At 35.2% G+C, this 72,089-nt stretch overlaps 3 protein-coding genes and 1 long non-coding RNA gene across 5 annotated transcripts; 3 read left to right on the top strand and 1 right to left on the bottom strand.

The window, feature by feature from the left end:
• Positions 1-1,147: 1,147 nt before the first annotated feature.
• LOC141672977 (uncharacterized) lies at positions 1,148-12,809 on the top strand. 2 transcript variants are annotated; one of them, XR_012555757.1, is made up of 7 exons: positions 1,148-1,453; positions 10,262-10,333; positions 10,458-10,551; positions 10,709-10,821; positions 11,547-11,578; positions 11,702-11,744; positions 12,632-12,809. It is a non-coding gene; the product is annotated as an uncharacterized LOC141672977 (long non-coding RNA). The 2 variants fall into 2 exon arrangements; XR_012555756.1 differs by having other exon boundaries at positions 10,463-10,551.
• Positions 12,810-24,139: 11,330 nt separating this feature from the next.
• LOC141672074 (uncharacterized) lies at positions 24,140-26,783 on the top strand. Its single transcript, XM_074478573.1, has 2 exons — positions 24,140-24,265; positions 24,531-26,783. Exon 2 carries the CDS (start codon positions 24,574-24,576, stop codon positions 26,467-26,469), a length of 1,896 nt encoding a protein of 631 aa, XP_074334674.1. The 5' UTR covers positions 24,140-24,265; positions 24,531-24,573; the 3' UTR covers positions 26,470-26,783.
• Positions 26,784-27,147: 364 nt separating this feature from the next.
• Positions 27,148-27,915, top strand: LOC141672075 (15.4 kDa class V heat shock protein). The gene is made up of 2 exons (XM_074478574.1): positions 27,148-27,290; positions 27,452-27,915. The coding sequence occupies exons 1-2, from the start codon at positions 27,149-27,151 to the stop codon at positions 27,721-27,723; spliced, it is 414 nt and encodes a 137-aa protein (XP_074334675.1). The 5' UTR covers position 27,148; the 3' UTR covers positions 27,724-27,915.
• Positions 27,916-29,275: 1,360 nt separating this feature from the next.
• Positions 29,276-41,356, bottom strand: LOC141672022 (uncharacterized). The gene is made up of 21 exons (XM_074478507.1): positions 40,578-41,356; positions 39,616-40,084; positions 39,434-39,519; positions 39,100-39,213; positions 38,817-39,005; positions 38,613-38,678; positions 38,281-38,331; positions 37,908-38,168; positions 37,178-37,285; positions 36,974-37,088; positions 36,185-36,678; positions 35,655-35,766; positions 35,332-35,555; positions 34,752-34,863; positions 34,417-34,655; positions 33,552-33,666; positions 33,223-33,461; positions 31,327-31,516; positions 30,224-30,449; positions 29,974-30,129; positions 29,276-29,649 (listed from the first exon to the last, which is right to left on the bottom strand). Exons 1-21 carry the CDS (start codon positions 41,274-41,276, stop codon positions 29,562-29,564), a joined length of 4,353 nt encoding a protein of 1,450 aa, XP_074334608.1. The 5' UTR covers positions 41,277-41,356; the 3' UTR covers positions 29,276-29,561.
• Positions 41,357-72,089: the final 30,733 nt, after the last annotated feature.

Raw genomic sequence — 72,089 nt, forward strand, 5'->3', positions numbered from 1 at the left:
AATAGTTCATTTTTAAATTGCCAATGATTTGTTTTTTATAGCATGGTAAGTTCAAATATTTCTATATTTTCGAGAAAAGGTTATGCACCCTGAGATTAAGAGAATATATCATATATCTCGTAATTAGTTAAATTTATTTATTTTTGTTTATGGGTTATTTATAATATATATGTGAGCCGATATTCATGTTGATATCTATCTCGAACAAAAATCCGTCTCCGACCAATTTATATTTCGTTCCACTAGAAAGTGTGTTACGTGGATATACTGTATATCTCAATAACAATCCAATGTCCAACTCCCAACCAATTTATATTTCTTTAATTGACTATATATATATCCAACAAGGCATAACATTTTTAGCTCTAACTGTAACAACCCAAAGTTCCCCAACTCCCAACCAATTTCTACTTTCTTCCGCCAGACAATGTGTTGACTATATATTTCGAGCAACAATCCATCATGCCCTTATCTCCAACCAATTTCTAACTGGGTATAGAGATAGAGTATATCTTAAATAATAATTCTGAATGTCAATCGCCAACTAACCCTTCCCAACCAATTTCTACTTCCTCTCGATCCCACCCCCAACCAATTTCTCCTTACTTTAATAAACAAAGCTCAACACCCCAACTTCCAACCAATTTCTACTTTCTTCCCCAATAACACTCAAATGTATTATTCATGATCTTTCAAATTTAATAATTTATTACACGTTCATGTTAATGATAATCCTAAAATTATCATAAAATATGTAACGAAATATCCAAAATTTAATTAAATATGAATTGTAGTTTTATAAATAAATATACTTTTATCTCCAAAAAATAATTTAAAAAAATGAAAAAAGTCAGACAAATGTATAGGACCTATTAAAAATATAAACAAACAAAATGAAATATGTTATTACAAAAAGTTTAAAATTGAATTATTTATAAGAAATACAGTTGAATGGGAGTTACGAAAAAAGTTTCACTTCAAACACATGATACAACACAAATGGGTTAAACATCAAGCATGCCATTATCTTTATTTATATTATTTTAATCACCAATCAATTTTCAATCACTAAAATCATTATATACAAGTACATATCAAAATATGCATACGGGAAGTAAAAATAGTCTTATATTGAGTTTCACAGATTTCTTTGTACACAACAACAACATGAAAATTTGTGAATTATAATATCATATAATATAATTATAACCGAGATAGTTTGAGAGAGCAAAGGGGTTAAAGAGGAAGAGTAAAAAGAACTCGTATCTATAAACATTGAGTCTAGGTTTTGAAATTGGGTGTAAATTGTAATTCACAATAAAAAATCGGAGAATATAGATTAATTAGTTATTATAATATACCCAATTGCAAGAACAGGTGATTTCGATTTCAATAGCATCATTTTTGACATTACCAAGATTTAAAAGAGCTCTTTTCAATGCTGGGTACCAAGGTAAAGTAAAGATTCCTTCTTTCAATTATCTTGTTATAATTTGATGTTTTGATTGAATTTTTGATATTTAATCTTGTTTCTTTTACCTAAAAATTTAATCTTGATTATGTTACTTGTTTCAGTTTGATGCTATACTTGAATTTTCCATATATATCTTGTTTCTATGCCTAAAGATTCAATCTATGTTGTTGGTTAGAATTTGATGTTCCGGGTATTTTTTATTTGATTTTGGTGGAACTAAATTAATTGTTTGATAGGTAGATTATTTATACTAGATAATGTATTGTTTAGGCTAATAAGAGCAAGTATAACACATAGTTATAATTGGTATTTGTAGCCAACATAGAGAACTAGATTTATAAACGTATTGATTCATTGTATTGATGTAATTAAAGGGAAAATAGGACAAACGGATAATTGGTTTTACGTGTAGAACCGCATAGCTGTATCTGTCCTTGCCTTATTATTAATTTAATGAAAGTTGAGAGACGTATATAAAAAGTTGGTTAAATCTAAAGATAGTTTATTCTTATTCGAAGTAATCATTTGAGTGAAAATTCTATTCTAACACCAAAAAGTCATGGTTTTGATAATTGAGGCTATACATCATTTTGTTATACATAGATATCATTTTCCTGGGGTTACGTGCAGTTGATTTCCTCATCGATCTGAAGGCGACACGTGGGAATATGTTAGTTTTGATATAGGTAGAATTGAGATTTCGGAGTTTAATCTTGAGGATGCACTTTTTGTTGTGTATGTTTTATCTTTATCCTTTCTGCAATTGTTAGCTTAGTTTTTTTAAGACATGGAGTTTTTATTCATATCATTTTTACAGAGTTACCTTGTCTTTCTTTATCTTAGTTCAATTGCTTGTTCAAATCGATTAGTTGGTAGTTATAATTTTTCTAGTAAGATGCAGATTTTCTTTAAGAAGATGCAAATCTTTATTTTGTTTAGTTGGTCGTTGGATTTATTAAAAACTAAACCGCCTAAAGTCAAACGCCTTGGCGTCACCGATGGCCAACTTTTATGTTCTTTTGAGTAATCGGTCTATTTGAAACATTATATATACACATTATTTTCAAACTTTAAAACCAAAACGATTGACTACAAGCATCAATGGCCAACGTAGAAAACAAAAGCCTCCATGTTGTCTTCCTCCCATACTTCATTTATAGCCACATGCTTCCCGTCCTAGATATTGCTATACTCTTCGCCACCTTAGGACATGTTAAGGTTTCCATCGTCACAACCCCACATAACGCAACCATCTTCCAGTTCATCGTTAATGAAAGAGTAAAATCTGGCACTCAAATCTCCATCCATTCTCTCGAGTTCCCATTTGAACAAGTTGATCTTCCTGAAGGAATTGAGAATTTCGCTACGGTGACCTCATCTGAACAATATCCAAAGCTAAAGCGAGCCATAGGACTTATCCAAAAACCAATGGAAAATTTGACTCGCTCTTTATCTCCTGATTGTATCTTTTCTGATTTATTTTACCCTTGGAGTGTTGACTTGGCGTTGGAGCTTAAGATCCCTAGGCTCATATTCTTCCCTTACAATTTCTTTTATCATTTCTCCAAGAAGCATTATAAAAAAGTTGTCGAGCCTGAAGCAGAAAGTTCTTCTCTCTTTCAAATTCGGCGCAAGTTGAAATTAAAAAGGTCTCAACAACAAGACCAGTATCTTAACAAATTCTCGTTCAGAGAACAGTTAAAATGGAGCTATGGTACAGTCCACAACACATTTCTCGATATCGAGCCAACTTATGCTGACATGTACAAGAAGTTTATTTGCAAGAAATCGTGGCATATTGGTCCTTTATTTCACTTATGTGGTAGAAAGGAGGTTCAGATTTCAGGTGATTGTAATACTAGTTCTGATCTTAGTTGTCTGAGTTGGCTCGATACACAGAAAGTCAAGTCGGTAATTTACGTGTGTTTCGGGAGTATGGCTATAATTAATGACATACAGTTGACTGAAATTGTGTTAGCATTAAAGGCATCCAATCAGCCGTTTATTTTGGTGACTAAGAATAGCATGCCTATACCAGGAGCGGGAGAGTTTGAAGATAGCAATGGGATCGTGATAAATGGATGGGCCCCTCAAATAAAGATATTGAATCACCCGGCTGTTGGTGCATTCATGACACATTGTGGTTGGGACTCGATCCTTGAGGCTATGGTTGCTGGTGTTCCACTCATTACGTGGCCCTTATTTGCTGAACAATTTGATAATGAAAAACTCATAATTCAAAACTTGGGCAATGGTGTGGAAGTGGGCTCTGAGATCTATAATTTCTCGCCAGAGATAAGGAGTCCGGTGATTGGAAAAGATAAGATAAAAAAGGCAGTGATGCGGTTGATGTGTGGTTCCCATAAAAGTGAGATGATTAGGTGTCGCGCGGAAGAGATATCACTGATGGCGAAACGTGCTACAGAGGAAGATGGGTCGTCTTACAATGACCTCATGGCATTGATACAAGAAATAAAAGCGGTCAAGAAATAATAGAGTAGTTTGATGTAATATATATATATGTTTGTGTGTCAAATCAATATTAAATAAAATAATTTAAAATTGACATGATTTACCTATTATATTAATGCTACTAAGTAAGGAAGACAATTAAAGTTCCAAAGATTTCTAAACAAATTTAGTATTATCAATTTACTAAATAGAAGCATCTAGAATTAATTATACAACAAATAAGGATCAATGTCTTTATAATTTCTTACCTTATAGTTAATTACAATAATACACAAAAGTAAAATATGCCCTTTAAATACCAATAAACACTCTTCCACGTATCAATCACTTTCAAAAAATACAATGAAGCCTATTTTTTTAGTGCAAATAGTACCATGCAATTTAAAGATATTGAAGACAACATTCTACCATTATGTAATTTATGTTATACTTATATTTTTAGAAAGTTCATGCCTTTAAGAACTAATCAAAACTTTAGAATCCAAATTCAATTGATGAATAGATATTAAGTCAAACAATAAACGTACCAATGCTTCGACTTGTTCATTTTTTATGAGGACCTTAAAATCATGTATACACACATATAAAGTAATTGAAATATCTATATTTTTTAAAATTTTGAATTGAAATATCACAAATGCATATGTTTTTGTCTCAATAAATATGCACTTGAGTAGTACACATCTATATGAAAAGAATGTTATCGCATGTATCTTTATATTAATCAAGTACAATGATTGATGATGAAACAAACGATTTGATATTAGGTCAAGCTATGTATAATATTCTCTGCTTAATTACAATAATCAAATCTCAATGTTTGTCTATATATGCTAAATTTCATTAAGTAAACTAATATATATATATATAATTAATCTACTCTTTTCATTAAACTGAACTTTAAATATATTATCAATGCTATATATCATTAAGGATGGGCGTTTACCTCTCCTCGCCCCATCCAACCCCGATGATCCCCTTGAACTGGGTGAGGAATCAGTGATTTTCTCGGGTACGGGGTACAGGACGGGGATATATATATATATATATATATATATATATATATATATATATATATATATATATATATAATTTGGGGATCGGGGCGGAGTCGCGGATTAGTGTGTCCCGCCCCGATTCACGACCGTGACTCCAATTTTTAATAAAAATAATATTATATACATAAATACATCAAATAAAAAAATAAAATATACATAATATAAAAAAATTTAATTTTAATCCACTAAACATTTTAAAGATTACCTATTGTGATATTATTTAATTTTAATAATATTTTTATGTTTATTATTGATACCATAAATTAATATTATTTCAAATTAAGGTTAAAAATTAGTATTATTCCAAAACAAATTAGATATTATGTTTTATCATGTTAATTTTTATTAAAAAACATTATTTACAATTTAATATTGTTAAGCAAACAATAAATTCCCGAACTTCTCGCGGGGATCGGGGAGCAAAATAACTTGTTCAGGAATCGGGGCGGGTTTGGGGATCGGGGGATAGCACTTAGTCACCGGATGACCATTTCTATATATCATTAAACTTATTCTAAAATATTCTTAAATCATACTATTGTTCCAATATAATTTTCTTGAGTTTTTTAACCCATTTACCACGAGTAAATTAGGAGGAACAAGGAATGAGAACAAAAGGACTTTCATATTTTCATTAGTAAATTGTTTAAATATATTTATTAGAGAATTTAATGCTTTATTACCTATATGTTATTATATGTGGGGTCAAAAGCTATTAAATTTTATAGCTTTTTTATGTTATTTTTTTTTTGTCAGAAGCTTTTTTATATCATTTATACATGTTAAAAGAAGGTTGTTAAGTAGGTTTAAGTTTTTGTATCATAATAATGTGTCAATTTTGGTTTGGCCTACTATAGAAATTAAATCTAGCTTGATTAGTAGTTGTTTTTGAGATCAAATAAGAAACTTTTATAAGATGATCTGTCTTTCTCCGTTGCACGTTTTGCCATCACTGATATCTCTTTGGTGTGTCACCTAATTATCTATCTTTCAGAGGAACCATGCAAACTGTACCACTGCATTTTCTATCTTGTCTTTTCCAATCACGGGACTCTTAATTTCTGACGAGAAACTATAGATCTCATACCCCACTTCCTCTCCGTTGCCCAAAATTTGAATTATAAGTTTCTCATTGTGAAATTTTCAGCAAATAATGGCCACGTAACCAGCAATCTAGGCTCACGGACTGAGTCCTAACCCCGTTGAGTTATGAACCCGCAGACCGTCGGATGATTCAATATATTTATGTGCATGGCCTGTCAATTGGCTCTTATCCCTTTATTTACTTTAAACTCTCTTTTTTAATCACCAAAAATAAACAAATGGTTGAACGTTTACAATTTCAATAAAATACAACTATACAGTTTCTCAAATCAATGCACACAATTCATATTGGAAATAGTAATAAAGCACCTGAAGTGAAGTCTGAACCTCGTTTCTGCTAGAAAAGGGAAGTAAATGACCAATATGCCAAAATCTCTTGCAAATCGCTAATAACTTTTAATAGACATTAGCAAAAGCCCTTTGGCGTTTTATTACTCTCGAATATTGTTTGGGCAATGTCCTTGTAATGGAACTCTCAAACTGAAGGAAGATCAACTTGTTCAAAGTAAAACTTGATAGTTTGGATGGCGATTTAAAGGCCGGATCTTATGCTCCTGTTGATGGTGAACAGGAAGATGAACTTGTTGTGTGTGGTCGTGATGCTGGAAACTTTAACATCTCCTAGGGTGGCGAAGAGTACAACAACATCAATTAGAGGAAGCATGTGGCTAGAAGTGAAGTGAAGTAATGAAGGAAGCCTGTTTTAAATTTGCAAATTTTCTTCCTTGGTTAGGTTGTATTATGCTGGTCTACCCTTAGGAAAGGAGCATGTCTCTCTATTAAGGAAGAAATATCAAACAAGTTTTATATTAAGAAATATCAAATTCAGCACAGTATTATCTACTTAAATATAAGGAATTGAATAGCAGGATTGTGTATTATTAGAATCAATAAATAGAGAAAGAAATGTGCGAGATAATAAGGGAAGTACTGTTACATACAGGATACACCATTAAGGATTATTTAATTATAATTATTTTGTTAAAGAGTTAGCATGTTGATGAGTGATGACATTGCTAATGTGTTAACTTTGAGGTAATTGAACTGAACTGATACGAGCTAAGAATCTAACCTGCAAGTCGACCTGATGCGTGTCAACTTAAGATACATTGACTAAATTCCATCTGTCCAATTCATTTAAATCTATCCTCTTGGGATGGGGTACACATAATTCATGCTAGCTGTGTTGTGTACTTGTATCCATATGGCAGGTCTTTCAAGATATAAAACTCTTTTTAATATGTATGTAAGGAGGAAACGGAAAGACATGAACTAAAATGGGATAGGGTTATGAAAAATATGAGCACTTGGTATCTATCTTCTGCTTCTCAGTCTGTTAAGTGCCTCGAACTCATTCCGGGGATCGCGTGGTACAGCAGAATATCTGTGAAGAAAAATTTGTATGAAATAGATTCTACCAAGAAAACTTGGAATTGTTATATCTACAGTAAATTGGGGGGTGGCTGACCTTCCATTGAAAAGTTGTCAATTTCATGCCAGTTGTCTATCATTCTGAAGTATAGTAGTTAACTACCTAGCTGTCCTCTTATGTGCGCACCCAATGAATCCCCAGTAAATCCCCGTAACCCCACGAACCCCTGTATAGGATGCTTGGATTGTTGGGTATACTCGGATGCTCAAAATTGTAATTAAAATTCATCTTTCTTCTTATTTTTACTACAATCATAATTTTAGTTTAAATTCTTGTGTTAGATGCTTAAACCATCTATTTGATTCAATTTGCATAAAATTATTAGTTGTGTTAATGGATTTTATCATTCATAATATATATATATGTAAAATATTAATATTAATATATGTGTCGTATACCCCTGCTATATATATATATATGTAAAATATTAATATTAATATATGTGTCTTATACCCCTTCACCTAGATCTTCATATTATTTTATTTTCCGAATTCATGTATCCCCGTACGCGCCGCCGTCCCTCACCCGTATCACTGCTTCTTAGTGCTACATTCATTAATATATTATATAAAACTTAGAAATCTATATTTGGTACTAACTCGAAGGAGGAGTCCACTGAACTGCCGTCCTCTTTTATATATCTTCAAGACATAGATGATAAAAGAGCCTCACTGCCCTCACGGCATGGTATGAAACACTGTTATCCTCCCTCCCTCATTCTTTTGGTTGGAATGCTAACTTGCTGACATACAAAACATAGACATGTATTTTTGCACATTTACATGTTGTTAAAGGTTAAACCTAGTGTAAAAGTATCCCATAAGACCCTAGGTACAATGTTGTAGTCAAGATTTATAACGCTCGGCCATAATTTTGGTATTAGAAAATGTACCGAGACAGGTAGCTAGCTGTTAAGCACCGCAGCCTGAATTTAGTGAACCAGATTAAAACTATGGAATTGCTTTTGGAAACTGGTGGTACTGTGAGAAAATAGCAATGGTTGCTTGGAATACTATTACTGGAGGGTTGGAGTTTTGTACAGCCTCAAGATCTAATTTATGAAATATGTGCAGCTATTCGCACTCCCAGTGAAGAACCAACCTGGACAGCTAATGTGTGGCATAAACTTTCAGCTCCTTGGTACTCCACAGTTATGGGGTTACGTTCACTGCTATTTCTGCATTAGCTGTATAGAAAATTTTCCCACCACCTCTTCCTAGAATGCTCTTATGTTCAACAAATGTTCAGGAAAACCTTAATGCTAATGATATCGAGCAATCTATCAGAATTTCTAATATTTCAGATAGGATGTTATCTCATTTGGAGGGAAGAAACGACTGGTATCATAATTCAGCATGTTCCCCGCCCATTGAGTTGGTTAATCAAGAGATGCTCCTCTTACAAGTCTTCTACTTGGTTTGAAAAAGAATGTAACAAAAATTAGTGTTCTTACCATTCCGACAGGGGGGTAGTTAGTGTAAGTATAGTTTTTCTTTGCTTGGAGTTGGTTTCCTTTGGCCTGTCTCTCAACTTTGGGGTTCTTCTATTGTACATTTTCTTTCTTTTTAATGCACAAAATTCTACCCAAAAAAAAAGAAAGAAAGGAAATTAAATACTGTTTTTGCACAAAGGATCTAAATGCAACAGCAATACTCCACGGTAATATGGGTACTTAAAGAAAAAATGTTTTGTTCACTTTACGAGAAATATTCTCGGTATATTTTAAAAAAAATATTTGACCGATTCTTTTTTAAAATCTGATTCATCATTGTAATCTTTTTTTTGAATAATTTTTTTCATATAAATGAGAAAATATAAGTAAATTTTAAATTCGTCCGATTTTTGTCCCGAGATATTATTCAAACAAATTCCCGATTTGATGATAAATCAGTAATTAATATCTCAACTGAACCGGTAAGTTCAGGATTACAGAATCATGTAAATTGTAAAATGTTTTTAATTATCTATGTATATTATAAAAGCTGAATCCTCTTCCTCTTTGATTGCATATTTACCTGTGTTACCCTTCCTCATACCAATTATTACCTACCTTTTCTTCTCTAAATGTCATCGCTCTTTTACCCTTTCATGTCCAAAATGAACAGTAGCATCTAAGCTTCTATTATGTTTCTTCAACAATATACATAGGATAGGAGTAGTACTTTTCCTTCACCTTCCCATTTCCATTCATAAGAGCCGTACATGAATTTTTTATTAGGTAGAGTGTTTGATACACTTCCATCAACGACTGCCGCTCTGCGTCAATTCTATAAAGTGTTTTACAGTTACATCTTCTTTCCTGCTTTTCCTCAATTTCGGTTCTGTTTAATCTTTGTTTCTTTATAAAATATTGTCTTCTGGTCATACTTCACTTGCCCCTGTCTATATCACAGGTCAACAAGTACTAACTATATTCCAACTGTTTGACTACATCTCAACTTTTCTTCATAAATTTATAATTTATGTTAGGAGTATCCATTATTTCAAATCTTAAATTGAATTCAAACCCATCTATCTCTCTCTCTTTAGTCTCCCTGCAAATTCTTATTCTTTTACATCTTATAATCAATGATTGTATAGAAAGTCATGTGTTTTTTATTATGTAGATTAATTTTTGTAATTTATTTTTTGAATCGGATATGTTTTTTGTAATTACTTATTTGATAAATATGTTCTTTCTAATTTTGTATATATCTTGATTTTACGAATTTATTGTTTCAGGTATAATTGGCGATTTTTTATTACAGTTAATTTGTTCTTGATACATGTATGATGTATCGCTCAACCGAATAGGTAAAACTCCTTTCCAATATCTTATATAATCTATGCTTAAATTTCTCTACTTTGGGTGTTTGATTCAAGATCTAAGAAAGCTTTTGATTATGAGTGTTCTATTTTTAACTACAATTGTGTTTAGCTTAGGATGCAGACAGATTGCAGATGTTGAACATTGATTCATGGAGAAAGCCATCATCTTCCTGGTAGCAAAGCCATTATCATTCTTGGTGGAGGTAGCTTTCATGTTTACACCTTATTTATTGTTTTTATACATTGTCATTTGTGTAATACATCTTATATCTAGATGACTGACATAGTATGAGATCAGATTTATAAGGTGTTGAACTTTACTGAATTCCTAATTTATGTTTTATTGTTATACATTTTCAGGTTTTCGTGTGGAAAAATCTTTCAATAATGTGCGATTGTTGATGCTTCTATACAAAATACCTCACAGCACCGTTGAAGTGTCTAGCAATTGTGATCGAAGAATATCTTTGGATGTATAACTTTCACTGTGATCTAATATAACCACAACTCCTACATGTCATCTTCAAATTATACTCATTTTTTTTAATTAGTGACTTCCAAACTTGTAGGTTTTGCATAGTATATGCAGGCTAATCCTGAAAATTAGATGTTTGATCTTTAATATAACACTGAAACTTATTGCCAGTTTGCCATTTAGAACGAAAAAGAAAGTCTTAGATTTTGTAAACCATGTTGTTAACACATGAACACTTCTATTGGATATATTCCTCCATACTATAGTATGCTAACACAATGAGGGTCACCATTTAGAACTCCTTTTATCATCTCTCATCCTTAACACCCGTACATATGGTGAATATTTTATAAAATACCGTGTTTTATACATCTCAGCCCACGTGCATTTGATTTGATGTTATATTAACTTCTACTTTTGTTTTCAGCTTTAATTCAAATTTATCTTCATAAGAGATGAGAAAGGAATTGCATATTGAACTCCTTTCTTCTTTCTTGTGGTCTGTTCTATGTATTGTATGATTTTGTTCAATGTTCAGTACTGAATCTTGCTAAGCTTTCTTTCTGTTTTATCGACATATGTTGTTGTATCATGGATTTATCTCGGATGCTGGTTTGTATAATTCTTTTGATATCTTAAAGTAGTTTATCTTAGCTTTGTTCTCTTATCATTATATTGTTAGTTGTCTAAGAGAAATTATATGTTTTAAATTATTATTTACAGGACATGTGATTGAAGATCAGCAAAACAAAGAGGTAGAACCATCTTTTTTTTCCTAAAAAGTTTCTGAATTTTTTTCATGATTGTTGTTTCTTCGTTAATAGTAAATTAGGTTTGCCTAATGACTCCTATTTCTTTTTCTGTGCTTTGTTTATCAGCAAAATGGACCTTTCGGATTGTTTACATCTAAAGACTTGAATGGTGAGCATCAAAACTTCATTTATATTAGTGTATGTAATCACTTGGCCGTGTTTACTATGTTTGTCATTCCTCATAAAGAAAAGATTGGCCTTGGTCATTTGATTATGGTAATATACCGGACTGTTCAGGTTAAATCTTCTTAATTTCATTTTCTTTTTGTCATTTTAGATTTTTCAAATTTAATTTTATCCCATTTGAAGTATGTTTCTTTAATAATTTCGAAAAAGAATTATGTTCTTATTTTATATATTTAATAATATTTAAAAGAGACCGGTGCTTGAAGGTACTCTATACATATTTTTTAATTTTGTTGTCAAATCTTAGCTTTTACCAGTTAAAACAACTATTACTATCAAGATAATAATGTTATACTGTCAAAGTGTTGATACAAGTCAAAGTGTTGATACAAAAGTTGATCAAACATCATTCTCTTTGCTATTCTTAAAAACATTAATAAAAATGGTCACCAAGGCTCTTATTTGATATACAAGTTTTCTTACTCATACTTCTCTCTATCATCTAAGTTATTTTTAATAATTTTATATATGATTATGTTGCTACTTGCTAATGCTAATTATTCTTTCAATCTGCATATTCAATTATAATAGATGTGGTCGATATCTTGTTAAAGACGTCCAAAATATTATTAATCACAATCTTAAAGGAGAAAGCTTTGTAGACTTTAAAATCATAGATGTCATGTAAGTTTATTAATATTATTATAATTCAAGCTTAATATTTCTATAAAACAAATTATTTATTTAAGTTAACACATAAAATAATATTTCTAGGAATGCAAGTAAGGAAGGGGCCGATACTCTTTTGAAAGTATTATATTTGGTTTTAATAGATCAATTGGTAATTACCTCCCTCATTTCTTTTGGCAGGTTTTGGTAGATCAAGAATGGAGTTTGAATCATGCATGGCGAGCTGCGGCTTACAAATCCTATTTATCATGCGTGACACGATAATGTTGAATTTTACATTATTTCAAATAATGTAATGTTAGGTGCGATTATTAACATTTTTTTATGAAATCGCTTATTAATTCATGAACAATGTAAGTAGAAGCTAGAGCTTTCCCATTTTGAATGTATGCAACTGATATATTCGTACATTTTCAAATAATTTGGTAAGTGACTTACAATGTTCTTTATTGGCAAATCTAATATTATGTTCTTTATTGGCAAAACTAATATTTATTTGAATTGTATATATATAGGGGGAAAATAAAAAGGAAATACTTCTAACATTTTATAAAATATTATACAAACTACAAATTTTAAATAGTTCACAAAAATTAATGATTTATTAATGAATAACTTAAGAATTTATCTTCCAATTTATAGCCTAAAGGATACAAGGCATAGCAGAAAAACTATAACAAATTTAACGTGTTTACCAAAGCAAGCAGTACATTCATGTGCACAGAGCTTGCTCACGAAAGAGTAGTAGTAACAATTTTATTAATATGTTAGTAGTACTTACGACCAAAGAGGACTGCACATCTCATAATGGGCATGTTTGTCTATGGACTTAGTTATAACTTATATATAAGTCCGTAAGTATTTATCTCATACTGTTTGTCGACCTAATTTATAAGTCAAATTTACAATTTATAAACTGATAAGTTAAATATTAGTAACGACGTACTTTTTCTCAACTTATTTTGATTTTTCACTTTTTTATTAATTTTAGTTTTTAAATATATGTTTTTAAATGTTAAAAGTCATGAATTAACATATTAAAATTTAAAAATTATTTATTTTATTTCATTTAAGTTAAAAAAAATTCCGACTTATAAGTAAAATTAAACTAACACTTACATAATTTATAAGTATTCTTTTAATTATCACTTTTAAACTACTTACTAATTTTAAGTCATAAATTATTTATTCTAAAATTTCTTAAACGGGCACTAGTAGATGATAAAGTCCAAAAATATATGGAGCTTATTTCAGATTACTATATGGAGCTTATTTCAGATTACTAATATCACACGTTACTCTAAAAGGAAAAGCAAAGGTCAAATCGAAAAGAAGCAGTTGTGACTGTGTGACAAAGCTTAGAACTCTTCAATTTCTCACTCCTTTACAAAGCTTGGAACTCTTCAATCTCCATGTACTACTAGCCTATATAAAACCTAAAACCTAATGCAAGGGTTTAAGTATGCTTTACATAAAGAAGTTTAAGATGCAGGTAATGGACCCGCCATTTCACACAAATATATAAAATTTAAATTAATACACGGATATTATAACTCAACACTAAATTTTAACTCACATAATATTGATGCATACTTGACTTCCCAATCAAATTTCATAAGGAATAAATATCATGCTATACATGATTTAAGCCCTTACATGAACCCGCTAACCTCGAGTGTGTATCATCCATCCTCCCCTATCTCATCTCACTTTGTTATTTTAAAAAAGAATAACCAGAAACAATAACCACTCATCCCTCATCCCCTCCATCTGCGTGTCACACAGTAATATAAAGAGTACTTATTTAACACGATATATGGTTATTAGTTTAACGGATCCCATGTTTAAATAATCTAAAGTTAATTTTTGTCAAAATAATATATCATATGGTCTAAAGCTTAATATTAATAACAAACTTTCCGGGACGGATTTAGCCCTCTGTTCTCAAATAATTGTCGCTTAATTTTGACAGTATATTTAAGAATTTTGACCACTTAAAATAAAATTATTTTAACTCCCACAAACCAGACAATCGTACATATTAATTCTACAATTGTTGATCTTCTTCCTCGTGAAGCATGTAGCTACTTGAGCATTGATCGAATAAACGATTTTGGTGGAAGTGATGTTGAACTTCATGTTGCGTTTCCAACTGAGTACTTGAATTTTCTTACTTTGCATGCTTTGCCTAATCACTAGCTGAAACTTAAGGAATCGGTTGTCATGATGTTGATGCGGAATTTGAATCAAACATTGGGCTTATGTAATGACAAACGGGTGATTGCAAGAAAATGATTTAAATTTACTCTGTGGAGTTATTGTTGTAAATCTCACTAACAAATATAGCAACATAGAAGCAAGTGTATAAAGAATTTAGCAAGTTTAGGCCAAGACCACAGTTAACAAAACAAAACATGCAGGTAAACAAAATCAGTAACTGAAATAACGAGGAGAGAAAGAAAGATGTACCCGAAACCATAGCTTTTAACAGTGAATGAAATACAGGTTCACAGATACAAAATGCCAAGAAAATGATCACAGCTGAGTCACCAGGCCTTGCTCGAAGTCCTGGCTGCTCTTGAAGAGAATATTGCCCCTACCTGCTGCGTTTGGGATGCGCACAATATCTCCACCAGGATAAAACAGCTCGGAGTTTATGTTAACAGCAGCAACAAAAGCTCCACTTCGACCAGCACCTCAGTCGTCGGAAAATATCAGCACTTCAGGACTTGTGGGAGAGAAATGCAGAGAGGTTGAAGAGAAGAGAAGAGAATGTAGTGTGTTGTTATTTTATTCATTCAGTTTAGCCTCTATTTATAGGAGAGGAAAAATGAAACTGTCCACACTCTTAATGTCTGAATTAAACTGCTTATTTAATGAAAAAATCAAAACTGGTCAGATTTTGAATTCATAATGAAAAAATCAAAACTGATCAGCTTTTGAATTTAAATAATTTGTAACAGCTTTTCACATTAACACCCACATTATTATCAGAACTTAAGTTAAGTTCTGATTTGATTCATCAGTACTTAAGTTCTGATTCTGTTATCAGAACTTGTTAAGTTCTGATTTTATTCATCAGTTCTTAAGTTCTGATTCTGATATCAGAACTTGTTACAGATCAGATTATTTGCAGGTTCAATATATTTAGACTAAGCCCACTAACAAAGTGACTAAGCCTATTTCAGTACCCAGCCCAATAATCCAGTCACCGATAAATAAATTCGAATTAAAATAATTCTCAAATAAATAAAATCCTCGCCCAGGTCGCCTCGCGTACGCGAGACGCCGAGACATTCGCCCAAATCGCCCTTCGACCCGACCCGGTCCGGTCCGGTGCGTGGCGGGGCGGGGCGCGCGTGTGTGTGTGTGTGCGTGTGAAGCACATAACAACACAATGGACCATCATACACCTTAGTAGTTGTATACTACTCATGTGGGTAATACCATATAAAGCACACACCCTCCTTTATTTATTTCAATGTGGGACAAACATTCTCAAATTTTTCCAAGCTTTTCCAAGCTACTTTCAACTCTCATTTCATATGGATTTCATTAAGAAAATTCTTAAAACCATACATGAAAATTTAAGTTCAAATATCATTGAACAATTTCCAATCATTAGATTTTAGGATTAACATCAAGAACATAATTAAATTAAGCTCTAAAATCCTAATTTTCTAACAATCCCCCACAAATCCATACAGAAATGCGATCAATTTCCCTTCATGACTTATTTTTCAGAGTCGGTACCCTTCCGGGTTTGAACCCTCCTAATTCCTCTACTTCAATGGCTATCGGACTCAGATGGAATGTTTCACCTTGAATCTTAATCCGTTTAGTATAACCATATTCCATAGACGATGACAAGTCAAAGGTTATGGTGCCAATCTACGGCTTTGAGACATTAATGGTCATGTCTCGATCCTGTTCGTCGAATGCTTCAAGGATTAACCCTATCCTCTAATTGCGACCACACAATTACATTCGCTTAGCTGGACATCTCCAGAGATATACTGCCTCTATCTCGTCAAATGACTTGATCCCATTCAGAGTTTTAACACTCTTGCTTTTCTGGCAGTGTCAGTACCTTCTAGGTTTACAGGGGATAGACTCAGATATTATAGTATCATCTATGTAGCAAAGGTACTACCAACTCATCCTTACAGCTTGTTATTACCCATTGAATACACTTCGAGGGATCTCCTCTCATGTGTATTGGGTTCCCACTGTTGATGAATTATGATGGGTTGACAGTCCCATCCCCAACCTTGACTTAAGGACCACTGCAGGTTCCAGTCCTTTAGTAAGAGGATCAGCTATATTATTCTGAGTTCCTATGAACTCTATAGCTATGATCCTATCAGTCACTAAACCCCTTATAGACTTGAGTCTAACTTGGATGTGTCTCTTAGTTTTAGCATTATGCTTTTTACTGCTAATTTTGTCGATAGTTGTTCGACTATCACAGTGAATAACAATAGCAGGAAGCGGTCTGCTTACTACAGGTATTGCAGACATAAGTCCGTGTAACCATTCAGCCTCCGTCCCTGTGGCATCAAGTGCACACAACTCAGCCTCAAAAGTAGACCGAGTAACTATAGTCTGTCTGCTTGACTTCCAGGATATTGCTCCACCAGCCAAGGTGAACACGTATCCAGTCACTCCATTGGAACCAGACTTCTTAGCTATCCAACTTGCATCACTGTACCCTTCAAGCACACCAGGAAATCTCCTGTAGTGTAAACTAAGGTACATTGTGCCTTTTAGATATCTAAGTACTCTATCAAGAGCATCCCAATGAGTTCTGTTTGGATAGCTTGTATATCTAGCCAATTTAGACACAGAATATGAAATATCTGGTCTAGTGCAGTTAGCAAGATACTGCAAGCTCCCAATAATCTGAGAATACCTTAACTGAGACACAGGCACTCCTGAAGTATTCTTGACAAGGGAAACTTTCGAATCATAAGGTGTACTAGCGATTCTACACTGTGAATAACCATATTTCTCAAGTATAGATTTCTCTATATAATGAGATTGAGTCAAGGTTATTCCTTCAGTGGACTGAACCAGTTTGATTCCCAGAATCACACTTGCCTCACCCATATCCTTTATTTCAAAATGTCTTTTCAAGAATTCTTTAGTCTCGTTAATAATCTCAATATTGGTTCCAAACAATAAAATGTCATCCACATATAGGCACAAAATAATACACTCATTACCTTTAACTTTAGTGTAGACACACTTATCACTTTCATTAATCTTATAACTGAAAGGCAATATAGTTTCATCAAACTTTTTATGCCAATCTCTGGGAGCTTGTTTCAAGCCATAGATGGACTTGATCAACTTACATACTTTCCTTTCATTGCCTGATGCAACAAATCCATCAGGCTGATCCATATAAATCTCTTCTTCAAGTTCACCATGAAGAAAAGCCGTCTTTACATCCATCTGATGGATGATAAGACCATGGACTGAAGCCAATGCTATAAGCATTCGGATTGTTACCATTCTTGCAACCGGAGAGTATATATCAAAATAATCAATTCCTTCCTTTTGCTTAAAACCCTTAGCTACCAGTCTAGCTTTGTACTTATCTATTGAGCCGTCAGGGTTCAACTTCCTTTTAAAGACCCATTTGCACCCAATAGTAGAACACCTAGGAGGGAGATCAACCAACTCCCATGTTCCATTAGAAACAATAGAGTCAATTTCACTCTTGACAGCGCCCTTCCAGTGCCTTGACTCGGAAGAATCCATAGCTTGCAGGAAAGTTAAAGGTTCATCCTCGATATTGTAAGTGATGAAATCACCTCCAAAATCCTTGACTACCTTTGCACGCTTACTCCTCCTTGGTTCCTCTAGTTCCTTAGGAATAGAGCTACTACTAGGTTCCGCCCCCACATTTGTCATCTTTTTCACATGATCAGGAATAGAACTTGATGTGTGAGTAGGATCTTCCTCAGAAGTCGTTTCAGGTATTCCAGTCTTCATAGGGTAGACATCCTCAAAGAATGTCACATCTCGAAATTCAACTATCGTGTTTGCCACTATACCATCTATGTCAGATTTTAACACTAAAAATCTCATAGCTGTAGTGGTTTCAAGATAGCCCAGAAAGATACAGTCAACAGTCTTTGGACCTAGTTTCTTTCTCTTGTGTTCAGGAACAAGCACCTTAGCAAGGCACCCCCACACACGAAGATACTTAAGACTAGTCATCCTGCCTTTCCATAACTCCAAGGGTGTTTTATCCATGTGTTTCAGAGGGACTCTATTCAAAATATGGCAAGCCGTATTTAGAGCCTCCCCCCACATATATTTAGGCAACCCAGAGTTAATAAGCATACTATTAATCATATCTTTAAATGTTCTGTTCTTTCGCTCAGCAACCCCATTAGACTCAGGTGTGTATGGTGGAGTAACTTCATGAATTATACCATTGTTTGCACAAAATTCATTAAAAGCATTACTCGTATACTCACCACCTCTATCAGATCTCAATCTTTTAAGTAACTTACTAGTTTGTTTTTCTACTTCAGTTTTATATATAATGAATTTACTAAGTGCTTCATCCTTATGTCTAAGTAAATAAACATAACAGTATCTACTACTATCATCTACAAAAGTAATGAAGTATCTAAACTGGTCCTTGGTCAACACACCACCAAATTCACAAATATCAGTGTGTACTAAATCTAACAAGTCTAAATCCCTAACAACGTTATGAAAAGGTTTCCTTATCTGTTTAGCAGACACACATACTTGACATTTAGAATTCTTTTCTATGGTATATTTTGGAATCAACTCTAAGTTCATCATGTTCTTAAGAGCACCAAAGTTTAAATGACCTAGTCTAGCATGCCATATATTTGAGGACTCAATACAGTTAACAGTAGGAATAACATTATTATTCAAATTTCCCAAAACAGGATCCGCATTAATAACAAATAAACCATTTGACAAGTAACCCTTGCCAAAGAATGTACCAGTGTGAATAAGAACTACTTTATTACACTTGAACGAAATTTCAAAACCACTAGAAACTAAACAGCTTCCACTTATTATATTTCTACGCATGTTGGGAACATGATGCACTCTCGTCAGAGATAGAATACGTCCTGAAGGGAACTTCAGATCCACGTTTCCAACTCCATGTACTTGAGCAACACTAGCATTCCCCATCTTCACAGTCAGGCTATGACTCTGTTGATAAGATACAAATAAACTAATATCAGCACAAATATGTACATTAGCTCCAGTATCTATCAACCATTCATTTGACAGATAGGTAGAAAATATCACAGGGTTGTAGGATACATACCGGTCAACGTCGGTTTCAGAAGCCGTAGCCTCACCAACGACCATGTTCACTACAGGCCCATTTGCGGTTCCAAGCACAACATTTGCTTGCGCTATCTCGGTTTTCTTCGCTTTCTTCGTAGGGCAGTCCTTACTCCAGTGCCCAACCTGCCCACAAGACCAGCATGGTTTGTTTGCCTTGGATTTCTTGGCCTTGTCCTTGTCACTCTTAGGTTTATTACTATTAGCTTTCTTAGCAAAAGCCTTCCTCTTTTGTCCTACAGTTGCTATGTTTACCTTCGAGGTACCGTGTTCAGTTGGCATCACATGTCCCTGTTTGGACTTGTGTTGTTCTTGTACCGAGATGTCCAGCATAAGGTTGGTCCAGGTGATCTCTCCTTTCTGTCTTTTCAGGGAGAGAGAGAACTCTTCCCAAGACTTCGGGAGTTTTTCAATCACACTCATCACCTTGAACTTCTCCGGGAGATTCATTCCAGCCTCCTTCAAAGCATGCACTATCATCTCGAACTCATGCACCTGCTCAGTCATGGACTTATTGTCCACCAGCTTGAACTCGAGGAACCTTGCCACAGAATACTTTTCTAGACCTTGTGAGTCAGTATTATGTGTCTGGTCCAGCTTCTCCCATAAGAGTTTTGCAGAGTAGGCATCAGAAGAATAGACATCAAACAAAGTGTTTGTTAGTGCCGCCAGAATGGCCGCTCTAGCCACTCCATCCTTCTCAGCCCACTTCGCAAAAGCCTTAACTGTGTCAGCCTTCTCTTGATCCACTACTGGTTTCTCATATTCCACAACCGGCCACAGACCCTTTATAGTCAACCACAACTTCATCCTTTTCTGCCAGCGAGAAAAGCCAATGCCACCGTTGAATTTCTCCGGTAAACCGGTTAGTTCAACAGCTTGTGGGAAACTATAGGTGGTCCAATCAATGGCCCCAGCAGTTGCACCCGAACTGCTACCACCACCAACGATAACCTCACTTTCGTTAACCATTATGCTAAATTCTATATAACCAATATTCTCTTCAAGAATGTTGTAAATCTCACTAACAAATATAGCAACATAGAAGCAAGTGTATAAAGAATTTAGCAAGTTTAGGCCAAGACCACAGTTAACAAAACAAAACATGCAGGTAAACAAAATCAGTAACTGAAATAACGAGGAGAGAAAGAAAGATGTACCCGAAACCATAGCTTTTAACAGTGAATGAAATACAGGTTCACAGATACAAAATGCCAAGAAAATGATCACAGCTGAGTCACCAGGCCTTGCTCGAAGTCCTGGCTGCTCTTGAAGAGAATATTGCCCCTACCTGCTGCGTTTGGGATGCGCACAATATCTCCACCAGGATAAAACAGCTCGGAGTTTATGTTAACAGCAGCAACAAAAGCTCCATTTCGACCAGCACCTCAGTCGCCGGAAAATATCAGCACTTCAGGACTTGTGGGAGAGAAATGCAGAGAGGTTGAAGAGAAGAGAAGAGAATGTAGTGTGTTGTTATTTTATTCATTCAGTTTAGCCTCTATTTATAGGAGAGGAAAAATGAAACTGTCCACACTCTTAATGTCTGAATTAAACTGCTTCATTAATGAAAAAATCAAAACTGATCAGATTTTGAATTCATAATGAAAAAATCAAAACTGATCAGCTTTTGAATTTAAATAATTTGTAACAGCTTTTCACATTAACACCCACATTATTATCAGAACTTAAGTTAAGTTCTGATTTGATTCATCAGTACTTAAGTTCTGATTCTGTTATCAGAACTTGTTAAGTTCTGATTTTATTCATCAGTTCTGATTCTGATATCAGAACTTGTTACAGATCAGATTAATTGCAGGTTCAATATATTTAGACTAAACCCACTAACAAAGTGACTTAGCCTATTTCAGTACCCAGCCCAATAATCCAGTCACCGATAAATAAATTCGAATTAAAATAATTCTCAAATAAATAAAATCCTCGCCCAGGTCACCTCGCGTACGCGAGACGCCGAGACATTCGCCCAAATCGCCCTTCGACCCGGTCTGGTGCGTGGCGGGGCGGGGCGCGCGTGTGTGTGCGCGTGAAGCACATAACAACACAATGGACCATCACACACATTAGTAGTTGTATACTACTCATGTGGGTAATACCATATAAAGCACACACCCTCCTTTATTTATTTCAATATGGGACAAACATTCTCAAATTTTTCCAAGCTACTTTCAACTCTCATTTCATATGGATTTCATTAAGAAAATTTTTAAAACCATACATGAAAATTTAAGTTCAAATATCATTGAACAATTTCCAATCATTAGATTTTAGGATTAACATCAAGAACATAATTAAATTAAGCTCTAAAATCCTAATTTTCTAACAGTTATGTTATTTGTGGTAGCTTTGTTGGTACCCAACATTTTATTCCGAGGATGGAATGTTGTAGCAAAAAAAAATTTCCATTCAATTTATAGGGAAGGCAATGCCACTTCAAATTTGCTATGTCATGACTATTAATAAATTGCAGGGATGGTCTCTTAAAATGGTTAGGTTTATTTTTGTTTAAAGGTGTTTTACTCAAGATCAACTTTATGTTTCCATAAGCAGGGTAACATCTCCCTCTGGGTCTAAATTTTTTTATAAATGATGAAAGAGGCAATTGCACAATTATACTCAGAATATTATGTTCAAAGAAATTTTTTACAACTTACTTTTATGTAATGATAACAATATAACAATACCTAATATATTAATTTATTAACTCATAATAGTATAATTACATCGATATTATTATTTAATTTAAAAATCAACATAAGGTAAATCAAGTAGATATTATATGAAGTCATAAAATTATTATTTTTTGCAACTCGGCAAGATATTACAAAATTATAATTTTTCAAACAAAATCTTTCTTTTGTCCGTATATAATCTTGGATTTGCAAGTTCTGGACAATAGTCAATATTGTACCTTGACTATAACATGAAAAGTATATGTTGGTGATTTGATTACCTTAGACTAATACATGAAAAGTATATTAAAAATAATATAAAATATTTTAGAGAATTTATCAAAAATACTAATTTTTCTAAATTTTTTGCGATTTTACTATCTTCTGATTTTTTTACAAAAAAATCTAATATTTTAATCATTTTTAATAATACTCATCATAGTAAAAAAATGTTAAGTTAGAAATATTTAATTAAAAGTTGAGGTATCGCCAAAGGCGATGCCGAGAAGTCTTCGTAATATAATTGAGCTTCTCTTTATAAAAGAAGACATTTTTATTGAATTAAAAAGATCATGATGCTCATACATTTTTATCTTTATTTTTGTAAAAAAGTTTTAGCTATACATTAAAATTTAAGATAATAAATATTGTCTACCAATTTTTGACATAATAAGCGAATATATTTTAAAATATATTATATAGACCTTTATATTATAAAATGATATTTTTGAAAGATAATATAGATATATATATATATATTTTAATAACGTACATCATTGTATAACATAACATATAAATGTTATATTGAAAGGTGTTTAATTCAAAGTGTAGGCATGAGCCACAATAATGTGGAGAAATATTTGTATAAAATTTTGGAAACTTGATTAAAAGAGAAGGTATTATCCCGATTTATAAAACTATGATGCTCATACTTAATTTTCATTTTATTGTAATAAATGATTGAATTATATATTATGATTTTCATTTCATTGTAATAAATGGTCAAATTATATATTATAGATAAAGATAACGTTAAACCATACATAATTTCTATAATGTAACTACAATTAAACAACCACATACCTTCAAAAATAAAAAAAAATATTTGTCCATAACCATGACTTAATAAACCAAATAACATTCTTAAAGAAATATTTCAATGTCTTATAAAGAAGGAGAAAACCAATAACAAAAAAATTATTCAACATTTAACACAATAAAAAAAGACAATTTTGAAAATGTGTAATAATTATATTAAATAATATTAATACAAAATAAACTGAAATAGAGCAACATCACATTATTTTTACAAACACCTCAATTATACAACTAATAAATTTATAAATATATAATATATAACTAAATTTTAAAATTGATCCTAGCAAAACATCAAAAATCTCAATATATTGTACAAGAATATATGAAAGTATTACATAGTAAGCATTAGTACACTTACTCCGAATCTTTGACAAAAAATAAATACATTTTTTAATTTCAATTTTTTCAGATCAACTAAAAAATATAATTTTCTAAATAATTAAAAAAATAATATCATATATCTGAAGTAAAATATAAAATTAAAAATTTGCCGAGCAACGCGGGCAAATATGCTAGTCTTCATATATGCAGGCCTTTGTGAGCCCAAAATGAAATTCGTGTACACTTTGTATCTGCAGACAGTAAAGCTAGTACAAAGACTTCACTTTGATGGTCTGCTCCAGTCAGACATTTTCATCTAATTATATCTTGTCTCAACTTTCCTTTCTTCAAGCTGGTAAGGACCTGTGATCTCCCCATTTTCACACACACACACAGTTTTATTATATCAAAAGAGCATTTTCATTTTGTTAAAGTTGTTATTTTGGGAGAAAATTAGTGGCCCATCATAACCTTTGTTAATTTCTAGTTGTGTAGATGATAAAGTTTTAATTTTTATTAATGTGGATGATAAAGTTTTGATTTTTACATGTGTTGTGATAAAGTTATCATTTTTACCTCTGTTGTTTATGTTTTTATCTTTGTTTTCTTGTTTTGATTAGTGGGTTTGAAAGGTTTAGTGAGTTCTGAGTTGGGGTGGTTGTGATGGATGTGCATTTAAAGAATTTGTTTTCGAGATTTCAAGAACAATTTGGGTCTGGCCCGGGGCTTGGCCCTGGTTCAGGAACTTGTCTTTTGAATGTAGATGGTGTTACACCTTTAGCTATTAAGTCCCTTTATAGGGCTGCTGCTGCTTTGTATAGGACTAATGCGTGGAGGCGGTTGCGTCCGGGACACTTTTTTGGTTTAAGGGTAGGAAAGGATTCGGATTGGTCTCATAAGAAGCAGCCATTTCCGTGTCTTCAGTTTATTGGGGGAGATGGTGGGGATTTGGGGTTTCATATGTTTAGATCAGAAAGTGATGCTGTTAAGATGACAGGTTCAAAAGAGACTATTCGGGTTCCTAATGTTGAGGTGTTTAGGGTGAGTTATATGGCGGAGGCTATGTTGTTACCTCCTCATAGGAAGATGATCAAGTCATTGGTGTTGGAAGTTTCTGGTGATAGTCGATTCCCTGTTATCGATGTTGCTCGTTGCACATCAACTGGTGAACTTCAATTTAGAAATCCGTCTTTTGAGGAGCTAAAGTATGTATTTGCCGTTATGAAAGCTATTTCTTTGGTCCACCCGCTGCTAGAGCAAGATAATAATTCTGCTCCAAAGTGGTCGAGGTTAATTTATTTTGAACCATTTATTGAAACCGTTGATGTCCAATGGCCTCCTGGAATGGTGGAAGGTAATAATGATCTAGTAGCAGTTACAGTCTCCCACCCGCCTGGTCAGGGATATGATGAGAGGAAAAGCTCAACAGCTAACTCGACTCCTACCAAATCCGCAGAATTGGTGGAGGAAACTTTCGAGGATGTTAAAGAGAACTTCACTGATATTTTAAGAAAGTGTGCTGTCTGCAATAAGGACGTTCGAGGAGAAGAGTTAGTTTGTTGTGCATCATGTTGTGCAGTTGTGTATTGCGGGACTTCTTGCCAGGAGCTGCATTGGGAGGAAACCCATAAAAACATGTGTGGTCTTTACAAGGCCGTGATGGAAAGAGAAGAAGAGTTAGCAATGAAGATATTTCTTTTCCCCTGTTCTGCCGAACAACCATGTAAATGGCTCGAATTGTTGGGCATCCACCTAAAGGGCATGTGGAGAAGGAAGTGTGATTGCTACACTCACTGTTCTTTTGGTTTACTTCCTGCGGATGACGGGATTTTAAATTCATGGGGTGGCTTAAATGAAGATGAATGCCCTCATGACTTGCCTTTTGAGAGTCTTTCAAGGGATAGTATGTCAAGCCCAGTCATCTCTGGGTGGTCGGAGTACTACAGCCTCAGGTCACTCCCCTTCTCAAGTCCAGTTGCAGACATTCTCTCTTATCCCTTCACAGTGTATCACATTTTGACAGCAGTATATATCAATTCAAAGAATCTATTGCTCCAAGGCAAAGATGTGACTGTTCATTACGTCGGGCCTGAAGCAGAATTGGACTGGATGCCTGCCTTCACAGAAATTAGTCATGTAATGAATGGGATGGGCAATATAAATCTGGTTATGGTAGGACCTGGGGTTCCTACAAATTTGTCCGGTACAACTATTGGAATAGGCAACAGAATAAGGGTGAATCTTGTAAGAGGTCTTTATCAAGAAGAATCTATGTATCTGCCCGCACCGCATGTTTTTGTTGCATTGAACTGCAGACTGGAGAGCTATTCAAGTTGGAATGGAGCCCTTGAGCTAATAAAATCTATGGGAATTCCTGCCTACTTCACTGATCAGACTGAAATTTTGTGTTTAAATGCGAAACAAGTTCTGCATAGTTCTGGACTGCATGTAACCCATTCAGTGACACCTAATCCATTCCGCTCTCCCGTACGGAATCACGGGCCATCTGATAATCTTCCATCACACAGCAACGCATTTCTGTTTGGAGTTAATACATGATCTCGGAGCCCTGGAGTACCTTTTCATATTCTCTCCAGTTGATATGGTTACAGATGTTTAGCTCACATTCCTGGTCATGGTTGTTTGCTAGAGTATTTTTTTTCGATATGAAGACTCTGGGGATTTAAACTGTAGATTCTTTATCATCAAAAGATTATTAAAATTCGAGAATTCAACATTGTTACTGTGGAATCTGTCAGCAAAAGATTACTGAAATTTGACATTGTTACTGCCAAACTATAAATCAAGAATTCATGTTTCTTTACATTGAGAAACCAATACTTACCAGCCTCTAGTATTCCCTCCTCATATTGTTACTGTCAACACCTTTTATCTGTTAATTTGATGTAAACAAAGTCATGCTTCAGTTCCTTTATAGCTAATAATACCAGGTCAATTCAGTTCTATTTACTAGCACTAATGAGAGCCAGCAGAGGGTATATTTGACATTTTCTCATTCCTCTATGATATCTTAACTAGCACCACACTTTATTGATTACCCCAAAATAGATGCCACTCTTTCTTTAAAGTTTCCTCAAGATCCAATGATTATTGTACATCAACCCCACCATCCAACTTGGATTATAAAAAGTCAACCATCTCCTTCCATTCCCTTAATCCACCATTTCCATCTCTTAGCCACCAAAATCTCCTTTTATCCTAATCCATCCTAAAAACAATGGAGTTCTCAACATTTCACCCTTCTTCTTGGCATTCTTTCTTTACCTCTCCTTTTCTGTTCCCTTATCACTTCATCCCTGAAAATTATGTTCATTGGACAGAAACTCCAGAATCACACATTTACTCAGCTGACCTCCCTGGTATTCATTTACATCTCTATTTCGATATCGACATCTGTACACAAGTATCTCATGTTCATATGTTTCTTGAAATGTTTTTAATAATATTGTAGGTTTTCAGGAGGATTCATGTCTATATTTATATGTGTAATGTTTATATGTTTCTTGAAATGATATTGTAGGTGTTAAGAAAGAGGACATAAGAGTAGAAGTTGAGGACTCACAGTACCTAATAATAAGAACAGAAGGTGATAACAATACAACAGAGGAGCCTGTAAGGAGCTTCATGAAAAAATTTCGACTGCCAGGCATGATCGATGTGAATGGAATCTCGGCTGGTTATGAAGATGGAGTCTTGACAGTCACAGTTCCAAGATTTTCTGTTAGAAGAGGATTCTATATTGAACCAGCAGATGTTTCTGAACAGCTTGGAGTTCTTGCAAGAGCTGCTTGATAATCAAATATTGAACAGGCTTTTCTCACTTACCTTTTTTTAAATTTTAAGGTCATCCTTCTAGATTATAGCTAATGCTGTATTGGATGTGCTAGATTTGAAGATTGTGGTTCTTAAATCACCATGTTGTACATAAAAATTGTTAGGAGCAGCTTAAAATTTCAATGGCTTTAATTTAAAATTTGTTTACAATTTGTGGTTTTTGTTTGTCTGTATTTTTCAATCTTTCTTTTACAGAATTGAAGTTTGAGAGGTATGTTATCATTGTCACCATTGGACTGTATAGCAACATTTTCCTACATATATTAATCATATCCAATTATGCAGTCTATAGAATAATGTTTTATAAATTAGACCTACTGGAATCTTGTTTGTAACAATATACCTAATTTTGTTGAAATGCAGATGGGCACCAAACATCATAATATAATAATACTAATAAAATACCAGCACTAATATCTAATACTATATGCTTCCTCCGTCAAAATGATCTTCCCGTTTTGATTTTTCGTACTGTTCATGATAAGCGATTAAGTACTAATTTACGTCTAATTTATAAGATCAAACATAATTATGAGTAATTTTATTAGATTCATATTTATGAGTATTTTAATACAATAAAATTTTTATAATTAATACTAATACGAAATTAAAGATATTAACGATCAAAAGTGTGCATTGGCAAACGTGTCCAACACAAATAGGAAACGTTTTCAGAGACGGAGGGAGTACTAAATTGGACGTTATTGGGACTTGTGTTTGATCGAATCTGCCTCGAAGTTTTCAAATAATTATCAACTCTTTTTCCTGATTCGTTTATCTGCAACTGCAAGATTTACTGTTAACAAAGCTAAGAATAAGTTACCTCTCACAGCAGAAGTGACGTTTACTCTAACAAACCCAACAAGTTACAGGTATCTTTTGACATTACAACTTGCACATGAACCCCTAGTAGATTAACTGAGCTCTTGTCGCTCATTATCGAGTCTTCGAACACTATGCTTAAAAGCTTAAATCATAACTTTTTCTTATACTTCAAAATTTAAATTATAATTTTTTCTTTTCTAAATAGAAAATAATATTCAAAAGCAAAATAACGCTGGACAGTAACATTGTGTACAAAGAAGAAAAAAACAAGTAAACGCTAAATGGAGTAGCATTTTTCCCTATTTTCAAAAGCGCTATACCATATCCTGTTTTCGAGTACTACTTTTGGTCATTAATTTAGAGGACACGATACTTTAAAGTTTAAATTATAATTTTTTCCTTTTCTAAACAGAGAATAATATTCAATACCTCAGTTTATGAATTTGTACTTGCTGAAAATGTTACTAGTAGTCTAGTGGTCTGGTATTATTTGTGGGTTGTACAACTTTGATCCATGATTTGCATGTGACAAAAAACGAATTAAATACAGAACAAGCGAAACTCAGGTGACATGCTAAATTAAAAATGATGAATCCGATTCGATGCATAACCAAATACAATCAAAAAATAGTAAGAATAGTAAAATATGTTAAGACCAAGAAGCAGTTTTAAATGGAACCAGTGGTCGGCACATAACAAAAGTCACTACTTAGTGTCAAAATATAGCAAGATAGCTTAACAAAAAAATAGCAAGATAATTTTTGGCATCTATAATCAAAGACTGATGCCACCAAAGACTGCAAGTTTTACTAGTGTAAAACTAAATCACTGATGCAATATACAAGGTTTATCAGCGACCTCAATAACTAAATATTCCAATTTAGGAACCTAAAGTCCCAATCTGACTAATGGCTTTAAAGAAGAAAGAACAGATGTTACTACACTACAAGTTTACAGCATTTGAAGTTTGCTTAACCACCTGTGATCAATTGTAACAGTTCCTTAGCCACTTTCAATCTTCTCTGGGTATGCTCCCTTGCAGCAACACTCCTGAGGTTCCTGCATGTTCTTAAAAGGTCAGTAGATGGTAACCGAAGTAGGTATACAATTGAGGTTAGTAGACGCACTACTCTTTTCATACACAAAGAATTTTGACTTTAAACTATTAAAATTGACATGATACACAATTACACCATCCCCCAGTGTTGTCTTAATGGTGGGCAAACTTTGATCAATTTTAACAAAATAGGTGTAGAATGCAAGGCTAATGCTATGGAAAAAAATTACAACTCTTAAAATTAGGCATGTCACACGCACATAAGATAGACAGGCTATTTTCCGACCATGATAACAACATAGGATAATTTTGGTCAATATTCTAACCTTTTCTCATTTCCAGCTCTCCTTTGAAGATCATCAACAAGGTTTTTTAACCTCTTCAAAAGAACTGGTTGCTGGTACAAAGACTCGATGCCTCTACCATTCAAGCATATCTTCCCCAAAATCTCAGAAGCAATGAAATATCCCTCCTCTTTGTTTCTGAATGTTTTAAGTACAATATAAAAATAGCATACAGAAATTAATAGAAAATTACTACAATGGACAATTTTAAAGGTAAAGTTCATGTTCAAACCGTAAGAACTCCCACAGAATCGTTTTTACAGCTCCTCTAGAATTGACCAGTACTTCAGTTAAATGTGGATATCGGGCAAGGTTTCTAAGGGTAGAAAGTGAATGTCTCAATACTTCCTGATCAGGAATGCTTCGGCTGACCGAGCTAATCAGCTCAAGTAGGGTGTCAATTGCTCCAGCTGCCACAAGTTCTTCACAACACTTCTGTGAGTATCTTGTAGTCGTATCTGCAACAAAAAAATAGGCCTCACCCTTTCAAATTTCAATGAGTCAAATGTAAAATAGATGCTAGGATCGGACACATTGCTTCAATGTCAAATAATTTAATTTATAAAGTTAAATAGATGTTACTAAATAGAAACTCTCATAGAAAGTTGATAATAAAAATTAATATAGCTTCACACTCCTTGTCAAAGTGTTATGACTACCTCACAAAATATTCGTAACTTTTGTGCAACAAAAGACCAATATATAAACATGCAAGCAAAGCATACTTGGGGAAAATTCGGTTGCAAGGACTAGATGTATCATGTAAGTTAGAATACCCACACTAATAAGCATAAACACTTCCGCAAAACAATTGTTTATTCTTTTTAGAAAAGCCTATTGATATACTAGACATGATGACCTGTAGATTATAAAAAACCAATTTATAACAAGCATCTCTCTCTGTTACGGGTTGAAGGTAGACAGGGGCATTTCCGCATTAATTAACGTGCAAAATTAACCAACCTAGTAACAAGTAGACCCTATTTATATGCATAAGAGACTTCCCATTTTTCCAAATTCCACCCAATTATTTCCAATTATATTCATCCGAAGACTTTGCTCTTTTCCAAAATCCAAGCTTGCCATATTGTAAATTCCATTAAACTAATAACATTTAACGGGAAGCATCTAAGTTACTGAAGAACTTGAAGATTATTCAAATCTCAGAGTTCTAAAATGTGATATTACATAAATCAGTCTCATCCCAAGTCTGTGATCATAATTATCACTGTTTTTATTAACCCCTCTTGTAGAAACAACCAAATACAATCTCACTTTTTTCTATTATCCATAAGAAAGTTATAAATATAAAAATAAATAGGCAAAACTCCTTACCAAGAGTTTCACATGTATGGAGAATGCCACTGACACTTTTCATAGTCAGCAATTCTGAAAGTGCTGCGATAAGTCTGTTTAAAATGCGCATGCTATTATCCACATTTGCAGCAGACTTTTGCATTCTCAAGCGTAAATCAAGTACCCGTTCTTTAGAATCTTTCCGTGCTAGGTATCCTTTCCAGTGCGACTGTAAAAATCCAGACATTAGTTTATATAGAGAGACCAATAATTAATAATATATAGATTATATCACCTACCTGCAATTTGATTCATAGGATAAAGAACCAAGAAAAAATAACACTGATGCATCCTACAACCATATCAATACTATGCTCGTAATATTAGCTACAGAAGCAAGGGACCTAGTTAACACTATTCTTCAAAATTATAATGCACTCTCTTTCTCTTGAAGCAGATACTAAATAACCAATGGAAAATCCCTGATTTCTAAGCATGCAGGTGCTGCCCAGAAAAGACTGTAAGCTCAGTAAGCTGAATACCTTTTGAATAACTTCAACTTCTCTATTTTGTTCCAATAATATCACTACTTATGTCAGATAATAATATTTTTAGACTCGTAAATTTTGTTTTCCATAAGCAAGGGTTATTTCTGTAAGACATATCTGTGATGCCAAAGTAATAGAATAATCAACTTAATCCCCAAGGGAGTATAACTTATCCATGGAGAGTTAGCATATACAACATTTACATATTTGAACATAACAATAGAGTACATAAGAGCAAGTCCAGTGGCGGTGCTTTTATACGTATAGTTATTGCTATAATTTGAAACCAAAAAATGGTTTTTGGTGCTGAAATAGAACTCGTACTCCAATGGTTAGATGTGAAATAGCACCAAACATATCCAAATAAAGATATATTTGAATTAACTACTGTTAAAGCACACAACTGTGTTTGTCACTATTACATTATTATTCATTTTACCACTTGCATGCTTATATGGCAATTATAGCACCATCTATACTTGGTTCTATATTTAGCACCATGTATAGCATTTTGCTATTTTACATCTAAGTTTAGCATTCCATTGGAGTTGGGTTTTTATTGCTTGAATGCTATACATAGCAATAGCACTCACTTTAACACCACCACTGGACTTGCTCTAATACACCAAAGGTAGCCAAAGATACACTATCAACATGAAGACCAAGAGATACTTATGTAAGCACTGCCAACCTAACAACGATTTATGACTGAAAGATAAATAGAAATTTTTGCAAGCAAAAAAGAAGTATCCACGGTAATCATGCAAAGGACTATAAAGGAAAGGTGGGCAAGTCTGTGACGATAAATTTTTATTCAGGAAAACAATGTTGCCTTTTTCAATTGTCTTCAATAAAAAAAATTCTTCAAGGAGGTTGATGTTGCAATTTCACTGCATCCTTTAGTTAACATTACACTATTTTTCAAGGTTTACTAGAAAGATAAGAGCATAGTTTGAGGTGGTTATATGAAATCAAGGTTATCACGGCGCCAAGTCGACCCTCGACGCCCGAGTACCTTCGTGAAGACTAGTCGATAAGTCGCCCGACTAATCGTAAAAAGTCGACAAAATGTTCATTATACATATAATTACTCGATTTAATATATAATATAATTGAACATGTTAGTTTTATAATTTAAATCAAAAGTAATAGAATAGCAAGTTCAAAATATGCACGGTACACCATAATTATTGTTATGAAGACCCCAAGTCGGGCTTCGAGAGTCTCGGCGCCCGAGTACCTTTGCGTCGACTAGTCGTCGACTAGTCATTTTCGTGATAACAATGTATGAAATCAATGCTTTAAACCTGTTAATATTTAAATAAACAAGACTATAACTTTAACATCCAGAAATCTTTTGGGCATGGAAATTTAATAATCAACTCACTTGAATTACAACAGTGCAGTGTCTTTTTCTAGTGGTCTCCCGCCTGGCAAGCCACCCACGAACATGAGCTTGAATGATCAGCACTGATTTCTTTCTGGCATTAAAAAATAAAATACCCCTCCACCACTTTTGTATTTTCAGTACAGAACACATGACCATCTTCGTCTCTTGACTTTGGAAACAATTTTCTGTTTCACTCGCATAACTTTCAGTCAAAGCTTTATAGCAGGAAGAACTCTCTGCATCAAGTCAACATAAAGTCTTTTGTTAAAAAACAACTAACATGACATGAACAACTAATTGAGAAGGTGCGGGGAGGGAAGCCTTACTTAGAAGCCTTTTTCGTGTAATCCATCCCCTCACAACACTCTGAATTCCAATAGCAGCACTAGTCCTGTGAGAATAGAGAAACTCCCTCCGTGCCAACCAGCCACGTAAACAACTCTGACAATGAACCATGTACTATAGTCATATTACAGTTCGAAATTTCAATTAGGACGGGAAAAATTACTAATAATCTACTCTTTGACAATTTTAAACAACCGCTGAATGAGTCTGAATTTGGCATACAACCATAGTGCTGGTGTTATTACTATATGAAACTTTGTTCTCTTGTGAATTACAAACAAAAACAATACGGAAAATCTGATGCAAATGGAAGTAAAACAAAATATGGTTCACTAATTTATGTTTCTGCGAGACCGGGCCCATATTTCAGGTAGAAGCTCAAAAAACAGGGAACAGAAAAGAAACTAGCTAAAGTACATCCCATGCAAAATATAATTCTCTAAACGTTCTGTAGGTGAAGCTAACAGGATAAGGATAGATCCATCAAAGGGAACTGCAGGTGTACATGTGACTAGTGATACTGATCCAATAGCATTCAAGGAAGGAGCAAAAACAGAGCAATGTACACGCCAAAATTAATTTATATCAAACAAAACTTTTCTTGTAAAATAGAAGTGTTGTTCAAAATTAGTAATTAAAGACGCCAAGGTTTAATAGGGTGAGAGGTTTCGAAATATTTTCTAACAGTTAAGAGGGATATAAAATAATATCATTAGCCTGTTGATAATATGAGATCATGAGGATATTATAATGGTTCAATGAAACTGAGAAACGTGCAAGGTTAACCAAAGGACAGCTAAACTGCTGAGGAACGAGTAAGATATGCAATGGATGATCATAGCTCACTTGGATAAGCACTACACACTGCCTCTTATCAATAGTTCTTCGCCTCACAATCCACCCACGGGAATGAGCCTGAATAACAACAGCTGAATTTAATCTCTCTTTTTGCATTGAAACATTCCTCCACCAAATTTGCAATTTACGAATAGAATATAGAACGATCCTCAGTTGAATACTCTGGAAACAACCACTTTGGCTCTCATAAATGTATTTAACGGCAGCTTCATGAATGGAAGAAGCTCCTGCATCAAGAATAATGCAAATAATTAGCTGTAGATGATACAGGCACAAAGTACGTGCAGTTGAAATAGATAGTAACGCACTGAAGGAGGAGCTACCTAAAAGACTTTTGCGAGCAATCCATCCCCTTGCAAAACGTTGGATTTCAGTAGCAGCAATATTTTGAGAAGCATAAAGCTCGTTTCTCTTTAAAAAGTCACGCCAATGACCCTGAACTCAACAAGTAAATTTGACAGTTAGTGCTGGTATTTAGAAAGTAATGGAATCCATCAAAAGATCATAACTGAGAGCAAAGACTTTTAAGTCATCAAGAGTTAATTGGCTGTCATAGACATGTATTTTAGGCAAATAAAAAATTTAAACAATATAATTAATAATATTAGAAATGCTGCCACAGTTGTATCTTATGTTACATACAATGCTAGTATACTGAGTTAAGACACTGGCAAGGACGAGTTTTCATCCAAGGCATTTGCACAGGGGTAGAGGGGTAGAGGGGAAGGGGATTGTGTGAATATTCTGTGCCTAACCTGTAGTTTCTTGTGATGATGAAATTAGCTCAGTAAAGGGTGAAGATTCACTTATCTGTCTCTCAGTCTCATACCAATTCAGAAAAGTCACTAATTAGAAGTATGGTTTATGGTTTATTACACAAAGCTACTAATAAAAATAGCTCACTTGAATTAACACTATACACTGCCTCTTCCGAGTAGCTCCCTTCCGAACAATCCACCCTCGAACATGAGCCTGAATAGTAATTACTGACTTTATTCTTGCCATGGCTGACAACTTGTGCCTCCACCACAATTGCAATTTTAGTATAGAATGTAGGACAATCATCAGTTCACGGCTCTGGAAGCCACGCCTTTGAATTTTACTGTTCTTACTGAGGGAAGAAGATCCTGCATCACAAACAGCCAAAGTCAGTATGGGGAATGTGAAAGAACAATAAAAACAAAAATGTGTTGATTTTCTTATAAGGATGCACTCAACATGTATACCTAAAAGTCTCTTTCGAGCTTCCCATCCCCTCACACAACGTTGCATGTGTATAGCAGCAACTTTACGAGAATCGGAAAGCTCCTTCCTTGCCAACCAAGCACGCCAATGGCCCTAGATTTACCATATAAGCGTGTGAATATCCTTAAAGTTTCATTCTTATAAAAATTAAACAATATATATCGATACATAATGAATTTTATAAATAAAATGATTTTGATCACAAATCAGCGTCATGGGTCTGTAACTCAGGTTTTCTTTTCTTTTATACTTAATTTGCTAGTATAGTGACATGGGCCATACCACAGGCCACAAGACTTTGACAGTTTATTATACAATTTACAAAACATTCTTACGAGTAAATAAGTTTCTAAACAACTAATGCTGATTCAAAACAATAATAAGAATGGGAGTAAATGAAAGGATGGAATAGCAGAAATTCATTTCCTTCATTTTCAGTGAAGTACCATCCTTGAAGTTCAATATGAAGACAAAATTTTATGCATACCGTATGGAATCGAAGAGTGCTTACTTGGATCAAAAGTATCCTATACCTATGTCTACAAGCTTGTCTCCGAGCAATCCATCCACGTAGGATAGACTGTATGATGATTGCTGACTTGGTAGAGGTTTTGTAGCACTGAAAATCCCTACAACACTTCATACGTCTAAGCATGCTTTGAATAGTAATTACCGCATGCTTCTGATTCAGAAAGACCTTCCTCAGCAAGAATCTACGGTAATAGCTCTGAATAATAATGGCAGCTGAATGCTGACAACGAAGTGTGTTACGTAAAACAAAACATCTCCAAGCAAGTTGAATGTTTGTTGCAGCTTTCTCTTGAAGACTAGTCCCTTCAGGTTCAATGCAAGAAATAGAAGAACTTTCACTGGGAGTCTTGGTAATAGGTCGTGCAATTGAAAAGCATTCCACTGTAGGACTAGATGGACGCAAGTCACACTTTCCGTTACTTTCAGCCATCTCTCTCCACCAAGCCATGATGGCCTTAAAATCATGAGTCGTATCTACACAAATAGGACAAAGTAAAGGAAGAAGTCAGATATATCCATCACGAATTTATAGATTTTGAATAAACATACTGCAATAAAAGCAGTGAAGTAATTTCTTTGATTAGAACTCTGCACTCAGGAAAAATATTTTTCTTTAAGAAAATTTCTGTCTTATGACAAAGAATTGAAACTCAGACAAACAGAATATTTACTGACAGTTAGTAACAATGCATCAAGTAAATAAAAATAAATATTCAGTAGTATAAACTTTCAACACACGCTATAGTAAATTTGGATCAGGAATAATTACCATGGCATTCACTGTTTTCTATTGCTTCAGATTGCTCGAATCTTCCTTTGTTTTGATGCTTCTTACCTGAACTTGGACAGTTATACCCCAGGAGTTTATGAAAATTCAGCTGGTCCTGTAAGACAATATTAGACTCGGATTTAATTCAACTCATATTTGTTAAAAAGAATAGTTAAATTTTACATAAAATATTTCGAGCATTACCGTATTTCTTTTAACAACCAGCTGGTATGATAAAAACACCAACATGATGATTACACTACGGTCATTACACACACCATTGTGTTCAAGTAGGTCACTGACTTGAAGAACCTATAAAAAGAGCTGTTAGTAACATATTTTAATTTTCCTCCAACAAAAAGACTACTGTAAGTCAAGTACTTACAAAAATATAACCTTGAAAAGATAATATGTCATACATTTACATAACAAAAAAAAAATGCAAGTCTCAGGTCAAGCTTACATGAAAGCTGTGATAACCTATCAAAATCAAGTTTTGTCATTCTGTTCTTGCCTCTTAGGATAAGCCCTGGTGTGTACAGTTTTAGTAAGGAAAAAAGTAAAATTATATAAACTTCAGAGAAGAAAGAGTGGTTAAAGTTATGAATACTGCGAAAGGAAATATTATGAACAAACTAATCAAAAAAAGATGATGGTCGAAGAAATATTAGGCAGAGAAAGGTATAATATATTGTTTTTGTAATCATATAAAACGAAGAGTACAAGAACCAAGATCCCTGTTGTTTATTAAGGTTGATGTTCCTTTCTCTTTATTAGAGATATTTTAATCTGAGAAAATGGATGCTGTTCTTTTATTCTTATAGTTCTTTTCAATTAGTAGATGTCATACCTGGTATATAATATTTTCAAAATTTTTAGGTATTGCACTTGTCAATATTACTCTGAGCGTAACTACAAAAGTTAGAAATCTTACCTCTGGAAACTTCCCCAATAATGTTGTCAATTTCTGCGACATTAGAAAATTGTGCACTGCATCTGTATAGTTGGCTGCAGACATAATTGATGCTTCTCCACTTGCTTTGGTTTGTTCCTCATACATACCATAACTAATCGTGGAAGAGCTGGGCAAATGATTATCACTGCGAAAGTAATAATCCAGCAAGCACCACATGGCTCTTCCATCAACCATTGAAGCAAATTTATCAACCTTGCAGTCGTAACTTTCACATATTGCCTACAGCATATTAAAAACAATACAATGTTAGAAAAGAAGGTATCTAAAAGTAATCAGAGTGCTTTTGATTGAATTTAGATTCCCAGTATGAAGTCATAGACAGTGATTTAACCTGAATCCAATGCAGAAGCATGTCCATTGGAGTGCATGTGTTTGATTGCTCCTATCAAAACCACAGAATGAGTAGAGATCACATATGACCAAACAGAATATACGTAATCAAACAACAAGTACAAAAGGAGAAATTTGTAATACATTCAAAAGAAATATAATCAAAGGAATAGGCTGTCAAAGGGCAAAAACTACTCTCTCTCTCTCTCTCTCTCTCTCTCTCTCTCTCTCTCTCTCTCTCTCTCAATCAATCAATAATTAACTTATTTATTTCTCAGAAAGGCATTACTAAACTTCAAAAAGTAAAGAACAGGATTTTAAGTTGGAACACACCACACCAATTCTGCGTATTTTATGAATTTCCTCTGATAGAAGAAATTGGTTGACTAGAAGTGGAACCTGCAAGTTCAAATAAGATAATTACTTAATAAGTGAGGGATAATCATTAGCAAAATTTTTGAAGCTGATCTGATATTTCTGCAACTAGCATCCTTGTGCCACAGCAAACAAAAGCTGATAGTGGTAGTAGAGACTCACCTGCAAATGAACAAATATATTCCAGAGCAAAGAAAGTGTGAGCTCCTTATCTCCGTTAACAACGTCTTCACCAACTATCACAGTACCGTCTTCATCATACAATGCAACACCGGCCTGCTTTAAATGTTGAAACGCAATGCCACAATTCATTACATTCTTCTTTCGAGTGTCTGATGGAAACACCAATTTCTGCCATAAACAAAGAGCATAAAAAAGTAATATTCAGGTCATACAAATAGCATAAAATCAATAATGAATTACTGCTAAATTTGGAAAAACCAACAGTGAGAATAGAAGAGTTGTGTTGCAACAGCTGAACAACTCTGCACAAGCGAACTCCATCTTGAAGATCTTCAAATAGATTAGTGACCTTGAAGTCATACTCACTGAGAGGATTCTGAGACACAAAGCACAATTTAAAACCTTAAGCATCACACACACACACATATATATATATATTGCCCTTGTACCATCGGATTAATTAAGGATCCATAAAAATATAAGCCTAGCACTAAAAAAGATTGTTTCTATATTATAAACAAAATGAAAAACCCTCCCCGCCAAACTACTTGAAGTTCAATATGCAAATACACTTGTACACATTTCAGACAGCGTACCTGCACATAAAATACTTTGAACCCCACAATTACTAAATGTGCAAGAAGATTGCCTTCTCCATGCATCACGTCCGAGGTTAAAAAGTCTGTTTCAGCCAAAGAGGAAAGATAGTTAAATCGACTACATACATACACAGAAACAAAAAAAGTGGAAGCACATGAACAGAGGGAATTCTTATGACCTTGGATCATTTGCTGACTTGATTTAACATTCGACTGCAAAGTGAATAGCAAAGGAGAACCACCATCTAACCCGTCGATGCCATGAGTTATAGGAAGACTGCTTTGACACTTAGCTCTGTCAAGTATTAGAACTAGTAACAAGAACCTCTTCAAGATAATACCCCCTAATTTCTCAAAGTAACCTGGCCTATATAATCCAGCGACTAATTTGTTATAAACATAGGCTTCAGCTAGACCAGCATGTGTGAAAAACTGCTTCTCAATAACCATCTTCAAGAACGATATTTCTTGCTCTGAAGTGACGTCTCCATTTGGTAACAAAGTATTTCCCCCAAAAACAATGTATAACCCTATGCGTAGCCAGAGAGGGTCATAACACATCAATACTCTCATAGCTTTCTGCTTCATACCAACATCTGTTACTAAAGAGCAATTTGGCTTCATTTTGATTCTTCCACTGTCAATATTCTGCAAACAAAGATATAGCAGGATTAATAATGAAGTTCTGAATATAAAAAAGTTAGTACATTGTGCAGCAACCACAATAAAAAGATTAAGCAACATCCTGTTGTTGGAAACTAAGGATACTTCAATTAATTTAAAAGTTGTATAGTACAGCCATATGCCTCAACGATAATCTACACATGGAATATTTAGTGACAACAGGTCAAAGAAAAATCAGATTAATAAGGTACCAATAGTCGCATTAACATAAGAAGATTAAGCAACATCTAGTTGTTAGGATACTTCAAGTAATTTCAAAAAAGAAGATTATAGTGTCGCCATATTAAATGACAAGTAAAAGTAAATTCCGAGCTACAATTTATCAGTAATCACATTTAATAAATTCCCTAAAATGTATCAGCTCAAAAAACATTATGTATATTAATAATGTAGGTCCTTAATTAACAATCAAAAATCGAAACAAGTTCTTAATTAACAATCAAAAATTGAAACAAACCTTTGTGACACGAGTCATCACATCGAAAATCACCTTACAACTCCCTAAGCTCAAATAAACCCCCATCCGCTCTTTCAAATCATCGAAACTACAAACCTCCTTCAACGACTCCCTCAACTCCAAAAACATCGAATTACTAAACAATGTAGTCTCCTTCCCATCCTTATTACACCACAACTCATCTCTCTGTCTTTTCGAACCTCTCCACATCCTATCAAACACAACCTCCCCACTCTCCACACTATCTCTCTTCCCATTCCTTGAAACCGCAACCTCGAACCCCTCATCTTGACCAGTCAGCTTCCTAATATCACAACCACAAGCCCTAGGATTCTCAAACAAGAAATTAAGCCAAGCGGAGAGCGAGGAAGCAAGCGATTTAAGTGAATTCTCCTTCGCGATTTGCGCCTTTCGTGCTGACTTGGATTGTTCGATCTCGAAAGCTTTGAGTCTACGAGAATTAGCTAATTTGGAATGAGAAGGGGGAGCGAGAGAAGCGCGAGGGCGACGGAGAGTTGTGGAGGCTTTCGGGGTTTGTTTCGAGGCGGTGAAGAAAGTGGATTTGGGGGTTTGGGGTTTGGAGAAAGTGGATTTGGGGGTTTTGAAATTGGAAATGTCTTTGAAGATTGAAGGTGTGCGAGTTGGTTGTGGTGATGAGAAGTGTGTGTGAGTGTGTGTTTTTTTCTCTTGAGCTTCCATTTCAGATCTGTGATGGTGGATTGATTGGGAGACGTTAGGTTTTGAAATGTGTGTGTGTGAGATTTGGTTTGAAATTTGAATGTGGCGGTTGTTTTGTGGGGTGATAAAAAAGGAAACGGGGGTTTAGAGAATAATCTTCACTTTTTTTAGTTTCTGTGTTCTTTTACTTTTTTTTTACTTTATTAAGATTCTTTTTTTCCCAAATAAAATGTAATTTGTGTACTCAGCACTTTGGCGATAACACCGCTTACAATACCATATTTTGAAAACATATAGTGGCAATATTAAACTTATATATTCGTTACTAATTGATACATTCCGTTAAATATAGCTAACTTCGTGATGGTCGTTTTGAAAAATTAAGTTTCTAACAGTTATATTGTATATATAGTATATACATACATTTACTTCAATGTATCTTTTTGCCCAAATTCTAAATCTAAATTACAAACTAAATCTCAAACTAAATCGGTTCAGTATCAAGGACATGACTAACTACAAAAATTACAAACTTCTTAAATTTTACAAGTTTCGGTGCCACATTATTTTCCAAATTAAATCAAGAAAATGTATAGATGCTTACAAGCTTTGATGTTGTTCTTGACATCAACAACCATCTTCCCACTCACCCTCTCAGAATAATTCTCATAAACAGTTTTACTTGCCCATGCAATTCCCATACTCGTTACCCCGACTCGGGTTCCTCATGAAACCCAACACAAACATAATTCTCCCCAATTGTAACAGCTTGACCCGAATTGGGCTTCAAAGATTTAGCCTTTTTACTAAGAATAATCTTGATAATGTCTTTTTCGAGTTTAGATTCTGGTTTTAATAATTGGGTTTTGTTTTCGATAGAATCTTGTTCATCATCTGAATTATCAAGCAGAGAATCGAGGATGAGGGTTTTTATGGTTTGGTTGAGGAGATTTGGGATAGAAATGGGTTTGTGGATCGGGTTTGTAGCCTGCCCATTAGGATTTCGATAAGTAATTTGTCGAAGTTTGCCGAAATATTGAACGGGTTCATGGTTTTGTGAGGAAGCACTGTAAGGGATTCGAGCATATAAACGCAGCGAAAAATCATAATTTTCGAATCCTTACCTCAGGATTTATGTATAATGAACAGATGATTATGTAGAATAGGATCATGTACCTTAACAAAGCTTTCCTTCTGAATATGATGAACGTTCTGATCTTGATAAATCACAGCAGCCCTCCTTGCGAAGATCTATTGTCCAAAGGTATCCACACGAACGTTCGATCGTCCAACGATCACCGGAGCCGGTACTAGCCGATTGGTTGCCTCTTCCTCTCTCTCTCTCTCTAGGATGTAGAGCTGCTAGGGTTTTTCTCTAAAAACGTGGTGCAAATTCTAACCCTAAAATTATACATCTTAATGTATATATAGGGGAGAGGGGATTAGGGCATAACCCTAAACCTAATGGGTTTCTAAAAAGACCCATTCTATTTTGGGTTTATATTATTATTAAATTTAAATTCTAATGTATTTACAATTAATCAAGTCTCACTTAATTAATTTAATAATTAAATTCGAATAAATAATAATAATAAAATATTTAAATTCATAATATAAATAATACTCCGTTTAAACGTTATTTGTGTGTAACCCTTTAGGTTATTATTACGTTGGCAATAATTTTATTTTCCAATAATAAAATTAAAAACAATGAGTGGCGTCTAATAATACATCATTGCTCCCAAGTAATAATAATAATTGGTGATTTAATTAAACCTTTCGTGAATAATGTACAATGTAATATAATCCCTTTAGCCTTATATTATATATCAAACTCGAGGCATGCATTGTGCCATCCTCTGCAAATGTTTAATCCTACTTTCCTTGATCAATGAGTAAACTATTAAACAAATCAGTATTTGAGCACAGACATGCATTTTATAGTCTTACTCAATCAAAAGGCCAATAATATCATTCCTTAAAAATAGAAGGGCTAAATCTCATCTAGATCATTCATATCTCTCATATGATTCATAATATACTCAATGTCTACTTTTATGATTACCCGGTCAAGGATAACTTTCAATAGTATCAAAGTATATTAATTCTCGTATAGAAATATAATGATTTCAGGTCTAAGGACCAATACATCATTATCACTGTGAGATTAATTTATGACACATTAAACATGTAGTATCTCACATCGGGTCAATCCAGCACCATGTGTTTAATACATGTGCCTGTGTTTTGACTTTAGTATCACCATACCTATGATCAATGAGATGTGATCATCAGTCAACAAAGATACTAGTCTCAACGCATTTATTATCGTCCCTTAATAATAATACTTGACTAGGGATCTTTAGGAATATTAATACTATTCTCATAATCTCATTTCTAAGTCACGTACTTAGAGATATAGATTTACATATCATATTCCAAGGACATTTATTAATCTAATATATTATCGCAGAAAATAAAAATATAATAAATTACTAAAGAATAATCCATAGAATCATAATTAATAATCCAAATGTTTCATAATAAAAACATAATAGTGTTGTCTCTAGGGCACAAACACTAACATGGGTGACTTCAACGAGTGTTAGTGCTTTATTGAGTGTTTAGTGATTTTTAAGATTGACTTCATGAGAGATACTTTTAAAATGAGGGTAATTTGTGGAATTAACAAGTGTAAATATTATTTTTCTTCCGGAAAAAGTAGTGTTAAAAAGGAGTGTAAACAGTCATTAACACTATTTTTAAATTCAAACAAGTGATTATGCCTTCGAACGCTCGCTTTGACCATTCCTTTTACTTTAAATGAGTGTTTGTATTTTTCAAAATTCACATTGTTGAATGCTCAATGTAGAATTGGTGGTGTTGAATTTTTTTACCTTACTTGATATTGACATTGAATGTTTTCAACAGTTTAGTACCTTAGTTTTGATTCTTTTCTCTCAAAATGACTTTTTGTTTCTTTTTTTTCTTTTTTTTTGTACTCTTTAACACTAAATCCTCAACTTGACAATTTTTTTAGATACTCCAATTTTTTTACAGGTATAGTATAACGGTCTGTTTCATAAGTGAATAAAAATCGTTCTTGATTTTATATATCATTAATAAAATCTATTGCCAAATTTGCATAACATCAATACCATTCCGCTGAAATCTTCCAGTATTCACATATATAGAATCTTGATAGCTCCTTTGAATTTCATCAACATTTATTCAATTGTTACTTGAACATAGTAATGAAATTTATTCAGTGCATTGTTATAGATTTCCTCACTGCAATTAATCATAATTTAAATATGCATCAAATCTTCATTTTTGATAGATTCTGGTAAATGTAACATTATTGTTATAGTCAAAATTCGGTATTGGATCATATCGGGTCAAGAATGGGTCAATTGGAATCAAATTGGGGGTAAAAGGATGAAGAATTAGGTTTTAGGCTGCAATGCATGAGGGGAGGATGTGCCCTAGGGGTAGGACACGCCCTCATTAAGTGAAATACATGATATGGCTATTTGGACGTGAGATTGCAATACAAAAGAAAGTGGGTGCATCCCATAGAGCGAGGGTGCGCCCTGACTTAGGGAGATGCGAAGTTAGGTGTTAGGACGATAACACGCGCTAATATTCACGCAAGTATACGCGATCACAAGTAATATAGAATTAATTATAGTTCGTTCCCACAGAGACTGGTTTAGGTTAATTTCAATTAATGCACTTATGGAACAATTGTATGGTTATTATTCAATGCTAAGACGAATAACAAATTGGTTTTGTTTATAACTAAGATTATTAACTAACATGGAATTAACTAAGAGAGTGAAAGGTTGATTTACTTATATGACACAAACATGGGATTCTAACTTCATTACTACTTCATTCAATAGCCTTTTTGTTCTTAACATTAACATACAATGGTGATGACACTAATCAGACAACACGAAACTAGTAAACGCCAACTTTCGTTGTACAAATACCTTACTACCAGACATCCACAAAAGAGATAGAAGCTGAATAAACATCAATTATATTGAGACCCTATATGTCTATAGAATTTGACAACATAACGGTTTAATGTGCAAGTTATCTATCATGATTACATAGGGCAAGTAAGATGGTTAAAATTACTTACGAATCATGTATATCAAATATATGAACCTATGCTAGCATGACAAGTTCTAAACCTCTAAATTCACTGTCAATTCATTAGAGATTAACACGCTATCTTATAAGTTCGCGACGCTCATAAGACGAATAAGCACAACCAATACTAGGATATCATACAATCACCACACACTAAGGTATCAAAATATAGTAACTACTGAAATCCATAAGTAAATCCGCTAGAACCCCATGATAACAATTAGCCCATAACCGAACTCATCATCACCGTGAGTTCCGATGAAAGCATAATATAATAAACTAGGTATTTTTAAATACGAATAATAATCAAAGTACGTTAAACAAGAGTATTAGATTCAATAAAACAAGAAACGAGCATCCAAGATTACAACTTAGAACAAAGAATCACAAGAATAAATTAGATCTTCTTCGCCTTCGTTGAATTGTTCTATAGGTCTTCTTGCCATCTCCTCCTTAAGCTTTGTTAGGAAAAACATCTTTAAGTTATCATTATATAGCAGCCCAATTAATCCAAAAGCCCATAAAAACAGTCTTCTAATTGAAATAGGAATCTGGAATCCCGACCTGTCGCGGCCGCGCGCTTCACCAGTGTGGGCGCTGACATTCTGCTTCTCTGGCGTGACCGCGCGCTAGCACAGTGTGGGCGCGCCGTCCTTCTGGAAATAATTCTTCTGCTTGTTTTATTCAGCTGGTTCTTGACGGATTTGCACGAGAATTCTTCATGACACCTTCCTAACACCATTTCAGCATCAAAGCAATGCTAAATCACCTTGATCCCTGTTATATGCCTGAAATGCAAAAATACTATAAAACACATAAAAACATAAATAACTTGAGTTCAAAACATCAATCCAAGCCTTTATGGAACATTCTGAGTGGACATAAATGCCACTTAACACTAGGCTTGTATGTGTGGCTGAACTTGTCTTCACCTAGGATAATACAAACAAGAACAATATCTAAACAAGGCAAATATGGAGAGAGCAATGGAGATTATTCTTACTAACATATTTTTTGTTGATACTCTTTGAAGAATTTCCTCCTTAAGTCGGTCAAGGAGGGGGATGTCCGTGAAAATCTTGAAGGCCTCCATGGGTATGCTTGATGATTGAAGGCCTTCTCCTGTATTCAATGGGTGTCCTCATTGGGGATGCGGGGTTAAAATTAGTATGTGATTTAGGAGCTCTGTTCTTGTATTCAATGGGTGTCCTCATTGGAGAACTTTGAAGTCATCCTGCACTTTGCACCCAGGAATTTCAGATCACCTGTCCTGTTATCTGACAAGGACGCGTCTGGCATTTGGGGTAAACTGTGGCTATACACGCGGTCGTAAATCAAGGTAAATATTTGTAGCAAAGTGTTATCCTTACATAAGGAGATGTACTATCCGTGAATTCCTATGATTACGAACGAGCCTTGGGCCTTCGCGATTACGATTGAGCCTCATAGTTGGACATTCCTAAAGCTAGAGGAAGATGAATTCTGGAAGGACTCCTGCTAGGCCTCAGAATAAGAAGTCTAAGCCCATTAGATTTCTTGTTCCCCAAGAACTACGTCAGGCTAGATCCCTATATAAAGGGTATGTAGGCACATTGAAAGGGGTTGGAAGCGAGAACCTTAGGGAGCCACCACTAACCCTAATCAATCTCAACCCCCAATTCATCATAACCACCATACTCTGCTCACTTTTCAGGAGAAGAACTACCATCGTATATCTTGATTCCGGCGACGAACCTCAAACTTTATTATTACCAAATTCCTCCATCAACAAATTGGCTTTAGAAGGAGGGGTGTTGATCAAGATCATAATCTCAGGAGGAAGAGATGTCTCATTACGATGAAGGTTCTTTAACGCAAGAATTGAAGGATAGCCATGGAGGAGGTTGCAAACACGACCATGAAGGAGATTTATGAATAACTAAATTCGGCCATGGGGGTCGAAGGAAATTTGAATGTAGTAGCCACGACCACGAGAAAGATCCATGGATAATTATTTCCAGCCATGGGGTTGAAGTATATATTCATGGCTACAAAGGAGCGAAGTTGGATGCAAAATTCGGATTTGGTGGGTTAAATGATTTGCTTACATTATTTGGGCCCTATTGCGAGTTCCATAAGTCAGATTTGGATGATCTTACAGCCTACATGAAGCTCATTAAATTTTCTTTAATTTAGAGGTGATATGGTTACAAGGCAAGTTCGATATAGAAGATTAGAGAATCATATTTATATTGGAATATTGAATAATCCTAATCAATTTATACGATTGGTAAATCCTATTTCAACAAGAAGACTGAAGAATCCTATTTGATTTTGAAGATTTGAGAATACTATTCGGCTCAGAAGAGTTAAACAGGGGCAAATATGAGGATGATGGGGAGGATAACACTCCAAGAAGAAGGCATCATTACCAGGAGCTAGTCATCATCTTTAAGATGATCCCTTAAGGTAACACTCAACTAGTTTTATTATGCTTTCCATTATTTGTTTCTTGTACTTGTGCAAGAAAAAGACTCTTAAAGAGATTTTGCATGAAGGAGATTCCCACAAACTCTTAGGACGTGCCTTGAGAATTATGGGGCCCAGATGACTTATAACAAATTCCAGGAGAATTCGCCATGGACATGTCCGTCCCTTTAGGACACGTCTTCCAGATAACATTTAAGTTTCATATTAATTATGTTTCTTGCAGGTAGGAAATCTTATCTTGATAAGGTCTCGAGAGTTACCAAGCGTTGCGTCACAATCTCCTAGGGTGCGCCCTATGTTTGGTAGGTGTCCCGAGGAGCGTTTCACTCTCAACAGCCTCAATTATATGCGAAGATTCCAATGAAGATGTATTGAGGATCGGATGAATTCCAATGACTACTTAAATAATTGCACGATTGGAGCCAATTCACAATCCTTCAAGATGCATCTGTTCTTAGAACGCGCCCTAAGTACAATAAATCATGGTGAGGCAAACTGCAATGACTACAATAAGATTTTTTAGAATTGGTATTTTAGAAGAAAAGAAGATATTAGAGAAACGAGGCCCTTTGATTCCGCGAGTGCCCTCTAATTCCTAATGGAATTCTAGGGAGAGGCATTGCGTATATGAGCGAGCCCCTCCACGGGATAAGACTAAAATACATGACCAAGATTTGGAGAACTCGTGAATTTTACTAAAGATAAGGTCAAAAGGCTTAGGGTCACATTCTCAGTGATCAGAGCCACACCGTGAGCAACAGGTCGTGCTCTAACTTAATTCAACATCTCATTCATTTTCGTTGAGTATGAGTATTTCTACTCCGATCATGTTTTCTATAAAGCTTCAGAGTTATCAATATTCGAGGTTAGAGTAAAACTCCCTCTAAGATGGCTCTTCGTGAGATGCTTCTTCTTGAGATGCCTCTTAGTGAGATGCTTCTTCGTGAGATGCCTCAATGTGAGATGCCTCAAACTGAGATGCCTTTACATGATATGCCTCTTCCTGAGATGGCTCTACGTGAGATGCATCTTCGTGAGATACAATTAAAAATAGTGAAGGCGGATACCTTAATTTACCAATCAATGATAAAATTTCCCACATAAAATGGATGTGTTGTGTTCGAGATAGGTTCGTAACACGACTCACGGGAATGCTATCATAGAATAATCAAAGTATTTCAAAGGAAATGAGGTAAGGGAGTTAATATTTCCGAGGAGGATTCAGAAAGCATGTTTACCAAACCAAAAGGATGAATATCCTTGTCGAGGTAGATGCTCCACTTATAGAGGAAGCTCCTTCCAAGGATGATTCCCTTTGCACTTGAGGTAGACGCGCCTCGTATGAAGGACATGCCCTATAAGGATGAATCCCTTTGTCGAGGCAGATGCTCTAGGAAGCTCCCTCCAAGGATGATTCTCCTTGTTGAGGTAGATGCCCCTCTTAAAGAGGATGCGCCCTACAAGGATGAAAACTCTTGTTGAGGTAAGATGCTCATCTGCTCCTCTTAGAGAGAACGGGCCCTCTAAGGAGGAATACCCTGTCGAGGTAAGACGTTCCTCTAAGAGAGGACGTGACCTTCAAGGATGAATTTCCTTATCGAGGGCGCGACATTCCTCTTAGAGTGGATGCGTCTTCCAAAGATAAATACCCTTGTCGAGGTAGATGCGCCCTTCAATGATGAATACATTTATCGATGTAGACGCTCCTCTAATAGAGGATGCCCCCTCCGGGGATGATTCTCCTTGTTGAGGTAGATTCTCCTCTTAAAGAGGACGCGCCCTTCAAGGATGAAAACCTTATCAAAGAAGAAGCTTCTCATACAAAGGACGCGCCCTCTAAGGATGTTACCTTTGTTGAGGAAGACGCCGCTTTTATAAAGGGCTTGCCCTCTACAAATTGGTGATTGCATAAGACCCTCGAATTTTTGAATTTGATTTGAATCCATGAATCACATTGTTTGTGGAAAAGATGAGATCAAGGATTTGGATTTTTATTTGTAAAGAAGTAATTAGTCAAATATAAAGTAGTAGTTGAAGGAATTTTTATCATTGGTAGAAGGATCACTATGACCGATAAGGCACGTCCTCCTTACATTAGAGGTTTACTCAACCTCCATAATCTCCTTTCTTTAGATTATTTATTACTTGAAGATTAGAGAGCTAGCTATATGTCCTAGTCGCGCCTTCCCCTAAAAACGCACCCTCCTATGATGATCTTCTAAGGTGTGCATAAATGAAGGCAATTATAGGATAAAATACTTGAGGATATTTCCACAATATTGTTATAAGATTATATTTTAAAGTACAAAATACTATGTGAGAGTTGCACACTTTTGTATAATATCTCTTGTTTCTTACGCTGAGTTAGCTCATCTAAGCTTATAGATGTGGTTCATAAGTAGTAAGTCTCTCTCGAAAAAATCAAGGTTAAAGTTGTAAAAAAGAAATGAGGATAGGTGATGGAGGGGAGAAATGTGAATGATAATTATGGATGCAACAAGGAGTGAGGGTACGCCTTCATGGTCAATACGGAGGATAAGATTCTAAAGACGCGACCTTGGTTGACAATGCGCTCACATAGAAGAAGATGCGGAAGATGCACACTCACGTGATTGGAGGATGACATAAATTTTTTCTTGGATTTAGATATTAGAATTCCAATTTTATTTCCAACTTCATATGGAATTCTAGGGGTAGTTGTTATAGCCAAAATTTGGTATTGATCATCTCGGGTCAAGAAAGGATCAATTGGAATCAAATTGGGGGCAAAAGGATGAAGAATTAGGTTTTAGGCTGCAATGCATGAGGGGTAGGATGCGCCCTCATTAAGTGAAATACATGATATGGGCTATTTGGACGTGAGATTGAAATATAAGAGAAAGTGGGTACATTACATAGAGCGAAGGCACGCCCTATCTTAGGGAGATGCAAAGCTAGGCTTGTATGTGTGGATGGACTTGTCCTCACCTAGGATAATACAAACAAGAACAACCTCAGGACAAGGAAAATATGGAGAGAGCATTAAAAAATTTGCTCTCTGAGTCAATCAAGGAAGGGGATGTCCGTGAAAAGCTTGAAGGCCTATAGGGGTATGTTTGATGATTGAAAGTCTCATCCTGTATTCAACAAGTGTCCTCGTTGGGGATGCGGGGTTAAAATTGGTATGTGCTATGGGACTTGTTCTTGTATTCAACGGGTGTCCACGTTGGAGAACTTTGGAGTCATCATGCACTTTGTAGCCAAGAGCTTGGGATCAGTTGTCCTGTTATATGGTGGGTTATTCTCATTCGGGGGACAAGGATGCATCTGGCATTTGGAATGAACAGTGGCTATACCTGCGTTCGTAAATCAAGGGAAATAGTTGTAGCGGAGTGTTATCCTTGCAGGGAGATGCACTAACCGTGAAGTCCTACGATTATGAACGAGCTTTGGGCCTTCGCGGTTGAGCCTCATAGTTGGAAAATCTTAAAGCTAGCGGAAGACGGATTCTGGAAGGACTCTTGCTGGGCCTCAGAATAAGAAGTCTAAGCCTATTAGATTTCTTGTTCCCCAAGAACTACGCCAGGCTTGATCCCTATTTAAAGGGTACATAGGCACATTGAAAGGGGTTGGAAGCGAGAGCCTTATGGAGCCACTACTAACCCTAATCAATCTCAGTCCCCAATTCATCACAAACACCATACTTCGCTCACTTTTCAGGCGAATAACCACCATTATAGATCTTGATTCCGGTGACTAGGGTTGTCAATGGATCGGATTTGGATCGGATCGGTCTTGATCCATATCCTGATCCATCTAATTTTACCGGATTCATATCAGATTTTAGTCGGATTTTATATAGCCCGATCCATATCCGGATCCATCAGTATCTCGGATTTTTGGATCGGAGCTCCGATCCATTTAAATTTATATTATTTTCATTTATGATTTATCAATGCCCGTAATTTTCTATTCGTAAAGTTCAGTCTTTTCTTTTTGATAAATAATTTTTTTATTAATTAACGAAACAAAACAACAACCCTTAGAGTAGAACAGGACCTAAAAACTAACTTATTAAAACAAATAATAAAACTAAAGCCATAGACTAGAACTGCTACAAGTACAACTATTACTACACCACGGAGCCGATCCCTCAGATTTGAGCGAGTATTTAAATCCCCCAACAAAAGGAAAGATTTAAATAAAAAATGAGTTTTAGGATCCACTCTAACTTAAAATCATTTTGAAGATTTGAAAACATTTTTGAAAACGTTTGAGGTAAAAATGATTTAATAAAATAAAATCAGTTTCAAAATATTAGAAGATATCTGAATATTATTCTTTAAATAATATTCCAATAAAGAAATAGCTTTTATAAAAATAAATGAAGTAAATTTTTTAAAATTAATACTTGAAACGAATAATAATTAACAAAAGGTATATTTATACGAAGGTAAAATCTTTATTTGGATAATCGAAAATAAAGTTTGATTATTATTCAAAACTAAGAATATACCTTATTCAATTAATAGTTATAGGAAACTATATAGATAATATACTCGGGAACATCGCCTCCCGTTTCAGAAAAATGTTCAACTTTGGGTCCCATATACTAAGGGTATACGCAACTACTGCTTATCTCTAGCATAGGTATTATGCAGGTTATAAGCAATTGTATTGACAATGAAATATCAAGATTTCAAACACATGCATGCATATATATATATCATCACAACAACATTAATACGGGTTGAAAACTTGCCTGAGTGTTCCGAGGTAGACTTAAGCTTAGAGTGGGTTTGGTAACCTATGAACAACAACATAAGCTGAAATTAATTCTCGGTCGCTGAAGAAACTAAGCTTTACTCATTCATACCCTAACGCTCGCTTCTACGCTTAAGGATTTACATTAGTCGCTCGAGTAACCTCAGCTCCACCATTTTTATAGAAATTAACCATTAAACATTTGAAGGCGACTTTTTTGCGAGGACTTTACCAACTGCCTAATCCACTTTATATAAATGTTTCATGATCCGATTAGTCTTTTAGGGGCCTTAAACATGGTCTCAAAGTTACTCGAGGGGTAAGGGTCCGTTCGTGAAACGCCGTTACTTAAAATAGTCGTTTCTCCTAAACCATAAATCAGATTAAAGTGAACCACATATCAAAACGAAGCTTAAAACATAATCTAGATAATCATAGCAGTGGTAAAGTTTTGACAGTGAAGGTCTCAGGCCTATCATCTAATACAAAATGGTCATTAAAAATTCAGGCATTACAACGGCTATGCATTAACGATTCCCAATTTTTAACTATGCAAATCTATACCAAACCAACACAATCCACCAATAACTCATTCATCATTCAATAACACTCAACAACCATTCTTTTACCATAGATCTAAGTCAAAACAATCCAAGAACCATCAAAAACACAAGTATCATTACTAACTATCAAAATCAATAAAACACTTTAACAAACCAAGCTTCAAACATGCTTAATCACCTACTATACTTAATCCACCATTCAAACATCATAACAACTCAAACTAATCAACTTAATACTAAGTTCTTGAAGAGTTATACCTTCCTTGGAGCTATTAAACAATGCAAGAGTCTTGAAATGCCTACGAAAGCCTTGATCTCTGCTTAAGTTGCCTTGATCTTACAAATAAAATTAGGAAATCAAAATTAGTTTCTTAAAAACACTATTCATCATCTTCTTGGATGAATTATAGAAAAATCTAGGAATAAAATTTGAAGCTAAGATTTCTAGGGAGCATGTAATTAACCAAGGAGTATCTAGGATAATTACCTAATAAAATAAAAAAAAGTGGAGCTTGGAACTTCAAAAATTAAGAAAGAGGCCGAAGCTTTAAAGAAGAAATGGAGAGAGTTTGCTTGCTTGCTTACTTTCCTTGGTTTTTGTATGGTGTTTATTGGCTTGGTTAAGCTTAACCTTAGTTAATCCAGGGTTAAAATACTTGGCCTATAATTAATCTTGAAAAATATCTACTTAACTTGCTTACATCATCTTGATGATCTCATTACCATGCCACATGTCATTATTTTGTGGTTTGATGATGTCACCTTGTTTCTTGTACAAGATTGATTCTTGGTCGCTTATTTGTTTTACGGTTCTCTTAACTCTCGTTCTCGTTGATCGTTTGAGGGATCATATCCGGGATCTTATCACTTGGGTTTTCCTAAGCCTTTCTTTATATCTTATATTTCTTTAATGATCCTCTGTTATAATCCTTGAATTTATTTTTATTTTAATCATGTTACCTTATACTTAATTCCTTCAATATCTGGTGGATTTTCGTAAAAAATCAAAGTGTTCGGATTCAAATTCTGACGACCTTTGTTATTCCCAGTGGACTAACAATGAGATTTACAGAAGGGGGTTGAATGTAAATCTCAAAACTTTTTCAAGTTTTGAGTAGTTTCTAAGGCTAAGTATTTTAGTGAGCAAATGTGTGTGAATGGCTTGAAGCTAATACAGACAGATATATATTCAAACACAAATGTAAAGAACACAAAGAACTTAAAAACTTTTCTGGTGGATTTGTTATTCCACCAGAGATGTGTTATTTCAGAAAATCCGTGATTCAAAGAATTAAATCACAGCTGCTTCCTAGTACAAACTAGATGATTTTCTCTCTGGATTTTTCTAAACAGCTCTAGAAAATTCACATCTAATTACTAGCTGCTACTTGGTTTATATATCACCAAGTTTACAAGTGAAGACAAAACTGTAAAATATAATTAAAAAGGCTCTTCACATGTTTCTTCTTCATTTCTCTATCCAATGCAATTTAGGCTTAGCTGTTAATCTTTGAATACTTCCTTGTTTGTACCAGAATGGAAATGCTGCATTTTCTTGATTCCTCCTAGAGGCTTCCACATTCCAGTTTATCTCTGTCAACCCATGTGCCTTTGTCATCTTATGAATTGTCACTATCAACTGCTAATGAATTAAGCATCCGTTGAAGCTTTCATCCGTTGATGCGTTATCCGTTGAGGCTTTATCCGTTGAAGCTTTATCCATTGATGCATTAGCAGTTGAAGTCTTTATCCGTTGAAGCACTTATCCGTTGATGGATATTATCCGTTGAAGCTTTAGAGACATCCGTTGAAGCTTTGTTTCTTATCCGTTGAAGGTCTTCAATATCAGTTGATACTTCTTCACTTATACAAAATTACAAGGCATGAAATATTTACAATTAGCCCTCCTATTTGCATATCCACTAGTAGTCAACATGACTGATAATTTCCTATAACATCTAAGAATTACAACTTGAATCCAGAGAATGAAATGTGCTACAATACTAAACTTATTGCTAAGTAAAGCTACTTCTTCAACGGATAGCCAAGATGGTCTTATCCGTTGAGGCTACAAACACTAGATTTCTACTTAAGTGTTTTGTATAACTTATCATCAAACTAATATACATATTCCTAACAATCTCCCCCTATTTATGTCTACTAGAACTGTAGGCATAAATTTGGGTTTAGCTTGATGATAACAAAACACTTGATAAATATATTAACTGTAATAAAGCAGAAATTCAAAAGTGCTGCAAAAATGTGTATGCTGAGCTGGAATTGAAGAATTACATTGTTTCCAAGGGTGCTCCTTTAGCCTGAGCAGATTAATTTCTTTTCCTTTGATCCCTTATTTTCTTTCCTAGCCTCCTGTCATTCTCCTCTATTTGAAGTTGAAGTTGTCTGTAGAACTCAGCTTCATCTTCTTCATTGATGTCCAACTTAGATTGCATATCCTTGAGAGTTTCATTACTGGCAATCTTGAGCTGATCTTCAAGTCTGAAAAATCTTCTGACTCCTTTGTTGTCTCTGAACTCCATCAACCAATGAGGTGATTTGTGAACTGTAATTCCTCTTTCTTGAATGAGTAATGTTCTAGGCAAGGCATTCGGCTCCCACCAAGTTTTTCTTATGTTGGCAATCTTGTTGAGAATCTCAGTCTTGTCAGTCCTGGTAAACCCAGAATCCCTTTGTATGGCTGAGTAGACTCTAATCAAGGTAAAGTAGCCTTCATTCAGAATCCTGTAGAGAGGCCAAGTTCTTTCCCCACTTCCTTTGTATTTGAACACTAGTCTTTCTGGTAGCTGTCTGTAGGCAGTTATTCCCCTTACTTCCTCCAGCTCATCCAGATAGAGTTCAATGTCTGAAAATTCTTTTATGTCACAAATGTGAACATAATCATCCTTAGAAGCTTGTGGCTTAGGCTTAGACTTCTGAGTGAATTTGATTGAGGTTTTAGAAGGTGTTGATTTGATTCTTCTTTTTTGCTTCTTTGATGGTGGAGAAGAGGTTAAGAAGGTGGGCAATTTGATGGTGTCCCAATCAATTGGTTCCTCCTTAGGAATGATTGTTTCACCATGAATGTTTATGAAGGGGTCATGCACAATGGGTTCAGGAATAGAAGGTAGTGGTTTGGATTTTGATTGGGTTTCTTCAGTCTCATCTACCATCTTTCTCTTTGCATTGGCCTTCTTTCTGTTCCCTTTCTGCCATTCCTCTCTTTCCTTACTTCTTTCTTCCATATCATTATCAGCCATGTCCCCCATACCTTCATCTTCACTTTTGTCTTCAATTTCTTTCTTTTCTTCAGCTTGACTTGATTTTAGCTATTTTTCAAGCTTTGCTTGTGCTCTTTTGTCAGCCTTTAGCTTTTTGGCTTCTTCCTTCAACCTTCTGGTTTCTTCCCTCTTGGCTATTGGGAATTTGGGATGTCCTTGCATCACACAAATGCTATTTCCCTCTCTAAAGATAATAGCCATGTTCCTCCTTACAACCACATCCATGGTCTCTTTGTTCTTTATGATACTTCCACCCAAAACCTTGTCTTCATCAGGCTTTGGAAGAGGAAAATCCACTTCTTTCATCTGAGCAAGGCTTAAAGGATTCTTTGTAGAGTCCTTATTGGATCTGTTATTGGGCTTGAGAACTATAGGTTTCATATTCTTGGCAGAAGTCTCTCCAACCTTATTCCTCCTTACTGGTTTGAGCTCCATAATAATTGATTCCACCTTTGTGCTATGCTTCACAGATTGTTATTTAGAAGTTGTGGAACCAAAAATTTGTTGCACCTTTTCATCAATTTTCCTCCTTTGCTCTTTGACTTGCAATTCAGCTGCTGCTATCTGGATTAGATCAATTCCATCAAGCTTTCCTTTGATTTGAATAGGTGGAGAAGTAGTGATGGCAGAAACTAGCACTTGAGATATTTGAAATGTTGTTGATGGCTCTCCTTCCCCTTCCCCTTTATTCTCCCCCTTTTTGTTATCATCAAGGGTAGGGGTCAAGCCTTGTGCTTTTGCCAGCTGCATTAGTAGATTTGTCTGAGTTTGTTGATTCTGAAGAATGGTGACCATAGAGTCTTCAATGATCTGAACTCTATCTTCCAACCTGGCCAGCCTCTTGTCATCATCAGATGCTTTCCTCAGTCTCCCCAACAAATCTTGCATAGTACCATAAGGCATGACTGAATCCATCTTCTCAACATTGTAGGATTTCAGATCAGCAATGTCCTGCTTGAGTTCATCCACACTTAGATTCTGTTTGAAATGCTGCAATTGCAAGAGATGCAGAGAGTCCAGATGAGCTTGAAGAATTGCTTTGGTACCAGCATCTGTAGTCTCCTGAAGGGCCTTCTAAATTGTCATTACTTGCCTGACCAAAGGGACACCAAACTCTCCTGGTGTAGATGCCTTTGCCCATGCCCAATCAGGGAGATCTGGAACAGAACTTGGGCCTGCTTCTCCCCCTAAGTTCATGCTCTCATCCAAAGAATCAGAGTCATCATCATTAGAATTTACTCCAAATTCTTCAGATGGCTCACCAGCTTGAGAAGGCAGTCTGTTAACTGCAGCTTTGTCTCTGAGAAGAGATTCTGAAGTGTGTACAATGTTTAAAGTCTGTTCTGCCACCACATTGCCCTGAGCAGCCAATAATTGATAGGGTGGAACAGGGTGAGTAAAAGTGTCAGCATCAAAGGACATGTTATCAATTACAGCTTTGTAATGTTGCTGAAATTGTCTTTCCTTTTCTGCATCATCCACTATCATTGACTCACTAGCAATGGTTGGATCCACCCTTATAGCTTATGTACCTGCCTTTCTCTCATTTTCTCTATTTTCTTGCATCAGGGGCTCCCCCTGGCTCACACACACCCTCACACCCTCACCCTCACCTTCTAAGGTGGCACTCCCCTCACTCACTTTTGCCATGCTGGAAGAAATAGCATGCATATGATGACTCTCAACCTCTCCTTTTGCCTGGGAGCAACCCAGCCTCTCACTCAAATTATCACTCCCTTCCCTCAAACCTAAAAGTGATTGTACAGTAACCATGTCCTCTACAGTTGGAATTGTTTCTGGTATATGTGTAGAGACCATCAACGGATAGGGAGTATCCGTTGAAGTGGAAACTGATGGTATCAACGGATAACTGCTGTTAAGCTTATCCGTCGAAGAACAACCACTTGTCAACGGATGAGAGATATCCGTTGAAGAAGGAAAAGATGTAGATATTGAAAGTGACATAATTGTTGAATCTGTGTGAATTGATTTTAAGTGAGGTGACACAGATTCTTCAACTATATCTGAAAGAATTGGCTGATGATCCAACAAATCATCTAAAAGATGATGATCATCAGGTTTTGAGTGGGGCTCCTCCCTGAGTTTTAATGAGGGAGAATCAGGAATTGATGTGAATATCATATCCACGTCCAGAGAGGGTGATGGAGAGTTTGATGATTGATGTGTTTCTATTATAAGAGAATGGGGCTGTGACTCCACATTTGCTGGAGTCACATCAAGCTGAATTTGAGAAGGCAAAGATACAGGTGGATGTATATGTGCTGTGTGTGCCCCTTGTGTGGAAACTAGGGTCTTGGCCTTATTCTTCCTTGAAAAGGCTTTGATTGGTGAATGTGTGGCTTCAGTGTCCCTCCCTCTTTTGTTCTGTGTCCCTGGTTGGGGACTATTTTCAATAGTTGCATCCTTTTGGGAGGATGCAACTAGGGATGTGTTTGACTCCTTTTGAACCACCACAGTCTTTTGAGAGACTGTGGCTTGGCTGGCTGGGGTACCACTCACCTCTCCCACCTTATCCTGGGGGGTTTCTTGATGTTCACCCCTCCCCTCACTACTCACACCATATTCACTCCCTTCAGGGTTTATGGTAGTTGTTACAACTGTTGTCTTTTGAGAGACAACAGAGGTGGTTTTCTTTGGCTTGTGTTTTGAAATTTTAGTTTTGGTGGCTTTGGTAGGAACCTGTTTGGACAAAGACACAGATTTCATTGCCACACTGGAAGGCAAAGAAACAATGGGGTTGGAAATAGTAGGAGTTATAGAAGTGTTTACCTCACTTACCTGTGGTGCATTCATGATTGGCAAATATACCAATGGCACCTGGCTGTTGAGGTTCATTCTCAAGAGGTCTGCAAGGACCCTTTTCTCTTGTGCCCAGCATTTGAGTTATTGTTCTCATTAGATATAACCAATCCTTCAGCAACATGGTTAGCCAATAACATAAAGAATCTAGCATAGTAGATGTTATGTGGTCTATTAGCTTTGTTACCTAATCTGGAACCTAATTCTAGCATGACATAGTTGCTAAAATTAAAGTACCTATCAGAAACTAGCATATAGAGCATATTAACAAGAGATGAAGTTATGGCATCAAAATTGCTAATCTTCCTAGAGAAAACCTTGATAAAGGCATCTCCAAGAAAACTCCATTCTTTCCTAAGGCCCTTCCTTCTAGTACTACCTAAACTAGCAGAATCAAAAGCATAGCCTATGGAATCTAACATAGCAGATACATCTTTGTCAGCGTGTGGTGTCATGGCATTATTCTCGGGCAACTTAAAGCAAGACTATATATCATCACAGTTAATGCAATAATCCTTACCTTTGAGAGAGAAGGCAATAGTCATATCTGTGGAGTTGAACTCTGCAGTTGTCCAAATCTCCTCAATCACCTCACAGTAGATGGTTGGGGCTTCCAGCATTGCATAGCTTAGTTTGCAGTTTTTGATGAAGTCCATCATCTTGTGTTAATCAGAATGGGCTTCATTCTTTTCAACCAAGGCTACGAAATTATTCTTTTCATAAACAAATCCAGATTGAGACATAATTTTGACTACTGGTGCCATTATTGTGAGTAGAGGTTACAGAGAAAAACTTGAGAATTTTGGGAGAGAAGGAGAATAAAAATTGCAAGAAAGCGTAAAGTGAAAATAAGAATTCAATGGGCTTTTATACTTTCTTGAATTAAAACGTAAATAAAATGATTAAATGATACTTTTAAACAAAATTATTCTTTTCATAAACAAATCCAGATTGAGACATAATTTTGACTACTGGTGTCATTGTTGTGAGTAGAGGTTGCAGAGAAAAACTTGAGAATTTTGGGAGAGAAGGAGAATAAAAATTGCAAGAAAGCGTAAAGTGAAAATAAGAATTCAATGGGCTTTTATACTTTCTTGAATTAAAACGTAAATAAAATGATTAAATGATACTTTTAAACAAATTACAGCCGTTTAAGAATAAAGAAAACTGTAGAAATTCTGAAAACTGCCTTTAATACAAATACATACAACAGTGTATATCTGTATCAACGGTTAAGGAAAAGAATCAACGGTTGTGACTCACTTAAAGTGACTGATGTGACACTTCAACGTATAAGGTAAATAGTTATCCGTTGATGATCAACACTATTTTATCCGTTGAGGGATAAAATTACCAGAAATGTATTTGTCTTTCAACGGATAATGAACATCCGTTGATAGAACAATTTTGGCTTTCAACGGATAGGAAATATCCGTTGATAGAATAAGTCTTACTTAAAGCCAACTTTGTTCTTGCAGCAAATTCATTTCAGGCTTCAAGGCAGATTATATAGAGGACATAGATTTATGAATAATTAAGCATACCTAGCTCACTTACTAATCTTGTGAATGTTGATTCATCAAGTGGCTTGGTAAATATGTCTGCAATCTGCTTTTCACTTGGAACAAAATAAAGTTCCACTGTACCTTTCATCACATGTTCCCTAATGAAGTGGTACTTGATGTCAATGTGCTTGGTTCTTGAGTGCTGCACTGGATTTTCAGTAATGGCAATGGCACTTGTGTTGTCACAGAATATAGGAATTTTATCAACAGTTAGTCCATAGTCAAATAGTTGATTCCTCATCCATAGTATCTGTGCACAACAACTACCAGCAGCAATGTACTGAGCTTCAGCTGTTGATGTAGAAACAGAATTTTGCTTCTTGCTGAACCATGACACAAGCTTGTTCCCTAGAAATTGACAGGTGCTAGTTGTGCTTTTCCTGTCTATTTTGTAGCCTGCATAATCTGCATCTGAGTAGCCAATTAGATCAAAACCAGACTCTCTAGGGTACCAAATTCCTAGATTTGGAGTCCCTTTGAGATATATGAAGATTCTTTTAATAGCCACTAAGTGAGATTCTTTAGGGTCAGCTTGAAATCTAGCACAGAGACATGTAGAAAACATTATATCAGGTCTACTAGCAGTTAAATATAAAAGTGAGCCAACCATGCCTCTATAACTTGAAATGTCCGCAGACTTTTCAGCCTTGTTTAATTCAAGCTTGGTGGCAGTGGCCATGGGAGTTTTTGCAGATGAATAGTCCATTAAGTCAAACTTCTTTAAAAGATCATAAATATATTTAGTTTGACTAATGAAAATTCCACCACTAACTTGTTTAACTTGTAAACCAAGAAAATAAGTTAGCTCTCCCATCATGCTCATTTCATATTTACTTTGCATTAACTTAGCAAACTTTTTACAAAGCTTATCATATGTAGATCCAAATATAATATCATCTACATAAATTTGAACAAGTATTATAGAGCCATTAACATTTCTAAAGAAAAGAGTTTTGTCAACAGTACCTCTTGTGAAGTGATTATCTAGAAGAAATTTTGACAAAGTCTCATACCAGGCTCTAGGTGCTTGCTTTAGTCCATAGAGTGCTTTCAACAGATAATACACATAGTCTGGAAAGTTTGGATCTTCAAATCCTGGAGGTTGGCTTACATAAACTTCTTCCTCCAATTCCCCATTTAGAAATGCACTCTTGACATCCATTTGATAGACTTTGAAATTGGCATGGGCTGCATAGGCTAGAAAGATTCTGATGGCCTCAAGTCTGGCAACTGGAGCAAATGTTTCATCAAAATCTATTCCCTCTTGTTGAGAATAGCCTTTAGCAACCAATCTGGCTTTATTCCTAATGACAATGCCATTTTCATCCATCTTGTTTCTGAATACCCATTTTGTGTCAATAGAACTCTTGTTCTTTGGCTTGGGTACCAGCTTCCATACTTTGTTCCTCTCAAATTGGTTTAGCTCCTCTTGTATTGCTAAAATCCAATCTGGATCCAATAGAGCTTCTTCCACTCTCTTAGGTTCCTCCTGTGATAGAAAGCTACTATACAGACATTCATCTTGAGTAGCCCTTCTAGTTTGCACTTTAGATGTAGCATCACCAATGATCAGTTCAAAAGGGTGATTCTTGGTCCATTTCCTTTGAGGTGGTAGATTAGCTCTAGATGAGGTTGCCTCAGTATTGTCATGATGTGAGATAGAATGTTGATTGGTTGAAACTCCCCCTGAGTTGCTGATCCTTTGGAAGGAATTGGGAGCTCTATCAACTGATAAAGTGAATTGATTATCCGTTGACAGACTGTGATTAGCGGATGCTTCATTATGAACTTCAACGGATGATGCACTTTGTCTTTCAACGGATGCTGCATTGCTTCTTTCAACGGAAGCTGAATTATGACTTTCAACGGATGCAGCATTTTGTGCATTATCCAAAGGCAGATTTTGAATTCTTCTTGAGATGCCTTCTTCATCATTCTCATCTTCACTATCATCACAATATATCTCAATATTGTCAAATTTGAGTCCTTTATGATGTCCCTCTTCTGTTAGTCCATCAATCTTTTTATCATCAAACACAACATGCACAGATTCCATGACAATGTTGGTTCTTAGATTGTAGACCCTATATGATTTTCCAGCAGAATAACCAACAAATATTCCTTCATCAGCCTTTGCATCAAACTTCCCTTTGTGGTCAGATTGATTCCTTAAGATGTAACATTTGTAACCAAAGACATGCAGAAAGTTTAAAGTTGGTTTTCTTCTCTTGAATAATTGATAGGGAGTCATGCCTTTTGCCCGATTGATTAGAGAAATATTCTGAGTGTAACATGCACAGTTAATAGCCTCAGCCCAAAAGTAAGTTGGGAGATTTGACTCTGCAAGCATTGTCCTTGCAGCTTCAATTAGTGATCTGTTCTTCCTTTCCACCACACCATTTTGTTATGGGGTCCTTGGAGCTGAGAACTCATGCATGATCCCATTTTCTTCACAGAACAACTTCATGGTTGAATTCTTGAACTCAGTTCCATTGTCACTCCTAATATTCCTTACTTTGAAATCAGGATGATTGTTGACTTGCTTGATATGATTGATAATGATTTCACTAGCTTCATCCTTTGATCCAAGAAAATAAACCCATGAAAACTTTGAGAAATCATCTACAATCACTAGGCAATATTTTTTCCTTGAAATTGACAATACATTGACTGGTCCAAAAAGATCCATGTGTAGCAGTTGTAATGGTTCATCAATTACAGATTCAAGCTTCTTACTGAATGATAGTTTCTTTTGCTTTCCTTTCTGACAAGCATCACACAGTCCATCCCTTGTGAATTCTACTAGAGGTATTCCTCTAACTAAGTCCTTTTTGACTAGATTATTCATAGTCTTGAAATTCAAATGGGACAACTTCTTGTGCCATAGCCAACTTTCAACTGAGCTTGCTTTGCTGAGAAGACAAGTAATAGATTCTGCATCTGTAGAGTTGAAGTCAGCTAAGTACACATTCCCTTTTCTAACTCTAGTTAGGATCACTTTATTGTCCTTCTTACTTGTGACAATACAGGCTTCAGAATTGAAGGAAACAGTATTCCCTCTGTCAAATAGTTGACTGATGCTCAATAAGTTGTGTATGAGACCATCAACCAATGCAACTTTGTTAGGTCCCAATGTGTTTGTAGAAGGGGGGGTTGAATACAAACAGTACCAAATAATCGAATAAATGCGGAATAAAAAATGTGAAACAAAATTCAAGTTAAATAAAAATATTATTAAACTTGAAAGGTGTTACAACAACTGTATTGATTACAAGGTATTAATCTCAAATCAATTATCACAAATCTAGAATAAATTCGACATGAACTTTTTCTATTTTTGCAATAATTAGAATCAAATGCTAAACGCGATTTGAGATTAAGTTCTAGGGATTTTGATCCGCTAGATTGTTACACAAGAACAAGATAAAGATTTCTAGTTGATTGGATTTAACTTTGCAATCTAGAAATTGATCTTTGAATTTCAGCAGAGAACAATGAAATATTTCTTAGGCGGCTGCTGTGTTCTTGTATTTTTCAGTGAGTGAATGTCTTCTGCTTCTTTTTCTTTTTGTATGCAATCCAACAAAATTACTTGAACTGCAATGATAATCGGTAGGACAATCTCTTTGGCTCAGCAAGACTTTCAGTAGGACTTTCAATTGTACTAGCAAGACAATCTGATTGAACTACAATGACTATCGGTATGACAATCAGTTGAACTAGCAAGACAATCTCCTTCCTAGTGTAACTTTCGGTATGACAATTGAAATGACTTGGCATGACAATCGGTATGACAATCCAGATTGTCATGCTAGTTCATTTTCAATTGTCTTGCTGATTTAAGACTGTTTTTAAACCAATTAAACTTCTGAAAATTCCTAAAATTAATTCAGAATTAATTAATCAATTAATTCAATTAATAAATAAATTATTCTTCGCATATATAATTTATTTTCTTAATTAAATTAGATGACTTAATTAATTAATAGAGAATTAATTCTAGTCTTGAGCAGCAACCATTCTTCTGCAAATCTTCTGAAAATCACTGAAAATTATGAATCAATTCCACCACTTCAACGTTGACACTCGATGTACTGTCTGGTTCATGAATGACTAACTTCCGTGACGTTTCTTCATGTGTTGACTTTGATACTCTGATTTTCTTCAGATTAAATCCTTGTAATTAATGATACTCTGACGAGATCTCTGTCACTTGATTAAATCCACGATCTTGATTTATATCACTGAGGCATGATCAACTTCTTGAACTTCTTCCAGTGAATTAACTCCTCAAGTCTGTAGATGAACCTTGTTTCTGAATCCTTTGACATATATTACTTTGCGAGATCTCTCTGACGGTCGATCCACTATTTACTTATTACATTCTTATTTGAGTTGAGTTGAATCCTCGAATATACAAATAGGCTATGACATATGACTTACAATCTCCCCCTATTTGTTTGTTAGACAATAACACACAAATACCTAGAGGATAACTCAACTAACAAATAAGAAAAAGATATAAACAGAAATGCAAAGTAAATAGTAGAAAAGTTCTGGACTAGATTTAACATTTTCCAGATTCCAAGTAGATGTTCCTCTAGACTGAACATATCTTCAAGTAGTTCCATCTTCACATGTACAACCACATTTCCTGTTGAGAAGCCCATATCTCTTGCTTCTCCCCCTATGAGAATCAACTGATTAAAGAAGATCACCTTCGTTTTACCACCTCTCCCGTACAATAGGATCCGCAGATAAAAACCAATGGTACTCCCCTAACAGCTTCTTCCCTTACTAGAAAATCACCTTGTGTTTACCACCTCTCCCGTACAATAGGATCCGTAGTTACAAACAACAATGGTGTGGTGTAGTGTACATATGATCTTTTTCTTCCTCCCTGCTATTTCTCCCCCTTAGTTGAGGAATCCTCCAAACTATTACTTAAGCTTTTATCTCCCCCTTAAAGAAGGAATGTATGTCGTCGTCTGAAGGAGTTCTCATATTTCACTTGGTTGGAAAAGAAATAACAAGTAGTTTCTCTTTCTTCCTCACTGTGAGTGTGTGATTGTGTTTTAGTGTACCTCACATGTGTTTCACTCTTCTCTCCACTCGTGTTTACACTCATTCTCACAAGTGTATCACTCTTCTCTCATAGCTCCATAATCCAGCTGTACTTGCAAGGAAAATCACCTTAGCCATCCTTAAGGAGGTCACAGGTGGTGCAATGGGAGTTCACAAATCCTCATCCTTGTTAAACTCGTCAGATAAATCTGAGTCATAATCTACAAGTTGCTAGTTTCCCTTTTAGGGTTCCAGATTTGAATTCTGGGAAGGTAAACAATGATCCAACGATTTTAGCATAAAGATCAAAGTTCCCTTCTAATGTCTGTGAAGACACTTCCTTGTGACTCATCAGGTAATATCTGAATCATTGTCAACAAGTTGCCGATCTGCGCCAATGTCAGATCCACTATCCGCAGATGCATCCAGGGAATTTAAGCCTGGGGAGGTAGACACTGACCACTGACATATGGCTTTTGGATCAGTATCCTCTCCTAACACCTGTAAAGGCAATTGGTCCATTAACGAACCTTAAACAATCGAATCTGACCTTAAAATGGTCGAAACTCTTGTTTCCATCAACTCATCCTTTGTGTGAGTAACATTTCCTTGTGCATCAAGAATTGTTTATGTTTGAAATGGTGACACTACATCGGATACCTTAGCCGACAGGCAAATTTCAATAGACGCACCCTGTTGAGAGAATGAATCTAGTAACTGTTTTTTTTTTGTGCCTTTTCAGCCATTACATCTTTTTGAGAAGATGTATGGGGGCTAGCAGTTGTCTCGGTTTAAATACTACTCATCTATGTAGGAGACAGAGCTACTGGGTTGACTACAGAACCTTCCTTATGTGGTGCACTAGGCACTATCTCCCTCACACTCATTCATACTACATTTAGTGGTAAGAGAGTGTTGGTTGGTTCTGTTTTTGTGTTTGTCTTTACAGTCTGGGATAGACATTGTGGGTTTTCAACCTCATGACTGTCAATGAAAGAAAGTCATTGGAGACTGAACCTGTAACACAGAACATATGGTAATAGAGAGAAAATGATTTACAATAGTGATTTCAAAAGATTTTACATGAAATAAGAAATCACTAATGTAGAAAGAAGTTTGATTTTGTTTTTCAATATGAATGAGTTTTTGATAAAACATTGATCACTTAGGGTAAAGTCTAAGTAATTCTCATTCATGTCAAAAGCTTACAAATATCTGCAACATAATGTTAACAAGATATCATTGACCGATACTTGTCAAGTACTTTATATACTAATTGTTATGTTGCATAAACAATATACCACTGCACATATAAAACAATATGATTGTGCTTAGTGATAAGATAGTTATAAATATGACGACTCTACTAGTTCATATAAAATTATAACTTCTGTTAGAGTGCCATACCATGTCCTTGACGATTGCTTGAGCAGTATACTAGTTCATACCAACCTGAAGTGAGATTGTGAAGAAGAGATTGCATAGTTCAATAGATCTGCAACTGCAAAGTCCATGAACTGTGGTGTACTGACTTCCTCTTTTGACTCACCAACCAGGAGTACACTTGTACACATCTTACTAGAGTACAATTCCAAGTGTAATGTGCAGCAGGTGCCTGATATGTCATAATATTCCCAAGTCTCGTCACTGGTGCTATATGTTGGATACTGCTTCCTGATAATAACCTAGCACAATATACAAAATTTCACTGATAACATTCCCAGCTTGCAAACAGCCATATCCCTCGGATAAACCTTTGCTGTTATCTCCAAAGGTAATCAGGGGGCCAGCTTTCTCAATCCTCATTTGATAGCAGGGCTTTATCTCCGGTCATATGTCTTGATGATCCACTGTCAAGAATCCATACTACCGGTTACACCTGTTTAATGCCCTGCACTTCAAATGGATTAGACCTTCTTCGGAACCCAAACTTGGTTGGGCCCGGCACACTTGTAGAATTGTCCTTTGTCAGGCAAAACAACATTTTTAATTTTAATGGTCTCAACATCCTCAATGACTGAACATTTGACCTTGTAAACAGTCTTAACAAATTTCTGTTTAAGCTTAGGCACAAATGTCTCCTTTCTAGCCTTAGAAGGACTAGCAGTCTTACACCTATCATGTTTCTTGTTATTCACATGCTGACGAGGAGTAGTCTTATCATTAGACACATGCTTACCATTAAAATAAGCATACATCATATTAAAAGCACAAGACATACAATTAGAAACACCACATGCTTTATGAGAGTGATTAACAGCAGGCAATTAATGCATGGTAGACATGGCATTTTTGTTATCCAACTCATGTGTGTCTGAGTTAGTCTCAGTTGCTTTCACAACTTTGACTGGAACTTTCGACACACTTGACTTGGAAACAACCTTCTCATTAGCAAGATCTTCAGCACGTATTTCTTCTTGAATAACAGAAGAGGTCGCATCAAATGGTTCAGCAATTGATGCTTTATAGAGGGGTTCATCAACACCCTTAAGCACATGTGGTACTTCCCTCCCTTTAGCATAGACATGAGGAGGGGAGTTTATGCCTAATTCTCCAATAGCAGCATTGTAATCATAACCTATTCCAGATGTTTGATTAACAGCTTGCTTACTGTAGAACTCTTTAGCCTTCGAACAAGAATTGAAGTAGGCTCTAACCTTAGTCTCAAGACCGGTGATCTTGTCTTTGAGAATAGTTTCGAGTTTTCTATAACAGTCAACTCTATTCTCTAGAAAAGATACTTGTTCTTTTAATTTGTCTTGATTAATGTGCACAAGTCTTAATTCATTGACCTCTTTCTCAAGGTCTGTGATCTGTAAACTTAACAGTTCATTATCACGACGTGCACAATCTAAGTTTCCTCTTAGATGATAAACCATTTCAGCATCAGAAAGTTTTACCTCTATTCTTGACGATGAAGCTTTTCCATCAATAGCCATAAGAGCAAGATTTCCTTCATCTTCATCTTCACTGTCAGTATCATCCTAGCTTCTTCCCTTTGCCAGATAAGCCCTTTCAGAGTTCTTTCTTACTTGCTTTGGCTTCCTACATTCTGTGGCAAAGTGTCCCAACTCATTGCAGTTATAGCATCTAATGGTGCTCCAATCAACCATCCCTGTTTTGTATCCACCACTGCTGGTGTTAGAGGATGAAGATCCACCTTTCTGGAATTTGTTGTAGTTGGACTTGTACTTAAGCTTGGGATTCTTCTTGAATCTGACATGGGAGAATCTCTTGACAATTTGGGCCATTGACTCGTCTTCCAATTGCTCCAGCTCTTCCAAGGAATAAAAATCATCACTTGATTGATTTGTAGTAGGAGGATCATATTCTGCTACTAACTCATTTTCCTCACCCTTGGAAAACTGTACCATTCTTTCTAACTGTTGAGATTGTTGTTGTTGTTGACCTTCAGCTACAAGTGCATTAGATGTGCTGACCATTCTATCCTTCCCGTAGACTTCCTTCTGTTGAATCTGCTCCAACTCATAAGTTTTTAACACTCCATAGAGCCTGTCCAAAGAAATCTCACTCAGATCTCTAGCTTCTCTAATGGCAGTGATTCTATGTTCAAGATGAGCTGGCAGTGTTAAAAGAAACTTTTTGTTGACCTCCCTGATTGAATAATACTTTCCATTGATGTTCAGGTTGTTGATCAACGCATTGTACCTCTCAAACACTTCAGTAATTCCTTCTCCTGGATTTGATTTGAAATGTTCATATTCAGAGGTTAGGATTTCCAACTTGTTCTCCCTAACTTCCTCTGTGCCTTCATTAATTACCTCAATAGTTTCCCACATGTGTTTAGAATTTTTACAGTTCATCACATGTCTGTTCATCAAGGGATCAAGGGAATCAATTAATATTAATTGAAGGCTGGCATCCAAGGAGGCTTCTTCCTTCTCAGCAGGAGTAAAATCTTCGGGCTCTTTTGGATAGGTTCTAGCTTTAGTAGTCACCACACCATCTATTATTACCTCCGGTTCAATAACCATCGGAGTTTTTATACCCTTCTTTAACAAGTTTGAATATTTGGGATTTGCAACTTGAAAAAATAATAGCATCTTCTTCTTCCACATGATATAATTCTCTTTATCAAATTGTGGAATTTTAACGGTTCCAACTTTATGTGAAGTCATTATGAATTTTTTAATAAATAAAAATTCAAGGAGTTGAAAAATCACAAAAGTCTAGGATCTTGATGTGTTCGTTAATCAGAAGGCTCTGATACCAATTGTTAGGTCCCAATGTGTTTGTAGAAGGGGGGGTTGAATACAAACAGTACCAAATAATCAAATAAATGCGGAATAAAAAATGTGAAACAAAATTCAAGTTAAATAAAAATATTATTAAACTTGAAAGGTGTTACAACAACTGTATCGATTACAAGGTATTAATCTCAAATCAATTATCACAAATCTAGAATAAATTCGACATGAACTTTTTCTATTTTTGCAATAATTAGAATCAAATGCTAAACGCGATTTGAGATTAAGTTCTAGGGATTTTGATCCGCTATATTGTTACACAAGAACAACATAAAGATTTCTAGTTGATTGGATTTAACTTTGCAATCTAGAAATTGATCTTTGAATTTCAGCAGAGAACAATGAAATATTTCTTAGGCGGCTGCTGTGTTCTTGTATTTTTCAGTGAGTGAATGTCTTCTGCTTCTTTTTCTTTTTGTATGCAATCCAACAAAATTACTTGAACTGCAATGACAATCGGTAGGACAATCTCTTTGGCTCAGCAAGACTTTCAGTAGGACTTTCAATTGTACTAGCAAGACAATCTGATTGAACTACAATGACTATCGGTATGACAATCAGTTGAACTAGCAAGACAATCTCCTTCCTAGTGTAACTTTCGGTATGACAATTGAAATGACTTGGCATGACAATCGGTATGACAATCCAGATTGTCATGCTAGTTCATTTTCAATTGTCTTGCTGATTTAAGACTGTTTTTAAACCAATTAAACTTCTGAAAATTCCTAAAATTAATTCAGAATTAATTAATCAATTAATTCAATTAATAAATAAATTATTCTTCGCAGATATAATTTATTTTCTTAATTAAATTAGATGACTTAATTAATTAATAGAGAATTAATTCTAGTCTTGAGCAACAACCATTCTTCTGCAAATCTTCTGAAAATCACTGAAAATTATGAATCAATTCCACCACTTCAACGTTGACACTCGATGTACTGTCTGGTTCATGAGTGACTAACTTCCGTGACGTTTCTTCATGTGTTGACTTTGATACTCTGATTTTCTTCAGATTAAATCCTTGTAATTAATGATACTCTGACGAGATCTCTGTCACTTGATTAAATCCACGATCTTGATTTATATCACTGAGGCATGATCAACTTCTTGAACTTCTTCCAGTGAATTAACTCCTCAAGTCTGTAGATGAACCTTGTTTCTGAATCCTTTGACAGATATTACTTTGCGAGATCTCTCTGACGGTCGATCCACTATTTACTTATTACATTCATATTTGAGTTGAGTTGAATCCTCGAATATACAAATAGGCTATGACATATGACTTACAAACTTCATCAATGATGATATTTTCTTTGGGTTAAATATCTAGTAGGTCACTCATTGGGGCCAAATGTTTCAAGTAGGTCACTGACTGCAAATCTGACTCGATGTAATCACCGATTAACTCTAATTGTGCTTTCCGTCAGAGTCAACCGGGTTTATAGTCAATTTAGACGGGAACCGTTAAGTGTTCCGTTAGTGTGTGACATGTGGACGTCTTCCTGCCCCGTGGCGCTGACTGTAACTGTTACGTGTAATGTGCTGCAATATATAACAAAAAAAAACTATAGACATAATCGACAAGACAGCGCGGGAAGATGAAAGGGGGAAACTGCAAACCCTAATTACCCACTCCTTGAATCGTTGAATTGAAGTCGTTCTTGGCCGTATTGTTCAAGATTACACACTAACAAGCATCTGAGAATCATCTTAATCATATTAAGGTATGTTTCGAACTTATCCCTAGGGTTTTAGGTCTTGCATGATAAGTTCTTATTTTTTGATCATATTTTTATAAAAATTATGTAATTTTTATAGATCTTGTTATCTTTGATTTGTTTGCTTGAAGAAATTATTTTAATTCATTCTATATTTACTTCGTTTTTTAGAAATGTCTACG

This window comes from Apium graveolens, chromosome 7 (assembly GCF_009905375.1).
Source record: "Apium graveolens cultivar Ventura chromosome 7, ASM990537v1, whole genome shotgun sequence".
NCBI lineage: Eukaryota > Viridiplantae > Streptophyta > Magnoliopsida > Apiales > Apiaceae > Apium > Apium graveolens.

What these genes read in the sequence shown, in the direction of transcription:
- LOC141672074 (XM_074478573.1), top strand. Translation starts at nt 24,574, where the DNA reads ATGGATGTGCATTTAAAGAATTTGTTTTCGAGATTTCAAGAACAATTT.
- LOC141672075 (XM_074478574.1), top strand. Translation starts at nt 27,149, where the DNA reads ATGGAGTTCTCAACATTTCACCCTTCTTCTTGGCATTCTTTCTTTACC. An exon ending in TTACTCAGCTGACCTCCCTG is followed by an intron (nt 27,291 to 27,451) that starts GTATTCATTTAC and finishes ATGATATTGTAG; the next exon opens with GTGTTAAGAAAGAGGACATA.
- LOC141672022 (XM_074478507.1), bottom strand. Translation starts at nt 41,276, where the DNA reads ATGGAAGCTCAAGAGAAAAAAACACACACTCACACACACTTCTCATCA. An exon ending in TGCTCGCAAAAGTCTTTTAG is followed by an intron (nt 34,656 to 34,751) that starts GTAGCTCCTCCT and finishes TTCTTGATGCAG; the next exon opens with GAGCTTCTTCCATTCATGAA. An exon ending in TACACGAAAAAGGCTTCTAA is followed by an intron (nt 33,462 to 33,551) that starts GTAAGGCTTCCC and finishes GACTTGATGCAG; the next exon opens with AGAGTTCTTCCTGCTATAAA.